General features: G+C 41.7%; 1 protein-coding gene across 1 annotated transcript; it reads right to left on the reverse strand.

The window, feature by feature from the left end:
* Nucleotides 1-2,439: 2,439 nt before the first annotated feature.
* Nucleotides 2,440-55,885, reverse strand: Fam102b (family with sequence similarity 102 member B). Its single transcript, XM_042683847.1, has 11 exons — nt 55,737-55,885; nt 32,424-32,544; nt 30,681-30,710; nt 23,631-23,747; nt 20,409-20,455; nt 16,057-16,160; nt 7,131-7,226; nt 6,811-7,000; nt 6,573-6,700; nt 5,542-5,611; nt 2,440-3,151 (listed from the first exon to the last, which is right to left on the reverse strand). The coding sequence occupies exons 1-11, from the start codon at nt 55,871-55,873 to the stop codon at nt 3,109-3,111; spliced, it is 1,083 nt and encodes a 360-aa protein (XP_042539781.1). The 5' UTR covers nt 55,874-55,885; the 3' UTR covers nt 2,440-3,108.
* Nucleotides 55,886-72,089: the final 16,204 nt, after the last annotated feature.

Consider the following 72,089-nt stretch of genomic DNA (forward strand, 5'->3'; position numbering starts at 1 on the left):
TCTGTGTCCTCACACAAGGGACATCCTGCCAGTGCCAGGTCTGCGACTGGCTTAAGTCACAAGAAGGGTCTCCTGTTTGGCTGTATATTCTTCTCAGTAAGGCATTTAAGACTCTTTCCTGTCTTACACAAACATTAGCTGGAAACTGCATCGGTCTTTTTTTGCTAGGATCGAATGAGAAAACGTCCCATATCTGCAAACTCGCCAAGATTGAGTCATTTGAACCTTGACTTCTTATTTTAAAAAAAGTTAATTTGTGCTTAAGAATCTACTTTTCCAAGTCTATTTTTCTAAACCCCAAACAGAATCAAAAGTGGATATGGTCTTTGATAAACACTTGTTTTTTTTTTTTAAGCTATTTTGTTAAGAGACTGACAATACATACTCTAAGGACAGACTAAAGGGATATAAAGCAGACAATCAGACAACCCTTAGCAAATATTCAGACAGGCAGTTCCTGCAATTTGTATGGGAACACTGAGACTTATACCTACGATCTACTATGCAGGACACAGCTATTTGTTCTTTTTCCTTCCTAACAAGATTCTCCTTGTGAGATGATTTATAATACCACTTTGTAAACCAGGATGAATGCTGTGGCTGCTAAAATCATAAAGGCATGGATTTTATACTTCCAAAAATCTCTTCACATTTTGGCTTTTAAAAAGGATTCTGTACCATTTTAAATAACAAGAACTAATCTCACATAAAGATACAGACCAAGGCAGCAGAGATACGACAAGGACCTGCCCTGATCTAGCATTTTTTATGTGTCTGATGAGTGTTCTTATGACCCAGGTTTACAGTCTAGTTTTATCATTTTTAAAGTTATTTGCACCAGTGCCAAGAAAAATATAACCTAGAAATAATATTTTGAAAATAGAAAAATAGGTTTTAAAAATGCCACACTAAACATCTTTTTAAACAATGTCTTCATATCTCTAAGACTTTCCTTGATTCTTTCCATAATGAACAATGAGTGCCTCACTCGAAGACAGGTAGCATGTCTTTGTCTTTTAAGATAACATTTGGAAGAAAAGTGATCAGGTTAATTTTTTTCCCCAAAAAATATCTTAAAAAAACAAACAATATAATTAATGTCACAGAAAGCTTTCTCTTAACATTCAAAATATTCTAAGGCAGTGTATTATCTTTTAAAACATTTCAGAATCTATTTGTAAAAATAGCATTGGATGAATGTGGGATACCAAATTCATTTTTTTTTTTTTTTTGGCCAGTCCTGGGGGGCTTGAACTCAGGACCTAGGTGCTGTTCTGGAGCTTTTTTGTTCAAGGCAGCTCTATCACTTGAGCCACAGCTCCCCTTCTGGCTTTTGTGTATGGTTAACTGGAGGTAAGAGTCTTCAGGGACTTTCCTGCAGGCTGGTTTGAACAGGGACTCTCAGATCTCAGCTGAGTAGCTAGGATTACAGGCATGAGCCACTGATGCCTGGCTAGGATACACGATTCTTGACCTATTAAAAATGAAGTCTGAACATGAACTATTCCAATTTTTCTAAACCTCTCAATTTGAGAGATTAAAATAATCTATTTCCTCTCTTATTCTGTGAACATAAAAATACATAGGCCAAAGTAATTCTCTTCCAACCTAGCTTCTCTCCTGGACACGATTGTGAAAGTAAGGATGGGGATATCACTCACTTTACAGAGCCTATGTTTTTCTTCAGTGATTGAGTGGTTCTGAGAGAATTTAGACTGTTCCCCATGGGAACACTCATGTTAGACCAGGCTTATCTGCTGTGCTGTTAAACTGGAATCTGGACCAAATATGTCACAGTGCACAGTCTTGCCTCAGAACAACTTGTGACACAGTAAAGACGAAAGCACAGCACGTGATCACAGGGAGCTAGAGAGGAAACCCAGCAGCCCTGCAGCGCCATGCCAGCCAGCTGATCTCCCGTCTTCTAGCCGCTGCTGGGTCAGAAGAAGACGCAGTTTCAGACCAGTCTGAATTTATATAGAAAAAGGATGCTACCTCTACCAGATCATTATTTTCCTCTTGTTCTAAATTTAGATGGCTGAACCAGCAGACCTTAACAGCCAGCAAATTAAACAGCTCCTCTGTGACGGTGCCTGATGAAGGCCTAATATATTGAATATTAAGCTTATTTCAGGTCTCTTATGTAGTGCTAGTCTGGGTTCTGCAGCACATCTAACACGGACAAGTAACACAGATGCTGTGTGGAAAAGGCATTATGTACACCTACTACCTCAGATGTGAACACATTTGCCACTGATTCATGACTGATAATGTTGGGAATTCTTTTTTTTTTTTTTTTTTTTTGGTCCAGTCGTGGGGCCTGAACTCTGGGCCTGGGCACTGTCCCTCAGCTCTTCAGCTCAAGACTAGTGTTCTACCACTTAAGCCACAGCGCCACTTCCAGCTTTTTCTGCTTATGTGGTGCTGAGGAATCAAACCCAGGGCCTCATACATGCAAGGCAAGCGCTCTACCACTGAGCCACCTTCCCAGCCCAGGGAATTCTTATTAAGCATCTTACATGTTTAAATTCTAGATCATTTTCCCAACGTGTGAACAGCCATGCAGGATATCAATTACCACATCAAAAAGGAGTCAACCAACTCAATACAACACTGTAGGGTAATACAACATGGAAGATTTGCTTAACAGGAATTGCATCTACCTTGATAGAAGTTATAGGGCTTACATTCCATTCACATACTGTCTTTTAAATGTGAAATTAAGAATAAATGAAACAGAACAGAAACTACAGCCCAAATCTATTGAGTACCTCTACCACTGGAGTACTGAGCTCTCAGTTAAGTGTCCAATACTGGCTTCTTCATGGAGGTAGGGTGGGGCAGGCCTTGGAAGCAAAGCAGGGGGTTTCATCACCACAGGAGCAGTGTCCAAGGCACAGGGGACACTGCCTTGGACCAACATTCAGATGCCCCCTCACTGGTGGGAAGGGTGGCACTAGGGCTTACACGAGACAGCATCAGTGTTGGCTTTCCTCTTGATACATGAACTTCGTTTTCGAAATAGGTTCATTTTTCTTGTAAGTGCTTTGCACACAGATCACTCACTCCTTGAATCCGCAGAGAACTGCTGGCTGACTGGCTTGATTTCTAGCGTTTGATTACAACCTGTTCGTAAGCTCCAGACCCGACCCTAAAACAGCAGCAGGAAGAAAGCCTTCAGAATGTTGAGCTGTAGCATTTGAAATTGTTCTAAGTAATCTTGGTGCTTTAGGGAGTTTTCTCCTGAATTGGATTATTATTATTGTTTCCAAACAAGGCTTCAAGGTTTGCACAGACAGGAAGGACTTGAAAGATTAAATATTTATAATGAACACATCAGATTAGTCTGCCCTTGATCTACTTCATTAGCCCCACAAGAATCTAGTAATATTTTCCAATCTTGACCTATCAAGCGCCAGGCCAGGATTATTCTTATCAAATGTGTTTAAATTCTAAAATTGGTCTCATCTAGGAGCACGTAAATGACTCTTAATGCATCAGAGGCTGCACTGAGTTAATAACAGTCTTTAGTTGTAATAGTAGTGTAGTATCTAAATATAGCTTCCTAGAAAGCTCATGCTTTAGGGTCTCACTATGAATTAGCAATCCTCTTGCCTCAGTGTCCACAGTTAGGCAGGAATCCATAGCACAAGTCTCCATTATTATGCAATGCCTTTTTAGGAGTCAGTGCTGTACCTTGCAATCTCCATTTAAAGGGAAAATGATTTTGAAGAAGAGTTGTATATTATTATTATTATTAGTAGTAGTAGTAGTAGTAGTAGTGCCTATATTGGGCCTTTAACTTGGCTTCAAGATATTATTCAGCTTTTTCCTTTGAGGCTGGTATTCTATCACTTGAGCTATGCCTCTACTTCTGGCTTTTTGCTGGTTAACTAGTGATAGAATCTTCTGGATTTGTCTGCCACGGCTGGCTTTGAACCATGACCCACAGATCTCAGTCTCCTGAGTAGCTAGGATTACAGGCATGAGCTGCCAAAGGCTGGCTAGAATTTATTTCCTTACTAGCTTGGCATGGATGACTGTTAACTGTCCCCATAATTTAGCTAGTTAAGAGGGCTACCTGGTTAGAAATCACAGATCCTAAATTTCCCTTTGGACAAGTATGGACAGATAACTAAGCTTTCTCCTGTGGAGCATAAGTTGAAGGTATGTCAACTTGTGCTGGATCACCTTCCAATGAATGTGGGAATACTAAAAGACATAAAACTTCGAAGCTTTGTTTGTAAAGTAACTCTGAGGTAGCTATTTAATTGATGTCCTCAGCAACAGATGGTTTTTGTTACTGTTATATCTGTTCTCTCCATTGGTTCCTGGCTTTCTACAGTCCATCTATTTATACAAATGGCAGCTGACTTTGTATTTCTGGATGAGGACCGTTCTACACTTTTACGGAACCACCTTAGTTATCAGAAGGAGAGCTACCTTTGATTTATAAGAATTAAAGGAACCATGGTGAGCAGCATTCGTAGAAACTTCCAAGTAGGTTCTGCTTTTGGTCTTGTCTTAACTAATTAGAACCTAGACACATACTGGACAAGGCAGCATAAGGAAACAGAAGTCAAAGAAGAAAGTTCCACTACAGCTCTAGTTTGTTGTCTGAAGCAATCTTCTTAGCTAGCAAGGCTGACAGTCTCTAAAGGGAGTCAGACGAAAGAGGACAAAGCTCCCCAGGGCTAGAATTTGCGGGTAAGAACACTGGAGAAGAGAGTAGGAGGAAATAATAGCTGGAGATTTTCTAAATTTCACTGAAGGTATAAAGGAAATCTTAAAAGTAGCTAGATATATAAGACCAATCACATATAGAAAAATAAAAATAGAAGCAGTATTTTTTCAGTACTGGCGCTTGAATGCCGGGCCTCAAGCTCACATGATGGGAACTCTACCACGTGAGCCATACCTCCAGTCTTGCTTTTCCTTGGTTAATGAGATGGCATCTTGGTAACAATGAGATGGAGTCTCATAAACTTTTCTGGCCAGGCTGGCTTCCTAGCATGATCTTCTTGATCTCAATCTCCTGAGTAGCTAGGATTACAGGTGTGAGCTTTAGGTGCCTGAGGATGTGTAATCAGTCTGGTACTAGAGCTTGAACTCAGGGCCTTGGGCTCATTTGTTTGGCTTTTGGCTTTTTCTGCTCAAGGCTGAGCCACACCTCCACTAACTTTTTTTTTTCTGGTTAATTGGAGATGAAGCGTCTCATAACTTTTCTGGGCTGGGGAATCCTTAGATCTCAGCCTCCCGAGTAGCTAGGGATTACACCTGGCTCAAAATAATCATGTGCATGTCACAACTTGTGCCATACTAGTCTTTTATCACTAATACATTCTGAAAGTACATCTTAGGAAATTAACAAACGAAGTTATAAAACAGAGTGTCAACGAACCCAGAACAAGGACATGTGAGAGCCTCAGTAGGAACAGTAGTTCTCCTCTAAGTACTATTTGCACCTTCTGCCTCAGTGCAGTAAAAACTTACTTGTGAATTTGTCAGTTCACACTAAGGCACTCTACTTTGTATACATACCTGTTGGGAAGATGGTGGCTGCCAAAAGTTGTACTTCCACCAGGCCCCACAAATAACCTCAGTCCTTCTTCTGCAATATATATTTAAAGAGATCATTAGATGGACAATTATTAGACCATTGACATTTAACATGCCTATTCCAGTAATTCATATTTTACATTTTGGTTTGTAAAAGTGATAAAAAAATTTTAAATTCCAAAAAGCCCTACATATTTTAAACGTCATTTTTCATCAGCTTTGCTAATGATCTTTTTCTTTTCACTGAGTCATGAAGACAGCCCTTTCTACAAGTTTTCACAAGGTTTAATTTATTTCTCTTTACAATTAGTTACTCATTGAAATGGAGTTCATTGTTGTGTCCTCTATCCACCCCAGCATGAATAATTGCACCTTTCAAGATGGTGGCATATAATTGTTCAGCTGCAGGAAAAATGCTGAGGAGGGTTGAAGGATTCTATTATTTCAACCCTCTCAACGGTGACAGTGACCAGAAACTCTGTTGTAAAGTATATGGATGTGGAAGGCACTGAAGCATAATTTAGAAAGATAATGAAAGCTTTCTTTCTTTTGTCTCTCCTGGGTGCTGGGATTAAACCCAGGCCTCACCCCTGCTAAACAACTGCTCTGTCATGAAAGCACACCCCTTTAAACTGATTTCTCTCTTTTTTTTGGGGGGGGGGATGGGTACCAGAGTTTGAACTCAGAGCCTAGGTGCTATCCTTTAGCTTTATCACTCAAAGCTACCACTTTCAGATAAGGACTTTCCTGTACACACTAGCTTTGAACTGTGATCCTTAGATCTCAGCTTCCTGATTAGCTAGGATTACAGGTGTAAGCCACTGGTCCCCTGCATGATCTCTTTTAACTAAAGTTTATTCCTGTTCCAAACTCAATATTCAGTCTCAGAAAAAAAAAGAGCTATAAAGTGTAGATTTTTTTCATTGACATGCAGCAGTAGCCAGCATGGTGTCCTGCCTTTTCCCAGCTGCCCCCAGGAGCCTCACAGAGCTAGACCACAGCAACCTACACACCTTCTGCACTGGAGTCGAGGCTGAAGTCTTGGCTTTGCAGTATTTTCTCCACAATGTCATCTGCATCCACTCTGGTGTCATCCACTCGCTTTAGCTGAGATTCTACGGAGTCCTGTTTCATCGGACATCTTGGGAAACAATCACAGTTTTCCTCCTTTTTATTAACTGTCATGAAAACAAAGGTTTTTTTTTTTTCTCCCTCTCCAATTTAAATTTATCCTTTAAGCTAAAAAGATACCTGTTGAGCTTTTCAGAGTTTGTATCTTCTTTATCAGCCGTATCAAGAGTTGATTCAGTTGGTTTTTGCTCAATTTCATCACATGGCTCGAGGATACTTTCAATTCCTGTTGAGGTACTTCCCACCGAAGTGTTTCTCCGGTGGCAGAACTCGGAGAAACTAGATGATCGGGAGTGACACGAGCTGTACCCTGTCAGAGAAAAACCATCTTGGATGTAATTCTAATAGCAGACACTATGTGGTCTAATGACTGCCCACACCATGGCAGTTTCAAGACCCCTCAGAACAACAAGGAATTCAGTTGCACTGTGAGCCTCTACCTGATACTTTGGACTGCTGGCTTGCATAGCTCGATGTTCTGGAATGTCCACAGGCACCAAGTTCATCAGGAACAGACGCACTCTTTGCTGAAAGATCTGCAAAAAGCCATAACATGATGTTGCTAATACTACTAACAACTAGTTAATAGTTCATTTGCCTTCTATAACTTCTGCCATGTTCATTATCATGAAGTTTACATGATGGTAGGGTGGATAATGATTCCTTTAAATTAGTATAACAAAAACAACAGTATAACAAGAAATAAAAGTTAAATATTTTAGTTTCTTTGAAGAATTCCAATGCTTTTGTAGCATTTAACAACACTGTTTTACAACCATTACAGCTTTGTGTTCATTTTTATTTTTTGTTCTGGTGGTCCTGGGGCTTGAACTCAGGGTGCTATCCCTGAGTTCTTTTATTCAATGCTAGTGCTCTACCACTTGAGCTGCAGCTCCACTTCTGGCTTTCTTGTTTATTGGAGATGAGTGTCACACGCTTTCTTGCCAGGATGGCTCCTAAATGCAATCCTCAGATCTGAGCTCCCTGAGTAGCTAAGATTTAGGTTTATTATTATAAATACTATTATTTTTTTTTGTTAGTCATGGGACTTGAACTTCAGAGCCTGGGCACTGTCCTTGAGCTCTTTTGCTCAAGGCTAGTGCTCTACTACTTTGAGTGACAGCTCTATTTCCAGTTCTCTGGTGGCTAATTAGAGATAAAAGTCTTAGACTTTCCTGCCCCAGCTGGCTTTGAACTGTGATCCTTAGGTCTCACCCTCTTGAGTAGCTAGGATTACAGCTGTGAGACACTGAAGCCCCACCAATTTATTCTTCTTAGATTATTAATTGTACAAAAGGTTTCATGTGGTATTTCTTTCATGCATATACTTTGATCATTATCTACTCCATTTATTAATTTCATCTCTCTCCCCTTTTTTTTTTTTTTTTTACATTTTTAAGTGAGTCTCATTTACCTTATTTTTGTTTTTTTGGTCGGTCATGGGCCTGGAACTCAGGGTCTGGACGCTGTTCCTCAGCTTTTTCACTCAAGGCTAGCACTCTTACTTTGAGCCATGGTGCCATTTCTGGTTTTCTTAGGGTTAAGTGGAGACTTAACTGGACTTTTCCTGCCCAGGCTGGCTTTGAACCGCAATCTTGAGATATCAGTCTCTTGAGCAACTAGCTAGGATTAAAGGTGTGAACTACTGGCACTGGTAATGAGTTTCATTTATTTTTATACCTGCATATCATTACACTTTGATCATATCTACCCTTCTATCATCCTCTTCTCCCCCCCACTCCGTTCCACTGTCTTCCTCTCCCTTTTACATTCATATCATTTTGTTGTAAGGTCTAGATTCCACATATGAAGGAAAACAGGTGACATCTGACTTCCTGAGTCTGGCTTATTTCACTTAACATGATGATCTCCAGTTCCATTCATTTCCTGTAAACAATAAAATTTTGTTCTTTATGGCTGAGTAATAGTCCATTGTTTGTATGAGTGTATATGTATTATCACATCTCAGTCACATTTTCTTTATCCATTCACTGGCTGATGAGCACTTAGGCTGATCCCTCACATGGCAATTGTGAATAATGTCTAACATGGGTGTGCAAGTATATTTATTTTATGTGAGTAGAATAGCAATATCATATTGTGGTTCTATTTTTTTTTTTTTTGCTTATGTGGTGCTGAGGAATCGAACCCAGGGCCTCAGGCATGCAAGGCAAGCGCTCTATCACTGAGCCACCTTCCCAGCCCCATGGTGATTCTATTTTTGATGTCTTGAGGACCCTTCATATTGATTTCCATAGTGGTTACCCTAATTTACATTCCTATCCATCAATGAAATATAAAAGTACCCTGCTTTGACATCTTTCTTTGTCAATATTCAAAGTTTTTTTTTTTTATGAAATGGAATCTCAGTGGTTTCTTGTTTGCTTTTTTGCTGTTGGTATTGGGGCTTCAACTCAGGCTTCCTCACTCTTGCTTGGCCTTTTTTGCTCAAGGCTGGAGCTCCATTACCTGAGCCACACCTCTGTGAGAAAAGAGTCTCATGGATTTGCCTGCCAGGGCTGGCTCTGAAACACAATCCCCTAGGAGTCAGACGACTGAATAGTTAGGATTAATAGGATTACAGATGCAAGCTACCACTGCCTAACTTTTCAGTGTAGTTTTGACTTGCAATTCCTTTTTGGCTAAGATGTTAAACTTCATTTCACTGTTACAGTTAGGTTTATCCTTAAAAATTCTCAAAAAAAACACCCCTGTCAGATCTTAATGTGGTTTTCTTTTTTCCCCTTCTTTTGAGACAGGGTCTCACTATGTAACTCAAGCTTGCTTCAACCTCACAAACCTGCCTTAACATCCTGAGTACTGGGATTACAGGTGTATACAACTACCATTCTCAGCCTCTTAGTGGTGATTTTTTTTCTTTTTAAAGTTTTTTATTTATCATCCCTTCCCTTGCTCTCTCTCCCAGTTTTATTGTTCAAGTCAAACAATAAAGCATTTATTGAATCTGCTTGGATTTTTAAATATCTGGATGGAAATTATTTAATTTCTTAGTAATCAAAAAGACAGAAGGCTCTGGGATTTTCTCTGGGGTCAAGGGGAGGTAGTTATCTAGAAAGAATAACTCTGCTCCTAATAACATCTTTCCAATTCACTATATCCAAAAGTAGTTAGATTCTGATGAGTATTATGTTGTCTGGTAGATACAGACATTGAGCTCTTTGCAGAAGACTATGGTGTGGAAGTTGGAGGGAAGTATTAGCCTAGTGAGAACTGAAGTGGAAGCTTCAGGCTTACGGTTAGAATCCATCACACACTTCCCCTTCTCCAGTATCTGCATAAGGAAGCTCACACTTTGACAGTCTAAGTGACAAGACATGTCATTTAGAAAGTGATAGAGCCTGGCACTGGTGACTCATGCTTGTAATCGTAGCTACTGAGGAGGCTGAGATCTGAGGATCATGGTTTGAAGCTAGTACAGGCAACAAAGTCCATGAATCTATTTCCAATTAACCACCAAAACCACCCCCCCAAAAAAAACAACAAAAAAGCCCCCTTAAGGAAAAGTGTTAGGCCCTGAGTTAAAGCCCAAGAGAAATAAAAAAACAAAGAAGCAAGTGGCAGAGATGTAAAGGACCCAAGATTTTTTTGGCTCCAAATCCCAAATGATAAAACTTAGGGCAGAAATGGATTCACACAGGGGCAGGTAATGTTCAAGAGTCTGTAGCTACCACAAGCTGAGTGAGAGCAGTTTTGCAGGGTACAGGGGTTCTATCTGCCTCTGAATGAATGGAGGAGACAGTGTTGCCAAGTATGATTTTCAGGGTTAGTGAATGGGATTGATAATAAATGTGCAAAGGACCTCAGGCTTCTTACATCTAGGAGTTTCTGTTCTCAAGCGTTGTGGAGTGTGTGTGTGTGTGAGTGTGTGTGAGTGTGTGTTGGAATGGAATCCAGGCCCTCATACATGCTAGTTAAGCACTTCACCACTGAAGCATCCCTTCCCCCCAAATTGCTTTAGTGTTTTTTTTTTAAAGGAAATCTTGCTTCCTTAAAAATCTGTCAAGAGCAGTAAACAAAAGAACACTTTATTACTGTAATGTTAGTGTTGCTGTGCTAAGTTATAATTTGGGCTCTGAGGATAAAAGTTCCCTGGAAATTGATTATAGTACACTGTTTCCAAGTAGATGTACAGAACAGCAGTGCCAAAGCTGCTTGCTTCTAGTAATTCCCCAGTCATGTGCATATTCCAGATGCTAACTGTGTGTTTCTGGGTCCAGGCTTCTTCCCACAGACTACAGAACTGTGATCTTTTCATTAGGGTGAAACATTTGGAAACTAGAACTGTTTTCAACTTAGAAGCAGAGAAAAGCAATTGAGTAATACAGCTATTATAGCAGCAGTTCTGTAAATGATACTGAACACAGAGCAACACAAACTGCCAGTCAAGCAAGCTCCTTGCCACTGCCTGGCCCTCTGCAAATGTTTCCTGTTTCTGAACAGACTGCAAGTATCCCAGATATCTCCCTCTCTAGAAGGCCCAAGCCAAAGGTTAGCTCCTACAAAATCCACTCCAGGAAGTGGAAGTTTGTGGCTCAAGGGGTAACACAGAAGCCTTGAGCAGAAATGAGAAGGTGAGGCCCTGAATTCAAGTTCCAGTACTGGTGTGAACAAAAACAAAAACAAAAACAAGCAAAACATATTCAAAGAGCTGGTTTCTGAATGTACACAGAGCCAAATATTTATTCCTGCATTTGGCTCAGACCTAACTCATCCATTTATTTCCAAAATTTGTTCATTTAATAAGTATTTCTTGGCTCTTACCAAGTTAGGCCCCCAGGATATAGAGGAAACGAAGGTATTAGGGGCATATAATAAATAAGACAAGACATTCTTAAACTTTAGAGATGGAAGCAAACAGGATATAACATGGCAAGCACAAAGCTAAAAGCAACAAAAAGAATCTACTAAGATCTCCAAAAAGCAGTGAAAGAGCAGGCAAGATGGCACAAGCTAGGAAGCCCAGAACTTGGGAGGCAGAGGCAAGAGAATCTGAAGTTGGAGGCTAGCCTGTAGTGAGACTCTGTTTGAAAAGGCAATAAACAGGGCAGTGTATGTCATACAATATGGTCATGGCTAATCCAGGACTTTAGCAATGAGCTAAAGCTAGGTGAAGAAGGAAAGGCATATAGCAGAGCATGCTTTGCTTGTAGGAGAGCAAATGGTTTGGTAAAGTTGGCCTACTAGGTAGTGGTATAGATAGATGACTGAACGAACTGAATTGGATACATAAGCAGAACCTGCTGATAGCAATCTTTGTATATTTTCTTTCTTTCTTGCTTGCTTGCTTTTTTAAAATAGTACTAGGGTTTGAGCTCAAGGTCTTATACTTGCTAGGTGGGTATTCTATACTTGAGCAATGTCTTCCAACCCCTGAGGGAGTTTAAGGAAATAATTCAATGGCTTTAAGCAAGCGTGTTGACAAAAATATGCACATCTTGAAATCACTGGCAAAAGCATGAACAGGGTGAAGGGTTGAAGGCTAAACATGACAGATGCTGAGCTAGCACAAATGTCAGAGCTCTATTACTAAGCAGAAGTTGGTGCTGGATATATGGAATTTGAGCCACCTGGGGCTGCCCAGTCCACATACCTGATTTTTTTTTTTTTTTGTTCCAGAATTGGGGATTTAACTCAGGACTTGGGTGCTGTTTCTTAGCTTTTTCACTCAAGGTTGGTGTTCTTCCACTTGAACCACATCTCCACTTTCAGCTTTTTGCTAGTTCATTGGACAGGAGTCTTACTGACTTTCCTACCTGGGCTGGCTTTGAACCACAATCTTTAGATCTCAGCCTCTGGAATAGCTAGGATTACAGGAATGAGCCACTGTTGCCCAGACATTCCTTAATTTTGACCACCTCCCTGGCCTTATTTTGGGACATAAAAGACCTGATCATGAAGAACATGGAGTCTGCCTAGGGAGGAAGACAGATGGAGTTCAATATCACATGTGACACAAAGCAGACTTTTCCAAAGGACATTCATACCATGCTATATGTTATATCCCTGGAGCTCAAGAGGGAGATCCAGAGTTAACACAATGATAGTGTTTACCTATTTAACTATCATGTGATAGTTAAAATCTAAGGGCACTGGAAACACTGCCCAAGAAGCTAAACCCTGTGCTCCTTTATAAGGAAGATGGAAGAAGATGAAGAAGCCTCTAAAAAGCCAGCAAAGGAATGGTCAGCGGTGGGAGGCCAAGGAAGAGAAACCTCTAAGAAAGATAAAATAAAGCTAGAGGTGGTAGCATACATCTATAGTCTCAGCTACTTGGGAGGCTGAAGGAGAAAGTCAGAAGTTGAGGCCAGCCCTGGCAGTTAGTGGGAGATCATACCCGAAAAAACAAAACTAAAAACAACAGGTCTGGGGGTGTGGCTGAAGCAGTAGAACATTTTGCCTAGTAAGTGTAAAGTCCTGGGTTCATTTCCCATTACTATTCCCCAACAAAAGAAAAATAAGTAGCCAGCTCAGCTGATGGGGGAAAAATAATGCTTCCAGGATTTGACAATTATGTAACTGAAGAAGATAGAAAAGGCAGACTACCACTGCATTTCACAATGAATGGATAGCATATTTCTTTCTTTTTTTGGGGGGTCCGGTCGTGGGGCCTGAACTCTGGGCCTGGGCACTGTCCCTCAGCTCTTCAGCTCAAGGCAAGCGCTCCACCACTGAGCCACCTTCCCAGCCCCTGGATAGCATATTTCTGTAAATGAATCCTTTCTATAAACTATACACACATATACAATGTATATTCCATATATACTTCCAGTGATGATGTCCACAAATGCACACTCAGACATCTATCTATCTATCTATCTATCTATCTATCTATCTATCTATCTATCTATCTATCTATCTATCTATCTATCTATCTATCTATCTGTCCTGTCTAGACAACGGGCAGCCTTCAGGTGTCTACAGGAGGACATTAAGTAGACAGAGAAGGCTCTAGGGGTATCAGGGTTTTGTTTTGTACTTTTTTTCTCAGTAGAAGAAAGACATCAAGATATTTAAATGCTGAAGGGAAGAAGCTAATGATAAATAAGGTTAAATAAGGAAATGTCATGGTCCCCCTTACCTAGAAGAAAGCATGTTGCTGCGTATTTGAACACTGGTCCCTAGTGTCACCTCTTTCCACTCTTTCAACAGAGCATCTTGCTCACATAACATGGGAAGGAAGCTTCCAAGTCCTTCTCTTCCACTCAGCTCAGCATCTTGTTCACACTATTTTGAACAACTAGAGCAGACTCTGATAGGCATCTGCAAGTGTGCTGTGCAACCAGCAGCAGCAGCCTGACTGGGGAAGTGGGAGGGAGAACTTGTTTGTAATACACAATTTCAGATACCAAGCTGGGTCTAATGAGTCAAAAATTGGCTGCACTTAATATAATTGTTTCCAAGTCTTTCCATTTCCTAACAAACGGGGCAATGTCATTCTTTCTGATGGAGGCATAGAATTCCATTGTGTATATATACCACATTTTCTTGATCCATTCATCTACTGAGGGACATCTGGGTTGGTTCCATATCTTAGCTATGGTAAATAATGCTGCAATAAACATAGTTGTGCTGGTAGCTTTAGCATGGTCTTGTTTGTGATCATTTGGGTAAATGCCCAAAAGTGGGATTGCTGGGTCATAGGGAGCTCTATGTAAAGTGAAGTAAGCCAGGCCCAAAGAACCACAGGTCCCATGGTTTCCCTTATTTGCAATAACTAGTATATGTCTGAGTCAAGCAGAAAAGGTCAGATAAATTGATGTTAGGGGAATGAACCCCAACATAAGTATTCAAATGTTTTTTCTTTCATGCAATTGTTTCTAACATATTTATAAGATGATTTCTATGTTGCTTTGTATGTCCCTCCCCCACGGTATAACCCCAGCTTTCACTGTATTTGATGTTGGTATAATTTGTGGAGGGGAAGGGCAAAAACAAATCGTTTAACTAGGGATACAGGTAGACCCATTGCAACAATGAGATGTATAAGTCGTTATGTTGAAAAACAAACTTTACAACTTTGGGGGGAGGGATCGGGTTGGGGAAGGTGGGGGGAGTATGGGAAGGGATGGGAAGGGGAAACAAGGAGGAGGCAACAATGTTTGATAAGAAATGTACTCTCAGGCTGGGAAGGGCACTCAGTGGTAAAGTGCCTTGCATGCATGAGGCCCTGGGTTCGATTCCTCAGCACCACATAAGCAAAAAGAAAAAAGCCAGAAGTGGCGCTGTGGCTTAAGTGGTAGAGCACTGGCCTTGAGCTGAAGAGCTGAGGGACAGTGCCCAGGCCCAGAGTTCAGGCCCCACAACTGGACCCCCCAAAAAAAAAATTGGCTGCAGGCAACAGCAGTCTGGTTTAAAAAGCCCAAGTCCTCCAGATGATTTTCCCTCCTTTCGGTGCTGGTACTGGGGCTTGAACTCAGGGCCTGGGGCATTGTCAGGGACTGGGCACTGTCCTTGAGCCTTTTGTTTGTTTGTTCAAGGCTAGTACTCTACCATTTGAGTCACAGTTGCACTTCCAGGTTTTGGTGGTTAACTTCAGGAACGAGTCTCAGCCACAGGCTGGTTTGAACTGTGATCTTCAGATCTCCTGAGTAGCCCAGATTACAGGCATGAGCCACCAAAGTCTTGCTACCTTGGTTTCATGCTCAAGTCTAGCATTTTGCCACTTGAGCTACAGCATGGTTTCCGGCTTTTTGGTAGTTAATTGGAGATAAGAGTCTCATGGACTTCCTTGCCCAGAATAGCTTTGAACCATGATCTTTAAATCTCACTCTCCAGAGTAGCTAGGATTATATCGCTCAGCTGTCTTTCAGGGATTCTAACACATAACAAGGCTAGAGAACTTCTGACAGAGGGGAAGTGATTGCTGAAAGAGAATCACACTTGAGAGGGGACTGGCAGGAATTTCTGGGTTGTTTTGGGAGGGTGGGAAACTCCTGGTATATCTGTAAGGAACAGATGCTGTCAGTGGGAGGCTGCAGCTTCAGTGGGTCTGTAGGAGCACAAACATCACTTTAGACAAAGAAAGCATTGGCCTAATCAAGGTGCTTACTGATCCCTTTCAAGTTATACATGTATAAAACTTTCATGCTTAACGGATAATAAAAAGTCATCAGGCGCTGTAATCCTAGCTACTCAGGAGGCTAAGATCTGAGGATCACAGTTCAAAGCCAGTGTGGACAGGAAAGTCCCTAATTAACCACCAGAAAACCAGAAGTGGAGCTCTGGTTCAAAGTGGTAGAGCACTAGCCTTGAGTGAAAAAGCTCAGGGACAGTGCCTTGGCCCTGAGTTCAAGCCCCATGACTGACCAGAAAAAAAAAAAAGCTCATCAATTGACACATTTGTACCTGCTATTCCAAGGTGGACTTTGAGAGTCTCTCCGCCTTTTCTATCTTCTTCCAGAGACTCAGATTCACCAGCAATTGCTATAGACATTGATGTAGAAGGAGGCCTGTAAATAAACATTTTTAAGGACCAGAAGTTGAATTGTGGCTGAGCATGAAAGTTTGAAATACAGTTAGAGATTGGTGCATGGTCAGTATATGGCTTTACTGCGCTGCCTGGTAAGATTAGCCTTTTGAAGGTGAGAGCAATAAAAACAAACCAACAAAACACGTTAACTATTAAAAAATTCATGGGGAGCTGGGCACTTGTGGCTCATGCATGTACACCTAGCTACTGGAGTCTGAGATCTGAGGATCACTGCTCTAAACCGGACAGGGTAGGAAAATTTGTGATACTTATCTCCAATTAACCACCAAAGAGCTAGAAGTGGAGCTGTGGCTCAAGTCGTAGAGAGTGATAGCCTTAAGCACAAAAGCCTAGGCTCTGGAATCAAGATTGTTGAGTGTACACACACACACACACACACACACACACACACACACACACACACACACACACACACACACACACACACACACACACACTCTTCATGGAAGAAGGAAGGCTTCCTTTCTACAACAAAATAATGAAAATAGAAAAGACACTGCCTCCATGGAGCCCTGAGAGGGCTCACAGAAGGTACGATGGTGCACACCTGTAATCTCCAGAATTTGGGAGGAAGAGGCAGAAGATTGAGTTTAAGGCTAGCCTGAACTACAAAGTAGACCAACAGTTACATTTTCTTTTTTCTTCTTCTTCTTTTTTTTTTTTTTTTTTTGGGAGGGGGGGGTCCGGTCATGGGGCCTGAACTCTGGGCCTGGGCACTGTCCCTCAGCTCTTCAGCTCAAGGCTAGCGCTCTACCACTTGAGCCACAGGGCCACTTCCGGCTTTTTTCTTTTTGCTTATGTGGTGCTGAGGAATCGAACCCAGGGCCTCAGGCATGCAAGGCAAGCACTCTACCACTGAGTCACCTTCCCAGCCCAGTTATATTTTCATTATATACAAGAGCTTGTTTTTTTTTTTAAACTGTATTCAGTATCTCATGGGGAAAATTAATATGTAAAAGACGCACAAGAAGAATGGTGTCCTTCTGTCATGGTCATTAATCACTAATGATGAGTCATGCCTACATGACCGAACTCCTCTCTCTCTCTCTCTCTCTTTTATTTTTAAAGTTTGTTTTCTTTTGAGCCACACCCCTAGCACTGTAAACTTTAATTATTTTTCAGATAGTCTCACATTTTTGCTCATGGGCCCAAACTTGGATCACAATCCTCCTAGTTAAACCTTCCATGCAGCTGGAATCAGAGGTGTGAACCATTATGTCTGGCTTATGTATTGAGATAGGGTCTTGCTAACTTTTTTGTGCAAGTAAAAAGTTAACTCTGGCTCATCTATGATCCTCTGGATCTGTGCTTCTAGAGTGGCTGGGATTACAGGTATAAGCCACCCTGTGTTGTTTGTTTTGCTCAGCTTTTTTCTTGGGGGCAGGGAACAATAGGATCTCATTATGTAGCCCAGATTGATACTGAACTTGAGATCCTTCTGCCTCAGTCTCTTTAGTGCTGGGATTACAAGTGTGCACTACCCCGTCTGGCTAGACACTGCTTTTTAAGTCACCGCAAGAGCTATGAAGAATACAACACGGACAGAAAGATGTAATATTTACTTTTGTTTTTTTTGGTCAGTTGTGGGGCTTGAACTCTGGTCCTGGGTGCTGTCCCTAAGCAATTCAGCTAGCGTTCTACCTCTAGAGCCACAGCGCCATTTCCTGTTTTCTGAGTGGTTTACTGGAGATAAGACTCTCTTAGACTTTCCTGCTCGGGTTGGCTTTGAATCACAATCCTCAGATCTCAGCCTCCTGAGTACCTAGGATTATAGGCATGAGCCATGGGCACCTGGCTTTAATATTTACTTTTCTAAAGACATTCTCCTCAGATGCCTCATTAAGACCTAATGGACCTTCATTAAGAAGGTTGAATTTCCCCATTCAATTTACTCTCCCAGTCTCTGAGGCTTTCACCCTCACTTGCCCCTTCATTCAACACCCCACTTCTATCCACTCCATCCCTGTCTTCTATTGCACTAAACAATATGGCAGAATGAGCAAGAAGCTTCCACAAACTTCCATGCTCACTATCTGCCTCAGTAGCTAGATTCTCTACCCTCATCCCTCTGGGACAAGCCAAGGACACTGTCTTCCCTCTTGATCAGGTCACTGGCATCAGTACAAACACACTGTGCCAGCTCTCACGTGAAGAAACACCACCTGCCCCCCTTGGTAGCCACTCACTTATGACTCTGTTTCTGTTCATTTTTATAGCAATTTCCTCACAACCATTAATTTTCTCCTAACCTCTTTCACCTGTTTTGAAAAGGCTAAGAGTCTTCTAGCAAATTGCTTGTCAAAGTTACCAATAACCTCTAGGTTACCAAGTTCCAGGGCCAGTTCTCAGCCTGCATCTTCAGCAGTGTATGGATACAGGACATTATTTCTCTTTTGCTTTATTTTATGGTGCTGGCGACTGAACCCTGACCTTGGGCATGCTGGACAAGTGTTCTATTTGCTAAGCTGATGCTTAGTCTGGCTACTCCTTTCTCCATACCTTCTACACTTGGCTTTGCTTCCTCCCTGTCTCACTGCTGGTCCCTCCCTCTAGCTTCTAGCCTGTTCTGTCCCACTGCTCCATCTGTGGTTCTTCCCTTTTCTTCCTATGTATTTTCTTTTTTGTCGGTTGTGGGGCTTGAACTCTGGGCCTGGGCGCTGTTCCTCCGCTCTTCAGCTCAAGGCGAGTGCTCTACCACTTGAGCCACAGCACCACTTCCGGTTTTCTGGTGGTTTATTGGATATAAGAATTTTACGGACTTTCCTGCCTGGGCTGGCTTTGAACCATGATCCTCAGATCATGGTTTATAGGATCATGGTTTATCAGGATTACAGGTGTGAGCCACCAGCACCCCTGGCTCCTATCTACTCTTTAGATCATTTTAGCAAGTCTCATAGCTCTAACTGCTCTCTATGATGGTGTAATGATTTCCAAATATCTATCCCGGCCTGGATCCCTCCACAGACACCTGGCTGTCGCTGCTGTTCAAGTCGTCCCACTGGGTGTTAACAGGGCTCTCAAATTCAGCAAGTCCAACACCTAAACTCTCAACTGCTCCTCTTGTGGTTTCTTAATCAGTGAAAACACTTATCCTGTTAAAACCCACATTCTAAGTTACTGAAAAGAGTCATGGAATCTACCTACTTCTGTCCTTGTTCCCACAAACTGTCCATTCTCCATCTAACAGTCCCAAGTCAGGTGATTTTACTGACCACTTGAACGTTCCTTAGTCTTTAATCCCACTCAAGAGTGTAAGTGAGATGGTCTGTAAGGCCATCTGCACACAACAGACTTTTGGCAGTTGCCTGAACCTGGTAGCTCCTCTCTCAGAGTCTTTGTCTGTGTTCCTTCTACCTTGAAGGTTCTTTCCCCAGATATCTGCATGGCTTGCTTCCCACATTCTGCGTGTCTCTGGTCCAATACTCTCTTGACTGGGGTCTTCCCTGGTGACTCAATGTAAAAGAGCATTTCTCTCTACCATTCCTGTTGCCCTCCTATATTTTCACCAAGTTATTTATCTCCTCCATGTTGATATGCCATGTGGATTTGTTTCCTCTTGGGGTACAAGATCCAGGAACTTAAGTATATTGCATTCACTGCTGCTTCTGTAGACTCAGAATATGCTCTCACATGCACTAAGGCACTTAACAGCTACTTGTTGAAGAAATGATTAGTTTAGGTACACAGAAGCCAACTGAAAAATTTCAATTTGCCAGGCACCACAGCTTAATCCTAGCTACTCAAGATGGCTGAGATTGGAGGGTCTTGATTTGTAGCTAATGGAGGCAGAAGAGTCCCAATTAACCAGCAAAATTCCGAGGGAGGCATGGCTCAAGTGGTAGGGACAACTGTGGGCAACAAAGTGGAAGGAGAGCATGAGGTCTTGAGTTCAAGCCCTGTTACTAGCACACATGCACACGCACACATACACACACACACACACACACACACACACACACACACACACACACACAAATCCAGTTTAATTTCACCACCAACCTCAAAACCTAAAGATGACAAAGACCTACAGATTAAATAATTTAGAAGGTGAAGCAACAGTAACTTCTGTGAGGGTCAGGTCAATCTACCAGGAAATGAACTATTTGCTTGCAAAATTCGCAAATAAGATAGTTCACTACAAAAATATTACTGAAAATATATTTAAGCAAATTCAGACAAACAATCCATTTGCTGGACATCAACTTACGTTTTAAAACACGGATCACCGGACATTAGCTGCATGCTGATCAGAACCTAGATGTATGAACAAGAAATGCCACGATTACAAAGGATGACAGGAGAGCAGAAGCACATCTGCTCCCCCCCCCACCCCCTTGATTCCTCCACAACACTTAATCTAATGGCTTTTAGCTAGAAAGCACTAAATGGCTGTTAATCATCATGGGGGGAGTATACCCAGCATTACTGCTTTACATAAGCATAGATTAAAAATAGTTATTAATATTCAAAACCTTGTAATTACAAAAATCACACTGGAAAAGATAAGGGTAAAAACCCAGTGCTTTTCCAGTAACAACTACTCCTGCGGAATGTGTGATGCTGGCTGGTTTATCCATCTTTGCTCCCAGGGTCCTATGGTTGCTGTGTTGGGTGGCAGTGAGGATTCCAAATAATGCCTGCTAGTCTGGCCTGTCTCCCTTCCAGCAATGTTTAGCAGGCAGGAGGGTTCAACTAGCTAGAGTTGCCCATTACTTGGGGATATCAGGAATATCAGTATGAATATAATTATAGCCCTCTGTATATCAACTCTATAGTAAAAAAACAAAAAGTAAAAAAAAAAGATAACCATGGGCCATGGAATGTACGCTGGATGAGAGAGATATGGAAGCTGGCAGACTGTGAAGAAGTGGTTAAGTGAGAAGGCGAGAAGGTGGAAGACAGAGGAAGCTGGAGACAGGAAGCTGGAGACAGAGGACTGGGAGCTAAGGAGTCGATGCCAGAGAGGGGAAAACTTTAAACTGAAACGTTGGAAATAGTGAAGTTGCCAGTGACCAAGAAACCTAGCATGAGATTGTAGGAATAGAATGCAGATGAGGAAGAAAATGTGGGAAGTGAGAAGTGTCAGCAACGTTTTCAATGAGCTCCCAGGACAGAATATACTGCTAGTAGATTTGCACTCTGGTTTTAGCTGCTCCAGCCATAAAAGGTAGATAACAATCTTTGCCTATCCCTCCAGTCCTGCAATTTCATAGGGGTATGTGTAAGTGCTTTCAGAAACTTTAGAGCTATATAACCGTAAAATTATAAAACAGTCAGGCAGCGGTGGCTAACTAGCCTGTCATTCTAGCTACTCAGGAGGCTGAGATCTGAAGGTCACGGTTCAAAGCCAACCTGGGCAGGAAAGACTGTGAGATTCTTATTTCCAATAAACCATCAGGAAACCGGAAGTGGCTCTGTGGCTCAAGTGTTAGAGTGTTCGCCTTGAGCTGAAGAGCACTCAGGCCCAGACAGAGTTCAAGCCCCACAACTGACAAAAAAAAATTTATAAAACATGAAGTTTATAAAATGATACTTTTCTAGTTTCATTGTCTTCCCTCTCCCCTCCCCTTTTCTCCCTCCCCTTCTTCTCTCTGCCTTCAATTATCTTTTAAGTAGTTGTACAAATGGATTTCAATTAACATGTCAGTTTCCATTCACTTTTTTTATAGCCACTGAATTTGTACAAATATAATTTCATGTATTTCCATTTCTTCAGAGTTATGTTTGTGTTTGTGTGTGTGTGTGTGTGTGTGTGTATGTGTGTGTGTGTGTTGTCAGTAATGGAGCTTGATCTCGGAGGCTTACACCTTCTTTTAGCTTTCTGCTCAAGTGGTAGGCTGATGCTCTACTACTTGTGGCTCACTTTCACTTCAGGCTGGTTAAGTGGAGATAGTCTCATGGACTTTTCTGCCTGGGCTGGCTTTGAACCTCAATCCTCAGATCTCAGCATCCTGAGTAGCTAGGATTATAAGTCTTAGATACTCCCACCCAGCCAAATCTATGTATTTACTGAAATAATGTTTGAAAACTGTAGAGTTCTTCTGTGGTACCTCGGTTCCACCTCAGGGTCTTGATATGCCCTGCCACTTAAGACACTTCCTAACACATTTGCCTTTATCTTTCAAATAGAATGTCTCTTTTGTTTAGGGCTCGCTTGGGAACATGATCCTCCTATCTATGACCTTCTTTGTAGCTGAAATTACAGGTTAAGTATTACCATACCTAGCTTATTTGTTGAAATGAAGGGCATACTAAGCCCAGGTTGGCTTTGAACTTCAATCCTTCTGATCTCTGCTTCCCAAGTAGCTATGAGGGTTTTAGGTGTGAGCTATTATGCCAGGCCTTGGTGGTGCTGGGGATTGAACTCAAGGGCCTTTCTGAGCCATACCTCAAGCTCACTAAAAACCAGTCTGTTTCTATTCTAAACTATGTGCTTTCTTCTTATTAGGTAATTTATATCACGAGGTAATGAATTGGGAGTCTACTCTAGTGAGCTTTACAGGCAAATACTGCAAATACTGATCTCACTGAGTATGCTTATCAATGCTATTAAGTGTATATTTCTCTCTCTCTAAACCTAAGACTCCTGGTGGTACTTATAAATAGGCCACATGCCCAGATGTGGGTCAGACCCATTTACTTCACTAGTCAAGAGGGAACCCCGTGACTTCTATAAACCCCATCTAGCTGGTTTTGGAAATGACTTTGGGGAGCTACAAACATTTTAAGGAGTTTATTCACTCTTGACTCCCCTTCTCCCAGTGAGCACTCATGCTGTGGTAGTATGTGTAAGCTCCACCCCGGAAGGCGAGACAGACTCCTCCCTCCTCTTGGCTAAGTCTCCATCCAGTACCTGTGTCATCTAGATAACTGGCACACCTGGGCAGTCACTTCCCCCTCCTCCACCTAGGCCACCCAGGTCATGCCACCCCTTCGACTGGAGAGGGTCCCAGACCCTGAGGTCACACCTGAATTCGTGCGGCCATACCTTCTCTTACCTTCTCCCTGTCTCTTCCCTACTTAAACTCAGGCCGACCTCGGCTTGCCTCTTTGGGCCACGTGGTCTCTACCATGAGCAGAGGGGGCAACAGTTCCATAATAAAATAAACTTCTCTTCCTGCCTGAATTCTGCATGGCATTCTCTTTATCAGCTACCCAATTATATTTAATTTACCTTACAGTATGGACTTCTCAGAATGTTCACAAACTCACCTGAAATACCTTTGATCGTGAAGGTGGCTGTCTACTACTTTCCACTGCTCCTGTGAATTGGACAGGTCTTTTCCTAGCTGGTGTGTATTTGTATTTCAGAGGTGTGGCAGGCCTACCACCTCAGCACTGACTCACATCTTGTACTTGAAGGCATGCACCCGTGTGTCTTTATGGGCATAGAATCTCATCAGTCAGCATGTAAAGCTTGTGCACTTACTTTAAGAATGGAATTATCCTGTCTTGTATTTTTGGTATCATAGCCTTCCAGTAAGCAGCGACGAGTGGTATTTCCTGATCCAGCAAACTCTGCCAGGTTTAGATCTGCAAAGCCCAGCTAGGAAAAGAAAGAATTATATTAATAGAATATCTGGTAGGCTTCTATCATAGTCTCCTTAAAATAAGCATTCAGCCTATGTCTAGTCAAGTTTCCTCAAACAACAGTCCTTCCTAGTTCTTGCCATTTGAACACTCTTTTTTAGAGACTTTACCTGTGTTCTTAAATTGGCTTATGTTTTAAATAAAAATGTATTACCTATTCTACTCTTGTGCTAAGCAACAAAACCTTTGAATATCAGAGATTCCTGTATTAAATGTAAATATTAAAGTAAATTCGTTACCCTTACATTTAAACCAATGCATATCACACAATGAAAATCATTCTAGCAGTGGTGCTCACAGCACATTGTAAAAATGCTGACAAGTCACAGTCATTTGCATGCACACTCTCTTCTCTCTACTCTGGTTCCAGCTCTATGCCTAGTTACCAAATGGGGCTGCAGGCTCTTCTGTTTTCAATCTCCTTTAAGAACTAGTATGGGCAGAAGGAATCCTACAACCTTCTTTTCTGGTTTTTTTTTTTTTGGGGGGGGGGTCTGGTTGTGGGGCCTGAACTCTGGGCCTGGGCGCTGTCCCTCAGCTCTTCAGCTCAAGGCTAGTGCTCTACCACTTGAGTCACAGCGCCACTTCCGGCTTTTTTCTTTTTTGCTTATGTGGTGCTGAGGAATCGAACCCAGGGCCTCATGCATGCAAGGCAAGTGCTCTACCACTGAGCCACCTTCCCAGCCCCCTACAACATTCTTTTGTACCAGCTCTTTTTCTTTTCCCACTGCCAAGTCTTAACCTTAATGATTCCTGTGAGCCAGCTCTCTTTCTGGAACCTTCCTTTTCTCCTTTTCTCCTAGCTCCACCCACACTTACCTTCTCTGGTCCTACCCAGAGATGCAGTGTAGACCTGCTCCTCTTCTGTATTACCCCCAAGACCTAGCTCCTATTTTCTGCAGTTACCAAAGTTTTGTCTATAGCCCTCCCTTGGATGTTGTTCAATACTATTTCTTATTTTCAAGAAGTACAGGTCACACTTGCTATATCATGTCTTTTTGTGTGTGTGCTGGGACTAGGGCTTGAACTTGTGGCCTGGGTACTGTTCCTGAGCTCTTTTTGCTCATGGCTGGTGCTCTACCACTTGAGCCACTGCTCCACTTCTGACATTTTGTGCTTAATTGGAGGTAAGAGTCTGACTGACATTTCCTGCCTTTGAACTGGGATCCTCGGACCTCAGTCTCCTGGGTAGCTAGACTTATAGGCATAAGCCACTGGTACCCAGCTATCTATTTTTTTGAACAGTCGACTTCTAAATGACTAAGCATTTCTTGAGTCTTTTACTAATGGTAGGCATGGTGGCACAAGCTTGTAATCCCAATACTAGGGAAATTGAGGCAGGAGGATCCCACATTCAAGGCAAGACTGGGCTGTATAGTAAGTCTTAGGGCAGCCTGAAGTACATAGCAAAACAAACTGAGCTTGCAGTTAATGAAGCACTTGTTCATAAACATATCATATAAAGTACATTTCAGACACTGTTGAGATTCCATCAAGATTTTAAACAGAGTAGTACATCTGAGTAAGATTCAATATGAATTTTCTTCTTTTTATCCTTCCGTTTTGTGTGTGTGTGCTTGTGTGTGTGTGCTGGCACTAGGGCTTGAACTCAGGGCTTGGGTGCTGTCCCTTAGCCTTTTCATTCAAGAGTAGCACTTTAACACTTGAACCATAGCTCTACTTTTGGCTTTTTCGTGGTTAACTGGAGATAAGAGTCTCTCAGATTTGCCAGCCTAGTCTAGTTTTGAACCTCAATTCTCAGATCTCAGCCCCCTGAGCAGTTAGGATGACAGGATCAAGATGATTTATTTTTTAATTAAAAACTTTTTTTTTTCAAGACAAAGATTTGAAACTGCAAATGGGAAAATTATTTTAGTAGCTTTAAACTGGCACAAGAAAGAATGAGTCCTAAATGCAGTAAGTCAGGTACACAGCAAGGTAACATCTACTTTCACATAGTTGGTCTTACTGTCTTTTATGGGCACAAAAGCATGCAAATGAGTATGAAAAGAATCATGAAACTTATCTGGTTACAAAGTATCAACACACCAGATCTCATATATTTCTCTTTCCCTCTGAACCTCCAACACCTCATTCCTGTCCTCACTCTCTGCCAATGACCTTGCCTCCTATGCACTCAGAAAATAAAAGCAAAAGCAATTACAAGAGCACTTAGCTTCCATAAACTCATAACCGCAAGCCACATCCACTTGCCTACCTGCACTGGCACCTTCTATTTTCCTTTCCACTTTGATCTTGGCTGTGTTCCTGAGGACAAACTTCTCACCTCCTGCAGACTCAAGTTCATTACTTCAGCAGCTCTTCCTGCTCTTGGTCATTCTAAAGTCTTTCCTCTACATTGGACTATTTCCATCAGTGGACAAAGATACTGGGTTTTCTATTTGGTTCTTAATGGACAAAGCAAAACCCCATCTCATCTCTCCTTTACTACTGGATTATTTTTCTGCCTTCCCATCCCATCCTCCCTCCACCAAAGTCCTTGAGAGAGTTATCTATGTTGTCTCTATTACTGGCCATGCAGCCAACTGTACTTCCCCCCCCCCCCCCCCGCCCCCCGCCTTATTTATCTTGCTAGCTTCAAAGCTCTGTTCTTTGGAAATGTCAAGATCACCTTTAAGCCTTTAAACTCTTGTTCTCTGCCTGAAATATTCTCTTGGACAGTACTGTATGTTTATTATTCACTCCATACATGTAAATGTTACTTCTCTAAAGGAGACGTCATTGAACAAAACTTAGATCACTGACTTACTGTACATGGCTGTCATAGTAACATTATATTTGCCCCTAAGTTAAAAACAATCTTATCTATGTTATAAATCATATACTTTGCTTCTCCAGAAGTTATATACTGAAACAATAGTGCCAAATAGGATGGTATTTGGTGCTGGGGCCTTTGGGAGGGAATTAGGACATGATGATAAATAATTTAATAGCCCACACCCCTGGTAGTAGGGTACAATCTGAAGGCCTTATACATGTTAAGCATGTGCTCCTACCACTGCTACTACTGCGCTACATCCACAAGCCTAGACTAGTGATTTTTTTTTAATGGTACTGGGGTTTGAACTCAGGCCTTTGTGCTTGGTGTTCAGGTGCTCTACCCCTTGAGCCATGCCTCCAGACTGATTTAATGCTTTCTGCCATGTGAAGATATAATGAGAAGCTAGTCATCCACAAACTGGGAAGTAATCTCACCAGACATAGACATTTGTGTCTATTGTTTTTGCCATCCAGTTGCAGAAACCCAAACAAGTTGGTCTACATTAGGAAAACATATTAAAGGGAGGTAAATTGCAATGTGATGTCTACACTGAAATTACTAACGAATGAGGTTAAATTTTACTGAGCATCTTTTATGTGCAAGGCTTTGTTCTAAACACAGGAAAACATGAAAACCAGGACAAACACTCTTCCTTCAAGGTAAGGTACAAGAGAGTCTGTTCCCTATGGTTTTTTCTTTGACTTTACTAAGATAACTGTTTAATGAAAATGATATATATGTCACACATATATACTGTATCTGTAGTAAGGTATTAATTAACTCAGGAAATATTATACATAAAATATTATTATATGCAAATATTATAATATATTATTATATTATGTAGTATTAGATGTAAAATAGTATTATTTTGCCCGCTGATATTTGGTACTAGGAACATACTAATATTTTTCCTTCTTTCTTCCCTCCCTATTCCTGCTCTCTTGTTTCTTTGTTTCTTGTAGGAATTGAAGCTATGGCCTCGTACATTATACTAAGCAAGTGCTCTGCCCTTGAGCAGAGCAGATCATCTATAGAGTTATTCTGTCATGGTTTAATACAGGAAAACAGAAAACAAACTCATGTGATAAAGTCTGGTAAGTGTATGATAGATGCAGATACAAGCACAAGAGAGGAAAAGATATGTTCTTAGTGGCAAGGCATGACTCAGTTCATCTTTAAGGAGCTGTGAGTTGACAAGATAAGAGGAGAGAGAAGTATACCCATGGCATGGTGAGAAAATGTCCAGTCACAAGGCACAGCAGCAAAAATAGCAGGAGCTACTTACTCCAGGAAGCCAACAATGGCAGAATGCTGCAAAAGAATGAGAGGAGGAAGCGAGGCAGACAGACCCTACGTGTCGAGCAGAAGACATGAAGGAGCAGAAATAATTTGAAATAAAAATGGGGTTCTATTGATTAGTTTATAAAGTTTTTAAATGCCTTTATAAGCAATAACTATTGTGGAGGGACTGGAAGAGGAAGATGATCAAGTTTACAAAGATTGCTCTGGCAACGCTATGGAGGAAGGCAACAACAGAGACGGATAAGAGGAGGCCAATATGGGCTGTTAGTAAGAAATAATGAAAGCTGGGTGCCGGTGGCTCATGCTTGTAATCCTAGCTACTCAGAAGGCTGAGATTTGAGGATCATGGTTCAAAGCCAGCCCTAGCATGAAAGTCCAAGAGATTCTTATCTCAAATAAACCACTCAGAAAACTGGAAGTGGTGCTGTGGCTCAAGTGGTAGAGTGCTCACCTTGAGCTGAAGAGCTCAGGGCCAGTGCCCAGGCACAGAGTTCAAGCCCCACAACTGAAAAGAAAGAAAGAAAGAAAGAAACCATATCTAAGGTAGCAGCCTTGGGAATAGAGAGAAGGTATGGTTTTCAAGAGCTTTACAAAGAGAAAAAAAAAATCAAGAGCATTCATTGGTTGTAGCAGACCATGCATGTCACCTCTCTGCCCAGCACCCAGTGATCTGCTATGTTTTGCTAGCAGAATCTGTTTTTAATTGAGTTATTTAGTCTCCTTATTCATCCATGTGCACCATCCATGTGCATCCTAGCTCACTGTTAAATTATGGTAAGTCTAAGATAACCAGAACAACCCACCCATTCCTTTGTCCACAAATGTCTTAAGTGAGCATATGCTCCAGTTCTGGCCAATTAAGGATATGAGAGTCCTTTAAGAAACCATCTAGGGAAAGCTTTCTTATTCAGCAAAGTATAATACAAAGAGAGGCAGATGGCCTTTATCACATGCAAATGTGCTAAAAGTTGAGATGCCAGGAAGTGGAAGTGTAGTTCAAGTACCAGACCTCCAGGAGCACCAGCCATGGGCAGAAAAGCTAAGCAAGAGTGCAAAGCCCTGAGTTCAATCCCCAGTACTGGCACACAAGCACATAAAAGAACCAAGTTATCAAATATAGAATATAAGATAAATATAACCAATCCTGGAGCAGCTCAATTTCCTAGTTCTTTTGTGAGGTTAAGAAGTATCTCTAGTTGAGAAATGTTTTCTGTTACTTCGAGCAAAGAACATCCTGGCTGACAATGCAAACCACTAGATTTAGGCAAGTAGGTTTACTGGTTAAATGTAGTTTCTATGTCTTTGGCTCAGATGGCTGGCTGGCTAGAGATATTCACAGGGATTAGAAATAAAAGATGAGTGTGTGGGTTTCTCGTAGTATTACTCATTCATTCATTCTATCCTGCTTAATTCCATACAGCTAGCAACAAGAGCAGTGGTGATATACAGTGATATATCACCACTTTCTCTGTGGGCTACATATTCATGGATTCAACCAATCATATATAAAAAAAGTCATCAAGGGTTTGGGGGTACAGTTTGATGACAGACTGCTTACCTAGCATGTGCAAGGATCTCAGTTTGAACCCCAGAACCACACACACACAAACTGGGCTTGTACTAAACATGTGCAAACTTTTCTTCTTGTAATTGTTCTCTATAGTATTTATTTTGCATTGAAGTAATTCAGAGACAATTTAAATATATGGGAGGATATGTGTAGGTTATATACAAAAACTATGCCATTTTATACAAGGGACTAGAGCATCATGGGGAAGGGAGAGCCATGGAAGCAATCCTTTGCAGACAGCACAGGACAGATGTATTGACTGTGAGGACAGCACAGAGGCCCAATGAGGAGAGATAGTACTGGCAATACTTCCCAAGTGAGGCTGTCTGAATATTAGGCAGCAATAGCATCAAGAAAACCAGATAGCTGAGAGCTGGTTGTTTATGTTTGTAATCCTAGTTACTTAGGACACTGAGATCTGAGGACTGCAGTTCAAAGCCAGATGAGGCAGTAAAGTCCTTAAGACTCTTCTCTATTTAACCACCCCAAATCCAGAAATGGAGCTGTAGTTCAAGTAGTGGAGACTAGCCTTAAGCACAAAAGCCCAGTGACAGTGCCCAATCCCTGAGTTCAAAAGAAAGAAAGAAAGAAGGAAAGAAAGAAGGAAGAAAGGAAGGAAGGAAGGAAGCAAGGAAGGAGAAAACCAGATTTTTTTCTAGTAGGCAAGCTAAAAAATAAGGATAGCATCTCATAATAAGGATTTAGAAAGAATATGTTTGCCAGGCTCTGGGGGTTCATATCTATAACCCTAGCTATTCAAGAGACTGAGATCTGAGAATCGTAGTTCAAAGCCAACCTGGTCAGACAAATTGAGAGATTCTTTTCTCCAAATAACTAGCAAAAAAAGGCAGAAGTGGAGGTGTGGCTCAAGTGTTAGTGTGGCTCAAGTGGTAGAGTGCCAGCCTTGAGTAGATAAAGATAAGAAAAGGATATTAGTTCAAGTTCCACTACCGGCACAATAGAGAGAGAGAGAGAGAGAGAGAGAGAGACAGACAGACAGACAGACAGACAGAGAGAAAGAGACACAGAGACACAGAGAGAAAGGAAAGGAAGAAAAAAGAGAGGGAGGGAGAGAAAAAGAGAAGGGGGAGAGAAAATATGCTTATAAATTATTGCTGGATCTAACTATTATATCTCTAAATTGTTTTTTGAAGGTCAAGCTTGAATAATAATTGTACGAATAAACCAATGAATGATATCACAAAATCCATAGGAGTTGAAGATTTACTTACCTTTGCGTAAGCTTTTCCACCTTTTAATTCCTGCCAAAGATAGAACACACTTTAAGGATATGGTGTGAGCAAGGATTTAAAATTAAATATCTGTTAAATAGTTCTGAAGTAGATATTTATGCTTGCAAATATCATAAAGAGGCTGGATGCTGGTGGCTCATGCCTGTACTCCTAGCTACTCAGAAGGCTGAGATTTGAGGATTATGGTTTGAAGTAGAAGTCTATGAGACTTTAATCTCCAATTAATCACCAGAAAACCAGAAGTGGTACTATGGCTCACAGTAGTACAGTGCTAGCCTTGAACAAAGAGAGCTCAGGAACAGTGCCTGGGCCCTGAGTTCAAGCCTCATATCCAACTCCCTGCCCTTCCCCCACCTCCCCAACCCCACAGTAAAATTCTAACTACTTTTTTATTTATTTATCTTAATTTTTATTTATTATATTTACGTAGTTGCACAAAGGATTTCAATTCAGCATGTCAGTTCGAGTACAATGCATCTTGATCTACGTCATCCTTTCTTCTGCTCTATCCCTCCCTTATTTATTAATCTTAAAACTATATATCCCAGGCTTATCTTGATTGTGATTCTTTTACCTCAGTAGCAGAGATTACAGGTATATACCACCATGCCCAGATTCAAATCTAAACTCTTTAGCAAGGCTTGTAAGTCTTGCCTAATCTGGAGTGACCAACCTCATTATCAAAAACTCTCAAACTCCAGCCAGACTAGACTTGTCATTTAGACATGAGACATTTGTTGTTTGCACCAGAGAGGCTTCACAGCACTTCTTGAACTTGTGGTTCATCTTTGATCAGTTTTGGAAGATATCTGGCCACAATCTCTGTTCTCTTCTTCGAGGGTTCCAAGGACATAGATGGTGGATCCGAACACTGTTTTCCAGGTGTCTTAGACTATTTTATGGAAAAATCTATCCTTTTTATCTCTATAATTGTGTGTATTTTCTTAGTTTCCAAAATTAGTGTTCTCTTTAGTTGTGGTAAACCTACTATTAAGTCCAACTGTTGAGTTTTTTTTAAAGTCTATTAGTAGTTTATATAGTTTTCAACCTCTAATTTTCTTTCTCCCCTACAGTTTTTAGTCCTCTGATGAAATTTCCTAGTTTGCTCACAATTTATTATACAAGTAGGTCTTTGATCTTTCCAAAGCTTGCACTTTACAGAGATTTGTTTTTACCATTTATTTTTTGCTAGATTAGTGGGAATATACCTCAACCTAACGTGAAAAAGGAGATATATTTTTAAAAAATGGAACCTGTAATCAGAAGTGTGCTGAAGTCTTTTTTCTTTATTATTTTTTGTAGTAATGTAAATTTGGGGAAGTAACTTCACTTCTCTGAGCCAGAGTATCTTGAAAGTAGTGAAAATAAATCTGATTTCAGGATTGTTATTAGACATAATATAAACAAAGGTTGCCAAACTATGCCTACCAAAGGACATGAATTTAATAAATGGCAGAAAATACATATAAACAGTTCCCAAATCGGTACAAATTAATACACATATGCACAGCAAGAGGGAGATGAAGCTCCTTGAATATTTTAAATTATATTTTCAGGTTCTTCAGCATATTTGTCACAGGAATTAAAATGATTGCTCTATGTATGAACTGAAATTACATGTAACAGTTCTAACGATAGAGCAGAGTTAAATAAAGTGAGGCAGTGACTGTGGAGCTAATTCTGTTTTTAAGGAAGAGGAGAAATAATAGGCTATTTTTATACCTTCCTTACAGATACTCTGTAGATACAGGGATCCAGGATGCCTGTGGCAGCACTTGCACTCATTTTGCACATAAATGAGAACTTCTTTCTCCAGTGGACACAGTTGGCTTGCACTACCTCCCTGAATGAGGGGAAAAAAAGATCAATTACTTATTATCAATGACATGTTTTCAGCATACACTCACCTTTTCCCTCAAGGCTATATGCAAAAATGATATACTAAAGCATTTGTAAATAGTAGAACAGGAAAAAAATTATTTCCTAACAATGATCTGTACATTTCTGAAGCTAAAAAAGGGAAAATTTACTTATCAGTTTGGTCAATATAAATGGAGACTTTGCTATTCATTTATTTGATATGCAATGCACACATGGATAGGTATATGCTAGGTGTTTAAAACAAAGATGGGAAGCATAAGCTGGGTGCCTATGGCTCATAACTGTCATCCTAACTACTCAGGAGGCTGAGATCTGAGGATCATCGTTTGAAGCTAGTTCAGGAGAAAATTCTGTGCTATTTTTATCTCCAATTAACCAGCCAAAAGCCAAAAGCCAGAAGTGGAGGTATGGCTAAAGTGGTAGAGTGTCAGCCTAGGCAAATGTTAGTGAGACCCTATCTCAATCAATAGCTGGGAATAGTGGTGAATATTTTTCATCTCAGCTATGTAGGAAGCATAAATAGGAGGATCACAGTCCAGTCCAGGCTTGCCATGGCAAAAGTCCAAGACCTATTGGAAAAATAAGTAAAAGGGACTGAGTTGTGATTCAAGTGGTACAATATCCATGTGGCACGTTCAAGGCTCTGAGTTGAAACAGTGACACACACACACACACACACACACACACACACACACACACACATTAAAATCCCTCAGGAATATATTAAACTTCAAGGCACATGATTGTTCCTGTAATTGGAACCACTGGTATATGACTGGGTATCAAGAAAAATTAAAACTCTGATTATTTTAAGTCTTTGGAAAATAAAATTAAGTCAGATGACAGTGGCTCATGTTTGTAATCTTAGCTACTCAAAAGGCTGAGGTCTGAGAACTGAAGTTCAAAGCCAGCCCAGGCAGACAAATCTGTGATAATCTAATCTCCAATTAACTAGCAAAAAACCAGAAGTGGAGCTGTGGCTCAAGAGTGCTAGCCTTGTATGAGAAAGTTGATCAAGAGCACCAGAACTGGCACCAAGAAAAAATATAATAAAATATAATTAGATCAAAGTTCTAGCTAATGATAGACAGGTTGACATATATTGGCCTCTATTTACTTCCTTAAACCCACTAAGTTAAAAAACAAAAAAGGGAAGGCATTATCTCACAAAGTCAGAGACGTCTAGAGAAAAGACAAAAATAAGCAGAGGCAGACAGGTGATATCTAATTTAGCACACTGAAGAAATCTGAACCTTTTGTTCTTAATGTTCAAAGTCAAGAGTGGCAACTTCAATTGGTCCTGAAATAGAAAGGAGGAGGAAGAAAAGTAGAAGGATTGATTGAAAACTGTTGTGGAAAAAGTCACACCCTGACTTCTGCAGAGAGCTGACATATCCCACTGATGGTAAACCAGGCAAACACCTGGCCTGCCTCAGCCTGGCAGGTATCAGAATGACACGTTGGTGGGAGCAATGAGAGATGAGAGATGATGCTGAGCCTCCTCCTCTTCTCTGGCTTCCGTAATGCTAGAACTAGATATAGGGAGATGTGGGAGGAATATATTCTGGGCAATCCAACCACCTTAAAAACAAAAAAAAGCTTTAATGAGATAAGACATTGAGGGGTTACAGCTCGGCTCACTCCCGCTACAATAAATACCTGTGCTGACAAACGTTCTCCACATGCCTCAGTGAAGGAGGAGCAAGCACACAGGAAAGTCTTGTCTTAGAGAAGGCAGAGAGCAAAATGAATAGGAAAAAAGCAAATTGAACAACGTTCAAGACAAATTTTCAGAGATAAAAAAAGAAATTGCACCTGCCATACAAGAATAGGATGTTATATAAAAAGAACAGATAGGGAACTACGAAGTGCTCACAGAAATCAAAACTACTGGCTTGGTAGTCTATTTGCCTTTCTGAACCACGCACCCTTCTTTGCAGCCCATGAGGCCGGTCTAAAGGGCAGCAGCAGCCAGATTTCCCGGTCTCCACCTCTGAGTGTGTAAAGGAACCCCAGCAGAAGGATGGAGGGCAGGCGCAAAGAGGAAAGCACACTTGTTCTCCTGGCTCCTTTCCTTTTTGAGCATGTGGGAAATGAAGACGTGTTGGGGACTTCAGTTTGACACACTGTAAATGATGTGCCTTTATGACTTCGCTAAAATAAAAATTACACTAATTAAAAATTGTCACACACTGAATATTCTGAAAAAGGGAACAAAAATACATAGAAAAAGCTGGACACACCTGTAATTCTAGCACCTGAGAAGATGAAGTAGAAGGACGACAGTTTTAAGGCCAATATGGGCTATATAATGACACCCTGCCTCAAAAAAACTTACCTTACTACCTTCCTTATGTAATTGTAACCCCTCTGTACATCACCTTGACAACAAAATTTTTAAAACATTAAAAAGAGGTATGTAATACTGCAAGGTATCTTTTCTAATTGCTTAAAAAACCCACTGAGAACCTTCTTCGCTATCTAGCGTATGATTCACACAATACGTGTGTTGGTAAATAATCTGTCCTTACAACAAATATCTCAGATAAATCAATTTATCAAGGAAAAAGGCTTATTTTAGCTCACGGTTTTAGAGGTTTCAGTCTATAACTGACTAGCCTGTTGGTTTGGGCCTGTGGGGGGCAGCACATCATGGCAGATGTATATAGCGGAGCAAACTGTTTAGTTCATGGTCAGGGAGCAAGAGAAGAGGAAAAGGCTAGGCTCACACTGTACATTTGAGGACAATGCCCCAATGACCTGAATAGTACCTTCAATAGTACCATGCCAGGGACCGTGCCTATAACACATGGACCTTTGGATCCAAATTTAAGAGCCAAACTTAGCAGTGTCTTAAAATGTTACCTTAATGTTATCTTAAAAAGTTGTCTAGGAATTATGTAATAAATACAAAATATCCATTAATATCCCAAACCCTAAAACCTTTTATTATTATTATTGTATTTTGTTGGTCATGGGGCCTGAACTCTGGGCCTGAGCGCTGTCCCTCAGCTCTTCAGCTCAAGGCTAGCATTCTACCACTTGGGCCACAGTGCCACTTCCAGCCTTTTCTGCTTATGTGGTGCTGAGGAATTGAACCCAGGGCCTCATGGATGCAAGGCAAGTACTCTACCACTGAGCCACCTTCCCAGCCCCTTTATTATTTGCTTTTAAAATGTATTCTTTGGCTGATACTAGGGTATGAACTCAGGTCCTTACACTCACTTGGCTTGCCTGCTACTGCCTTGCACTCTACCACTTGAGTCATGTCTTCAGCCCAGCTTTTCAGTAGTTAACTGGAGATGGAGTTTCTCTTCTTCCCAAGCTGACTTTGAGACCCTCTAGAGCTCAGCCTCTTAAGTAGCTTGGATTATAAGTGGGAGTCACTGGCATATGACTTGTTTTATGCTTTGTCACTTTTCATTTGTTTGTGAAATATTAGTAACTGCAGACATAAGTCATGTTTTTATCTAGTTTTAAATGTAGCAGTTGTTATATGTTAATAGTATGTGCTACTATTTATTCAAATAGAAGGTGGCTTTTGACTGAGTAATAAAAATCAATGACAGCAAGTGACCTCTATATGTGGGTATATCTCTTTAAAAGCAAATAAGCAGGAAAGAAGTATTTGCAGAAGTATCTAACTTAGGTAGAGAGTGGAAGAAGCCACTATTTAAGTCTGGGAAAGAATAAGAGATAAACTTCAGCAACATTACAAACATGGGCAAATAACTGAAAATACAAGGTAACAGGATAAAGAAAGAATTTTAATATGGAACATGACCTGAAATATTCTTAAGGGGAAATCACACTGTTTGCTACTACTCTGGTCTTCAGGTCCAAGCTGATGGTGACATTAAGCACAATGATGACAATCTTCACTGGGTGCTTATTATATACACTAAACACGGCTTAAATATGTTTTATGTGTTAAAAGACTTAATCCCCCAAGCAACTCTGGGAGAATTACATATTTTATAAAGGAACTAAGATACAGAGAAAACAAGTGACTTGGTTGAGGTCACTTAGCTAAAAAGGGTTAGAGGTAGAATTCTCATTTCCTTACACAGTCACTTTTTCAATACCCCAGGGTCAGGCTTCTACCCATTCTCCTCCACTGAAAATTGCCACCTATGAGCAGCCAAGCGCAAAATCTGATGGACTCCTTTTAAAGAATACTTGACCCTTTTTACACAGTGTGTGTGTGTGTGTGTGTGTGTGTGTGTGTGTGTGTGTGTGTGTGTATGTGCTGGTACTAGGGCTTACACTCAGGGTCTGGGTGCTGTCCCTGAGCTCTTTTTTTCAAGGCTAGTGGTCTACCACTTGAGCCACAGCACCCCTTTTCTGGAGTTTTGGCAGTTAATTGGAGATAATTGTCTCAATGGCGTTCATGCTTAGGCTGGCTTTGAACCGTGGTCCTCAGATCTCAGCCTCATAAGTATCTAGGATTACAGGTGTGAGCTACTGGAGCCCAGGACTTTCTACACATTTTAACTGCAGTCTCACCTCTTTCTATTTGTGTGATTATTTCTTCTCAGTTTAATTTCTTTTTTTTTGGTCGGTCGTGGGGCTTGAACTCTGGGCCTGGGCGCTGTCCCTCAGCTCTTCAGCTCAAGGCGAGCACTCTACCACTTGAGTTACAGCGCCACTTCCAGTTTTCTGGTGGTTTATTGGAGATAGGAGTCTCACGGTCTCTCCTGCCTGGGCTGGCTTTGAACCGAGATCCTCAGATCTCAGCCTCCTGAGTAGCTAGGATTACAGGTGTGAGCCACCAGCGCCCAGCTTCAGTTTAACTTCTGTCTCCTTAAAATTCTGACCAAGCTTCTGTTCTTGGATTATAATTTACATCAGAAATTTTAACTATTATGCATATATTGAGAATTTATAAATCTAAGTTTTTTTTTTTCTTTAATCTTTGGCAGTGATACTTGGTACTCTTGGCCTCTAGTCAATGCTTTAAGCCTCTACCACGGTTCTCACCAGCAGGCTAGTTACTTGCTATGCTAAGTTAAACCAATCACATGGTTTGCCTAGGAGCATATGTGGCAGAGACCCCCAGCTGCTTGCCAACCAATATTCAGCTTCTCTTTCTCTTTAACAGACTGATTCTATTCTGACTGGCTATTTAAGAGCATATTTTACAAGTCTCCCTGATAGCTAGGGAAAAGTACAGATGAAGTATAAGCTAATGAGGTTTAAGTGGAGGTTGCTGGGTCTGACTCTGGAAAGGCACAGTAAAAGAGGGTGGTGGAGATGTATTTACTCTTTCTTCCTCTGACTGGAAAACTCTAAATGACAACAGTTAAAGATCTATCAAGTAGATAAGTGCCAGTGGATCACACCTATTATCAAAGGCTGAGATCCAGAGGATCAATGCCAGATCAGACAGAAAAATCCATGAGAATGAAGCAAAAACTTGGGCTGGAGATATGGCTCTGAGTTCAAATGCCAGTTCTGCCAAAAACAAAGGAATATAACAAGCCATCTTGAACCATTAGGCTACCTTCAAATAACTGTTTGACTATTAGTTACTTCATGAGTTTGAATTCAGGGCTTTGTGCTTTTTAAGGAGGCACTCTACTACTTGAGCCATTCCTTTAGTCCACAAAGAAACTTTATTGAAGAAGAAATACAGAAATAATAAAGTCAGGGGCTGAGAAGGTGGCTCAGTGGTAGAGCGCTTGCCTTGCATGCCTGAGGTCCTGGGTTCGATTCCTCAGCACCACATAAGCAAAAAGAAAAAAGCTGGAAGTTGCGCTGTGGCTCAAGTGGTAGAATGCTAGCCTTGAGCTGAAGAGCTGAGGGACAGTGCCCAGGCCCAGAGTTCAGGCCCCATGACCGGACCCCCCCCCCCAAAAAAAAATAAATAAATAAAGACAGAAAACAGAGCCCAGCATAATATTATTGTGGACACATAAAATACTGTGGACATAATCTGTAATCCACAGTAAAGATTTAATAAATATTGTTTGATCAAATGAATAACTGAAGTCATTTGTGAGTCTAAATGCCTGGTAATGTTACCACCTAACTCTTCAGAAGACATGACCTTGCCTGTATCCAGCATCACTACCCTCATTTAACCTCTTATATTTCTTCTGTCAACTAAGGAGCTTCCTTACTGGTACCAGCTCACATCTACCTTCCTCAACCCTACCACAGAGCTTCTTTCAAAACACAACTGTGTTAATGACATTCCTCACTAACGCCCCATATTTTATAGAATTAAGTCCAACTTCCTTACCATGGCATCTCCATGATTAAGCCCCCAGCAATCTTTTAGTCTTTTTTTTTTTGGTTGGTTGTGGGGCTTTAACTCTGGGCTTGGGCGCTGTCCCTCAGCTCTTCGGCTCAGCCCAAGCACTCTACTGCTTGAGCCACAGCACTACTTCTGGTTTTCTAGTGGTTTTTATTGGAGATAAGAGTCTCACGGACATTCCTGCCCTGGCTAGCTTTGAACTGCGATCCTCAGATCTCAGTCTCCTGAGTAGCAGTTAGGATTACAGGCCTGAGCCACAGGTGCCGGTATTAGTCTTACTTCTTGATCTCGTCTATCCTCATTCAATCCATTCACTCCATCCTGGTTCTCATGTGTAGGCTGTGTTCATCATGTCTGCTTTCAACTTTCTGCACTCACCAGTTTTAATTTGAACTCATTTCATTTAGTTATTAGCCCCTTTGGAAATCTTTTCCCAACTCAACGTTCTCATGGAAGCCTGGTGTTCCCTATTACCTGGTCTGTCTTGGCTCGCTTGACAACCTTAGTATCCTCCCTTCCTTATCCTAGAGCAGGATCACGGGGGTAGGGCTGGGAAACGCTGTGACTTGGCTTCCTCCAACATTCCACTCAGCCTTCAAACCACAGGATAAAGTCTCTGATTTTCTTTTCCTTGCCTTGTTTCTGATAGATTCTTCTATATTACATCTATTTCAAACAAACATTGCAAATCAATTTTAAAAGTATGTAAGGTTAAATAAATCACTCCTCTGCCCCACCCTCTTCAGTACTGAGTGAACACTGAACCCCAGGACCTTGTGCATGCTACACAACCACGAGAGCACTCAGCTACACCCCTATCCCGTGATATCCTTTCTTGGTAGGAACTCAAGTAGAAACATGTGTTAAAATATGCTTTGTAAGTTTTGTAGTATCAAAACAATAGCCCTAGATTATTAAACACTCTCTAAAAAAGGTTTTATTGGCATGTCTAAGGCCGTTATTCATACTTTTTTAGAGTCTTGAGTATATACACACTGCTATGCACACACGCATACACACAAATGTACAGACAGCTGGCCAAACCAAACAAACTCAAAAAGTGGCAAAGTTAGTCTGTGACAGTTTGTTATACTGATGGGTTACCATGGAAATACATGCAGATTACTTGGCAACCCAGACAAAAGTGACATTAGTAAGGACTTTCCGTTAGGTGAGTCATTTGTTTCCTATGAGTTTTATATGGTTGCTTAACCACTTTCAAGAAATAAAGCAACAGAATATGATGTGTGTTGACATGTGAAAGGCCAAGTATGTCTAAGATAAAATGGCAAAGCTGCTGAATGTGATTTAAAATAAACAGAGGACCTACATGATAATGTTGCTATGGCCATGTTCATGCTTTGAAATAGTGGAGGGAAAGTTTAGAAAGTTGTTAAACAATAAAAGTCATATTAGAATAAAAAAATGCATCTAGTTTTTGTGACTGCTTATAGGGCTAGAAAATTACATTATCCATCATTCTCAGAATAACTAGGTACATCTTTGAAACTGTGCCGTGTCATGGTAATTCAAAATATTTTAAACTTTGTAAAAACAAGTGATTAAAAAAAACAAAACAGAAACTAGCTGTACTATGAGGAATGCAAGCTGTTTGCCAGATAGTATTACATGAAGTTAAGAGCCAGGGGGTTTGTGCATACTCCCTGCCCTCCCTCCCCCACTGCCCGTATCACAGCTAACACCTCTCTTACCCTCCACATTTCCAGTTCCTCCTATGAGAAACAGATGTGTGCAGATCTCAGCGCACCCAGGAATTTGAGGAGACCTAGTGATTATTCTAGCATTCAGAGCATTATCTGGCTTACAGTGTATCTCAATAATGTTAGACGTTATGATCAGAGATGTCTGCATTCTGGCAGAATGAAATAGTGGTTAAACTTACAAGAAGAGAATTGTCTGTTTTAACGGTAATAAAGATTTCTCATTTAAATGGCATGCAGATTGTTCAGAATAAAGGAAACCTTTGGGAACTATAACTGAAAAAAATACTAAAATATTTCAAAATTCTGAAGTTAAAATTAGATCTATAAAACTGTGATGTGTGTGTGTGTGTACTAAAGCTTGCACTCAGGGACTCTTGCTCAGCTTTTACCACTTAAGGCTGGTGGTCTAGCACTTAACCCACAACTCCACTTCTAGTGTGCGAGTGTGCGAGTGTGTGTGTGTGTGTGTGTGTGTGTAACTGGAAATAAGAGTTCCTCAGATTTGTTACCCTGGCTGATTTCAAACCTAAATCCTCAGATCTTAGCCTCCTGAGTAGCTTTAGAGGCAGGAGCCACCAGCGCCTGGCTATAATTTGTCTTTCAATTGCAACACTAAAAATAAAGGAATCTATCAGCTCTAGAGGTATTTAAGTAAATGCTTTGAGGAAAAACTGAACACAAGAAGTCTGTCTGTCTGTCTATCCATCCATCCATAGCATCTATCTCAATTTTAATAAGGTAAAAATCTTGCAAGCATACAGGAAATCGAAATCATGGACTATGACATCCTGCAAAAGGCAAAACCACACAGTAAGAGGATCAGGGTTTGGTGGACAAACATAATACCAAAGGAGGAACATACATTAGGGTTGTTGTTATAGGAATATAAGTATTCCTTAAAATTCCAAGGCCACCAAGATGTACCTGGAAGACATAGATATGGAGAAGACTGTAGCATGCCTACATTCTTGAGGTCAAGGGACAGACATGGTGGCTCATTTCCATCATCCCAGCTACTTAAGAGATACTGGGTCTGGTGGTGCAGGTCTGTTACCTCAGCCAAGCAGGAAGCATTAGCAGTGTACTTGATTACTGCAGATACAGCTGTAAAGTACCTAAAAAGGACCTTGAGGGTTAGCTAAAGTGGTAGAGTGTATGTCCAGCCAAACATTGAGTTTAAACAGAAGTACTATAAGAAGAAAAATGTACAATGAGACAGTAACAGTTTGGGAGCCCTTGAATTACAAACTTGAGTGCAAAAGACTCTATGCCGGCTGACCTGTTGTCCTTGTCACCATGAGGTTGCAATGATGCACTCCCGCAGATGAGGTAAATCAGATGCTCAGTGGCACGATCTAGATAGATCCCTGCATTTTGAAGGGGGCTGGGAAGCAGCTGGAAGGCATCTTTGTGTGACTGCAAGGGTAACACTGGGGAGGATGTGCAGCAAAGGACTTTACTGAGCACACTTGCTGGGATGCTTCTGGCAAGACACAGCCCTACTCTGCAATTTCCTGCTGATTCCATCACAGCACAGGAAGCTTCATTCGTGTTCGTGCATTCCAGAGCATAATGTGACCTGTGTGACTATGGGGACCCTGCATCCCTGGTGGGAGCTGTGGCTGAGTGCAGGAAGTAGGAATGGATGGCATGCGCAAGAAGCTCTGATGCCAGTGGCAAAAGTGATGGTTTCTATGGCTGTTTGCCTTTTCCTGGCTACATATTTCCTGGCCTTCACATTACATAGTGATCTTGTCCAGAGACATGATGAGTGCCTGTTCTTTAAGGGTGCTTAATCTTTACTATCTACTGATCCCCTGTGATCTGTCTCTTAAGACTGTGCCTTTGATCTGTGAACAGGCCCTAAGCTAATGTTCTGTCTTCTCTATTCAAAGCAAAGGACAGAGGAAACTGACCTTTTTTGACAATGAATGTATCTCTAGAAGAGTCCTGGCTGAACCCAGCATCTTCCCCAGGAAAGCCCTGGGAAAGTAGGGTAGGTGAGTTAGAGAAACTACAATAAATGTTTAAAGCAGCTTCTTAGTTACTTTGTTTTATTTTATTTTATCTTTTTTGTAGGTCATGGGGCTTGAACTCTGGGCTTGGGTGCTGTCACTGTGCTCTTCAGCTCAAGGTGAGCGCTCTACCACTTGAACCACAGTGCCACTTCCGGTTTTCTAGTGGTTTATTGGAGTAGGAGTCTCACAGAGTTTCCTACCCAGGCTGGCTTTGAACCGCGATCCTCAGATCTCAGCCTCCTGAGTAGTTAGGACTACAGGTGTGAACCACCTGGCAGCTTCTTAGTCACTTTGAATGTTGAACTGGTGTGTGTGTGGTGGGGGGGGGGGGGGGCAATACTATACCAGCAGAGAGTTATATGGCAGCTTTATTTTGCCCAAGTTACGTTAGCAAATAACATTTCTCAAATACATTTTGCCTAATGACAAGTTGGTCCTGATTTATTTTCTCAAATGAGGAAATGGTTAGTGCTGATATCACAATTATTACTGAGTTCCTGGTTACTTATATGAGAAATGACAGTTTTCAGCTATATGTAATTACAAATGCTTGTTGTCTAGAGTACTAGCTTTGATGATCAAGGATTTACTTCCAGTAATAAAATGTATAAAGGTAACACAGTTGCTTATAAAAGAGCCCTTATTAATTTAGCCTAAAGCAAAATTTTAGAAACAATTACCTTCTTTTGCTAGGACTACTACTGAGACCTTTTCTAACTACTTTCCTGGGGCTGTTATTCTAAAACAGTTTCTGTTTTGTACATAAAGAAAATAATGCCGAACACTGGTGACTCAGGCCTGTAATCCTAGCTACTCAGGAGATAGATCTGAGGATCCTGGTTTGAAGCTAGCCTGGGCAGAAAAGTCTGTGAGACTCTTATCTCCAATCTACCAGGAGAAGAATTTAAAAAGCCAGAAGTGGAATTGTAGCTCAAGTGGTTGAGAAAAGAACCAAGCAAAAAGGCAGGGCCTTGAGTTCAAGCCCCACCCTCCACCACAAAAATCAAAGAGTGAAGTCCACAGGACAATCCAAGCATGTCCAAGCAAGATGTTCATCTTATGATGAACTTGTGCATGTGATGCACATGTGAGCTTGCTGGAAGTCATTCCTACACGCACACACACATTCCTACACACACACACACACACACACAGTTTTATTGTTGTAGTTTTGCTGGAAGTCATCCTACACACACACACACACACACACACACACACACACACACACGCACACACACACACACACACAGTTTTATTGTTGTAGTTTTGAATCAAGGTCTCACTATGTAGCCTAAAACTAGAGTCCAAACTAGTATGGGACTAGGCTAAGGCCTCATAACCTCTGGGATTAAAGATGTGTGTCACTATTCCTGGCTCAGAGGTGATTTTTTTTTTTTTTCCAGTTATGGGGCTTGAACTCTGGGCCTGGGTGCTATCCCTCAGCTTTTCAGCTCAAGACTTGCGCTCTATCACTTGAGCCCCAGCACCACTTCTGGTTTTCTGAGTGGTTTATTGGAGATAAGAGTCTCATAGACTTTCTTGCTTGGGCTGGCTTTGAACTGCAATCCTCAGATCTCAGCCTCCTGAGTAGCTAGGATTATAGGCATGAGCCACCAACACCTGGCCAGAGGTGATATTTCAAAAGTAAAAATTTTATGGGACTCTGAGCTGGCAAAAAAAAGATTAATGATGATAAAATGATAATTTTTAAACACGTTTTTTATTGTAAAAATAGTGTACAGAGAGAGGGGTTACAGTTACATGAGTAAGGTAATGAGTGCATTTCCTATGGAGCATTGTTACCTCCTCCTTTGTTTTCCCCCTACTATCCCTTCCCTCTCTACCTCCCCAACTCCTCCCTCCCTCCCACAGGTTGTAAAGTTCGTTTTCAACATAGTGTCTTGTACATCTCATTGTTGCAATGGGTCAACCTGTATCCCTATTTAAGCATTTTGTTTTTTCCCTTCCCCTCCCCAAATTAGAAAAGTGTATATACAAGATGCGGGGCACCAGAAAATGATAACAATTTTATACCCCAGCACTGAAGAATTCCTAGACACTGCTATTCAGATATGGTTGCAGTCTGTGAACAGGAAATGTATAAAATTTAACTAGGAAGAAAATGTCAATAAATGACTTTATTCTGATGCTAAGTTGTGATGAATAAAGCAAACACGCAAAGTCCAAGTCAACACTAAGTCCCTTCCTCATTTCACACAAGATAAGCCATGGGTGTGGGCCACATTCTAAGCCACAATGCTTGGAAATAGCATTTGATTAGGAAAGAGCTGCTAATTTCTTCTGAAGCCAGTAATTGGGGTTTAGGACAGAAAAAAAGAAAACACTACTTAGTATGTTTTCTGCTACTGAAGTGGACTTTCAAGCATCAGTTTCCTTTAAAAATATTTAAAATACTATTTTCTCTTTCAGTATTTCTCTGCCCCTAACTTACAATCATATTCTAGCCCTTCTCTAAAAACAAACACATAAAGGCTGGAGAGGTGGTTCCATGGTAGAATGTTTGCCTAGCAAGCAAGAGGTCTTGAGTTCAAATTCCAGTACTGTCAAAAAAGAAAATGTAGAGTTCATGCCATTTCAGCCACCTCCACACCCTTGGCCTGGACAGCTGTATACTGCTCTCCTGAAGTAATCTCAAACTCAATATTCCACTCTCTGAACACAACCTCCAGCTCCAATAAAGCACTACACAATCATTCCTTCCACTCCTGACTCTGGACCTCACTGAGGTGTCCCTTTCCAACTTTCTGTTTCCCTGATTCATTTTCCAGCCTGCTGCCTTATGCAATCTAGAACACCCCCCAAAAAAGATTCCTTACATTCTTTTCTTACCATTGCTCTCAATTACCTCACCTCTCTGGTCTTTCCATGTACAGTACCTGTACACCTCTAAACCAAAACAGATCTTACCATCTATTTTCTCCTAACCTTAGCAGCACCACTGAAGACTGATGAATGTGCCGTCACTGAAATCTTCTGTTTTAACATTTCGCTTGGGCCAGGCCGTTGGCTCCTACTTGTAATCGTAACTACTCAAGAGGCAGATATATATCAGAGGATTGCAGTTCGAGGCCTCTACTTCTAGTGTTGGGATTACAGGCCACATGCCATCACGCTCAGCTATTATTTTAAATTGTTGAAGCTCAAGTGACCTGTCACTTGAGAATTCTCTTCAACCTACAGATCTTTACAAGTCTTTTGTGACAGAATGAGCACAAGACTAGACATCTTGAAATGTCTACTTCTTCTCCCTCTCTTTATGTGGCAGCAGTTAACAAAATCACTATCCCCACCACGTCTGTAACACAGCTGCCTCTTGCCTATGGATGCCCCTGTCATTCTGTTCTTGACATTCTGCTCTATACCTTTTGGCTCTAACTTAGACTTTGCTAAGGAATTCTTTTCCATAATACTCCCCCCATCCCATCCTGCACATCTTCAAAAGGAAAAAGTCAAATACTTTCTTTCTCTCCATCTTCTCTTGTACTTACGTATGTAGCTGTAATTTTTACACGCACGACTTTTCAGAAAGGTAGTTAAAAGAACAAATATGGTATAAAATGACTGGTACAAGTAAGAGTAAGAATTGAAGAGAAAAATCACAGTTGGATAGTGAAGTGGGTTTTCATCTACTCACAAACAGCCAGAGGGTATTCAGGAGCAATGGAGAGAAATGAATGGGTGGGGTGTAGGTTGCCAGGTGATGAGCCATTATGGTTTACCTAGATCCTGAAGAATGGATGGAATTTGTATTGACTAAAGGAAGGGAGAAGAGGAGGGAACAGCACACAGAGGAAATGAACATGCATGCATATACATTTGGCAACTAGAAGCTAAGTAGTGCTGGCTAAAAAGAGGGTGGTTTCAATTATAGAAACAGGGAGTTAGAAAGGGCCTCAGGAATCACCCAATGACACTGGGTGACAAATGTGACACTGCTGACAAATGGTAGTGAGTTAGCCTATTCACTACTGTACTCTTCTCAGTGTTTTATGGGCAAGGTAGGGATTAAACAGAGGAAAGATGCCTTTCCCTTTCCCCTATCCTCACACTCACGGCTGGAAGAAATTTCAATGTGGGGTGAGCTAACTTAGTACCGGGAGGTGAGTTATGCCCTGAGAGCAAGATAAAAAGAATTCCAGGAGCCAAGCACCAGTGACTCATGCTTACAATCCTAGCTACAAAGAGGCTGAGATTAAAAAAAAAAAAAAAAAAAAAAAAGCAGCTGAGATCCAGAGGATCATGGTTCAAAGTCAACCTGGACCAAATGTCTGTGAGACGCATCCACCAAATAATCATCAAAAAGCTGGGCTAGAAGCAAGGCTCAGTTGGAAGGATGTCAGCCTAACAAGCAAGATGAGCAAGCATGAGAACCTTATTCAAACCCCAGTACGCTCTTCCCAAAAGCATATTCCTGAGTATTATGTGGATCTTGCATACACAATCATCTTGAACAGAAACTGGTCAGGTATGGTAACCTGTTTAGTGATGTCATCTTATTGGAGTCAGTTCCCATGATTGGCATTCAGAAAAAGTCACCTTGCATAGATGTGTCTACTAATCTTTTCTAAAACCTAAAATTGGGACGGATACAACATAAAAAGTTCAGGCAATGCCGTAGTGGGTATCTGGAACCAGCCTACCTCCTGGCTCTGCACTTCCTAGCTGACCAACTTCCAGCAGATGCCTCTTCTAAGTGCTGGAAATTGTTTTTTCAACAATAAAAAATTTTTTTTGTCTTTTGTCTCTTCAGGTGTAAAATGAGAGTAATAACAGCAGTAAAGATGGTGATGAGTCACATAGACCAAGATGTTTTGTATTCATAAATTAATATGTTGAATTGAATCTCCCTTATATAACTAAAGATATTAGAAAAAAAAGTATCATTTTATGGGCTGGGAGGTTGGCTCAGTGGTAGAGTGCTTGCCTCCACATGCATGAAGCCCTAGGTTTGATTCCTCAGCACCACATAAGCAGAAAAAAAGCTGGAAGTGGTGCTATGGCTCAAGTGATAGGGCACTAGCCTTGAGCTGAAGAGTTGTGGGACAGTGCCCAGGCCCAGAGTTCAGCCCCCATGACTGACAAAAAAAAAAGTATCATTTCATAAAAGAAATTATGGCAATGATGGTATTAACATTAGTGATGTGGGAGCAGCAGCAGCTGTAGATTAAGGTAGAGGCTTAGAAAGTACATTGGGAAAGTGCTCAAATAAATGTCAGCTGCTAGTTTGACAGAGCTCAAAATGTGAATTGATCTGGGAAGGATGGTTTGTATCTGTAATCCTAGCTACTTAGGAGGTAGAAATTGAAAGGATCACAGTTCCAGGCCAGCCTAGGTTAAAAATAAAGAAGTTCATGAGGCCCCACTTCCACAGAAAAAGCTTAGTATGGTGATAGACATCAGATCCCCAGCTATGGGGGGAAGCATAAATAGAAGGACTGAAGTCCAAGCCAGATCAAGCAAACACCAAGACACTATCTCAATAAAATAACCAGTGCAAAAAGATCTGGAACTGGAAGTGGCGCTGTAGCTCAAGTGGTAGAGCGCTCGCCTTGAGCTGAAGAGCTGAGGGACAGCGCCCAGGCCCAGAGTTCAAGCCCCATGACCGACAAAAAAAAAAAAAGATCTGGAACTGTGACTCAAAACAGTAACTTGCCTAGCCTATGCAAAGCCCTGAGTTCAAACACTAGTACCATCACACACACACACACACACACACACACACACACGCACACCAGGGCAAAAAAACTCACTTTCCAATGTTTACTTATTACTTATTTACATTAATGTATAGTTGACAAATAACAATTGTATATACTCAGTGCAACTCATTCTTTGATGCATGTAGACATGGTAAAATAGTTAGATCCAGCTAAGTCAATTCCCATACTCTGTTGTTTTTAGAACATTTCCAGTCTATTGTCTTAGTAGTTTGTGCAACAGAGTAACTGCAGTCATTATGACACACAATGGAGCGCTGACACATATTCATCTGATCTAACAGAAACTATTTCCTTTGACCAAACAGTTCCCCATATCTCCACCTCCTGCCCCGAAACCACCACACATTCTCTAGTTCTACTTCGCCTTTTTCATAGTCCACATAGAAATGACATTACTTAATATTTGTCTTTCTGCACATGGCTTTTTCATTTAACATGAAGTTTTCCAGGCTGATCTACCTTGTCACAACTGACAGGATTCCTTTCTTTTTAAAGACCACTGAATATGCCACATTAAAAAAAACAACAACAACAAAAACCATTCGTCTGCTTCTGAACATGTGGGCTGTGTCAATGTCTTATTTGGCATGAATAATGTCGTAATGAACACAAGAGGCAGCTATCTCTTCATATCAATTTAAGTTCCCCGGGATATATACCTGGAAATGGGATCGCTGGGTCCAGGGTATACAAAATTTGTGCCATTTGGTCAGAAAATGTTTTCTAATATGGTTACTTTTTTCTTTTCTATTTCTCTCTCCTTCCTTCCTCCCTCCCCCCTCTGTTTCTGTCTTTCTCTCTTTCTCTCTTCCTCCCTCCCTCCCTCCCATCTTTCTCTCTCTACTTCCTTCCTTCCTTCCTTCTTGTCTTTCAGTGCTGGTCCTGGAATGTGAACTCATGGCCTGAGTACTGTCCCTGAGCTTTTGTGCTCAAGGCTGGCTCTTTACCACTTGAGCCATAGCTATATAGCTGGCTTTTTTGGTAGTTAATTGGAGATAAGAGTCTCATGGGCTTTCCTGTCTAGGCTTGCTTTGAACCACAATCCTCAGATTTTAGCCTCCTGAGTAGCTAGATTATAGGCATAAGCCACTGGCACCTGGCAGGATGAGTGACTTTTAATATTTGCTAATGATTGAACTTTAAAATCAATTTGATTCAACGAAGGAAAAGTCAGTAATAATATCATAGGCCTTAAATTTTTACATCCATTTTATGAAAAGAGAACAATAGAAACTGTTTTAGGAAGGGGTTGGGGTGGTAAGGCAAAGTGATGGGGGGGATGAGATTGATAGGAATATAATGTATGCATGTATGGAAATACCACGCCCCCCTTCTATAGCTAATCCATGCTAGTAAAAACATACACCATAGATACATATATGTAGTTTATATATGTATATATACTAAAATATTAATAATAATCATCAACTCTGGGTGTTATTTATGGGTATTTTTTGTTCTTCTATTTTTGCTTTGCTAATGTTTCCACATAAGCCTTTATTATTTTTGCAATAAGGAAAAAATGACACAATGTGCAGTGAATTAAAATCTTGAAAACATCAAAATGTTCTCTGGCAAAAAAAAGTCTTTTGTCTTGTTTACAAAGTAAAAGATCCAATACACAGATGTGCTCATCAGCTTCCCGGACGTACTCTGTATTCACGTGTGTTTTGCCACAAGTTCATGTGAAGCTTAGAAAATTATTTAGCTATCAATATACACAAACAATGAGCAAAATAAGCCAGGCACTGGTGGCTCACACATGTAATCCTACTACTCAGGAGGTTGAGATCTAAGGATCACAGTTCAAAGCCAGCCCGGGCAAGAAAGTCCGTGAGACTCTTATCTACAATAAGCTTTTAAAACAAAAGCTAGACGTGGAGTTGTGGCTCAAATGGTAGAGCACCAGCTCAGGAGCAGTGCACAGCCCTAAGTTCAAGCCCCAAGACTAGCACAAAAAACAAAATAACAAACGTGAACAAAATAAGATGAACTAGAAAATAAAAAAACATGTAGAAAATTTTTTTTGCCTCCTACCAAATATGAAGCCCTGAGTTCAAGCCCCAGAGTACTGCCAAAAAAAGAGAAGAAAAAGACCCACTATAGGACAGATTTCTTCCTTCTATTGTTTTTCAAACAGACTAGAATTAAATATGTCCTGACAGTCTTAATAGGCCTCAAAAATGATTTAAATGCTTTATAAAGGAAGGACTCTGAAATGATTCAAATAAATAAGACATTATTCTATTGTTCTAAAAGGGCTTCAGAAATATTTTAGTAGGTGGTAATTTGGTTTTAGTTGAGTGGGCCACTATAATTGTACAATGTATTTTCCAAACGTCTTATAAACTATAAAAATTTACATAAGATCTCACCATTTACCCTGATCATTTTTTGTAAGATTTCCTACAAATAAATACCTTTTAGTCTCTTTTTTTTTTAATCTCTTTTACCAAGGAGAAACTAGATCCTTCTAAAGCCATTTCTCCCTAATAATCTATGAAAGGACAAAACAGTGAAAGGAAATTCTAAATGAGGAATCAGCAGGCTTGCAAAGCTCCAACACAGACCAGAATTTTAGAAATCCACATACCAAAATACTCCAGCTGCTTAGCAGCCTCACTGTCAGCTCAAAGGTAACATGCCAAGCACACTCCAACTGCCAGGTAAAACTCTCTCCTCAAAATGAAAAAAAAAAAAAAAAAGGCACCATCCTGACTTCTTTTTTCCAGGAGACACCTGGACTTAGATTCTCTTGACCCATCCTAGGTAATTTTCTCAGCCTCCTAATTTGTCCCCCTCACAGCTAGGTGAATTTATTACCATTTGAATCCAAATAGCAGCAGACTGCCAGTCAACTTAAATACCACTTTTCTCACATCACAAATCTGTTCAAGAGTTTTGTTTTGTTTTGTTTTTTGAGTTGGGTGGGTGATGGCGGCTCACACCTGTAATCCTAGCTACTCAAAAAAGCTGCAAAGTGGAGCTGTGGCTCAAGTGGTAGAGCACCAGCCTTCAGCAAAAAAGCTAAAGGACAATATCTAGGCTCTGAGTTCAAGCCCTAGGATACACACACACACACACACACACACACACACACACACACACACACACACACACACACACACACACACACACACACACACACACACACACACACAGAGAAAATCCTGGCTCTGAGTTCAAGCCCTAGGATACACACACACACACACACACACACAGAGAGAAAATCCTGGCTCTGAGTTCAAGCCCTAGGATACACACACACACACACACACACACACACACACACACACACACACACACACACACACAGAGAGAAAATCCTGGATTGTATTTTATACTAAGAGCAGTGGAATACAAATTCTTTGTAATGTAATTCAAAGCCTTTCCCCTCCCAATCTTGCCTTCTGCTTCTTTTCGATGTGAACTCTGCCATGAGTGGATGTAACAACAGTGCTATTATGATCTTGCTGAAGCTATCCTCCTAGTATTCCTCAAGGTGTGCACAAACCATCCTCCCAGCAAGTTCAACTAAAGCCCTAAGAGGATTTTAGTAACCAGTATGTCACAAATCAAGTTTTTCTTTAGGATTTCAGCAACACTCACTCATTGATTAGGCAGGAAGTCATACACTCTCCCCCTACCAAGCAATTATACATCTATGATCTAATTTCTGTAAGTATGGGCCACTCCCCCTGTGAACCCTTCTATCTGCTGTGGGTCTCATAGCTCCTGAAAGACAGCTAGAAAGCAGGAAATGCTTAATAAACTTGCAGTCAACAATCACCTGCATGTTTAGTTTCTGCATAAAGCCAAATAGATGTGTGTGGGACATTCTGTATATCTTTAAGATTATTCTCTAACAAAATGAATATTATTTTGTGTTTATGCCTAAGGATCTCCAAGACTATTCTATTCCTTAGGAGACCTAAGATCTCTGCATATGATTGCAGCATGGCAAAGCTATACTACAGTGAAAGGATACAAAGAAGAATTTATACATTACTTCATTCTCTAGCATCAAATTGTGACTTGTGCTGTCTATCCGAGAAACTCATTAGAGACTCAGGGCCCAAGGTTTTTTGGGGTCAGGACTTAGTCACTCCTGCTTAGCACAAAGATTACAGACTCCCAGAAGATGTTCACCATAAACGTCACCGTAAGTCACTGTCATTATATCACGTATAGATGTATTTAGACCACGTATACAACTATTTACCATTCAGGGTTCCAGATGTAAGCCAAAGGCTGCCTATGAGGCAGACCTTTTGGGCTATGGACATGGCTCAAGTGGTAGCATGCCTGCCTAGCAAAGTGAGACCCAGAATTTAACCCCTAGTACAATATGAATTATTAGTTAAGTCTTTCTAAGTACAGCAGTCTTAGGTCAATTCTTTCACTTAAAATTACCTTCATGTTTTTTATGGTTTTGACTTACAAGGGATCTGATTTTTCGTTTTTTTCTTTCTTTTTTTTTTTTTGTACCATTCCTGGGGCTTGAACTCAGGGCCTAGGCACTGTCCCTGAGCTTATTTTGCTCAAGGTTAGCACTCTACTACTCTACCACAGCACCACTTCCAGCCTTTTCTGTTTATGTGGTACTAAGGAATCATGCATGTTAGTCAAGCGCTCTACCCATCCCCAAGGGATCTGATTTTTAAACATTGAAATCTAGTATTTATAATTAGATGCAGGGCCTAGACCCACACTCACTAGTTAAAAGTTAAGGGATTTTGAGATGATTCACTTCATTTTGGATCTTTTTTTTCTGATAAAATGAAGTATTTTTCTTAAATCAACATTTTATGGTTTTCATTTTATGGTAAAGGAATTAAGCAGAACATCTAAAGCAAACAGACCTTCTTTTGAGTGGGTTCCTGGTCTTCTCCTCTTTAAATGTAAACAGTTGCCAAAGCTGTTTTAGATATATCATTCTACTAAATCCTCCAAACAGTCCTTACTATTTAAGAGTTGGGCTTCGAAAGCCTAAGCAATTCCATCCAGGTGCACCATGGTGGACCGAGGATTTAGGCTTAGACTCATTTCATTCTAAATCCTTGTTCTTAGCTGTTTACCAGTTCTCTCTACCCATCCTTTTTTACTATCACTTAACAACCACACAGATATTTTGCTTGTTTGGCTCTACAGAGCACAATTATTAACCTTATTTCCCATGATCAAAGCCAGAATTTTGTTGGGAGAGAAAGGAGTAAATTAAACACAGGATACTCAAGTTTTTCATTCTCAAGTCTTGCAGAGCACAAATCAAATTATACATACTGTATTTTAAATATAGTAGGAAGCTGCCTATTCAGATACTCTGCAACACAGAACATATTTTTCCCCTTCTATCTGACATCACCCTCTTTGAAATTACACCTGTGTCAGAGCCTTGTCATTATAAATATCAGGGAGGGGGTTAAAAATTCCATTTATTTCTCCACAAAAGGAGACTCCCTGCTGCATAGATTTGCTATGAGAACTACATGAGATAGTATACTTAAAAGGTCCAGTGAGCACATTTGGTGAATGATAAATGACCCACTGATAATTGACGTTGGGGGGAGGTCCTAGACCAGTATCCTGACCACCAGGTGTCAGCACTGTGCCAAAAACCCACCAGTAACTGCTCCAGGTGGGGTTAGGACCCACAGTAGCAGCACAAAGTGTAGGCCTCAGGGTAAGGCTGTTAACCTACAGAAGGGCAGGCTTGCCTGGCACCCTGAGATCCATCTCCAGTATCACCAAAACAACAAACAAACAAACAAACCACTTCACTTACATGATATTCAGGATTGGCTTAGGTCTTTCAAAATTCAAGGGCTGATATAATGTTTTCCGATATCTTTTAGTGTTCTGTTACAAATGTGTTTAAAATGATGGTAGTATAATTAATTAGTTAAGTATCTATAGATATGTCATTAATTTAATTGTGAAAGTTATTCTCAATGGGCTTTTTTTTTATATATTTAGAATCAATAGTGCTTCATATTTCCTTTGGTTTAGCCAAATAGACATTTTCTTGTGCCTATAAGTTTCATTATTGCTACAGTCAACAATTTTTCTAAATTCCACAATCCACTGACATTACTTCTTGCATATTATTAATGGGATGATATATTAAAAAGTTTACAATAAAACTAAAATCTATGACCAGTACACTCAGCAAAATAAACAACTCTTAACCCTTCTTGACTTTAGGAAATTAAACATTCAAGTACGGCACAGGGGGCTCACACCTGTAATCTTACCTAACCAGGAAGCTGAGCTCTGAGGGTAATGAAGGTTCGAAGCCAGTCCTAGCAGACAAATCTGAGAGAGCCTTATTAACCATTAGCCAGCAAAATGCCAGAAATGGCATCAAGTGGAAGAGCAATAGTCTTGAAAACTAAAAAGAGCGCCAAGCCTTTAGTTGAAGGCCCCCCCCCCCCCACAATTCTTCAAGTTTTCTGTTTCATTAAAAACAAAAACACAGTCAACGTCAATCAGTGAATAGCGCTGAAATTAGCCCAGGAGCCGGGCCACACCTGGTATTCCTGTAACCTGTTCAGCACTCTCGCAGAGTGCCTCTGAAAACCAGGGCAGTGCCTAGGTTCTCAGTCCTCCTCAAGGCGCCCCAAGAGTGACCCCCTTGGAGACTTGGGTGATTTAATGAGCATCATAACTGGAGCCACAGCTCTGTGATGAGACATGGGCTGCGGTCCGTCTTGCCAGGAACACTTGATTCATTTCAAGCCCGGCCCGGCCTCCCCCAAGCCCCATCCAGGGGCGCCCCAGTCCGCGGCGGGGTGCGGGGGGGGGGAAGGAGCGCGCCAGGGGCACTGAAGTCAGATCAACCACAGGCCGGTGCCGAGTGGGCGCTCCTGGAACTGGAGTAGTTTGGATCGTTATGGTTTCCTCCTCCCTCACCCCCGCCCCAATAGTCCAAGTTCCATTTTGCATGTTTACAAATACGGACCCGTCTTAGGAGAACCCACAAGCATCCTCTCCTTCTGGCCATCACAGCCATTCCTAGAGAAGGGGGGGGGGGAGGTAGGGCATGAACCATCTGGAGGAGGCAGGCATCAAAGCCGGCCCAGCCGAGCCCATCTGGAAGCACTCTGTGACCCCACTGATGCTCTTCCTTGATTTCGGTCTCACCCCTGCCCAGGCGGGGCCCAGGAGGGGGCGCTGTCCACCCGACCAGCCCGGTGTGTGTGTGTGGTGGGGGGCACCGAGAGGGGAGAGCTATCCATGCAACCACACCCCGCTGGGGGGGACCAAGGAGGAGGAGGCGCGGTCCACCCGGCCAGCCCCGCTGGGGGACCGAGGCGAGGGCGCGGCCCTCCCGGCCGGCCCCGCGCCGGGGATCGAGGCGGGCGGGTTGGCGGGGGGGACCGAGGAAGGGGGCGCGCGGATGGGCGCCTCACCTGGAGGACTCGGCGGAGAAGCTGCCGCCGTCCAGCAGCCGCATCTTGCAGAAGAGCACGCCGTTGACGAAGGGCACGGAGGAGAGCTCGTCCAGCTCGAAGTCCACCTTGAACTTGAACTTCTTCTTCTTCATCATCGTGAAAGCCGGGCGCCGGCGGGCGGCCGCCGCGGGCGGGCGGGCGCCGCCGCCTCAGCTCGCCGCAGCCCCGGATCCGCCCGGCCCCATCGCCGCCGCCGCCCGGGCCCGCGAGGTGTTGGCGGGGGCGCGGCCGGAGCCGCTGTCGCCACCGCCGCCTCTCGCGGCGGTCCGGGCTGGAGCGCGGCGGCGGTTGCGGCGCGCGAAGAAGCCCGGGGGCCCGCGGGGAGCGGGCGCGCTGCAGCTTGCTCCGGGGAGCGGAGCAGCCGCCGCCGCTGCTGCCGCCGCCGCCCGTCTGCAAGCAGCCAGGGGCGAACTCCGAGAACCGCCGCCGCCGCCGCCGAGGGGCTTGGGGCGCCCCTAGTGGTCGCTGCCGGCAGCGCACCGCGGGGCGGAAGCAGGGGGCCAGGGGAGAGGGGAGAGGGCGGGGGAAATTCGGGGCGGGCGGGCGCCTAGCCAGGGAAGCTAACCAGCTAAAAGCATTTAGCGTGTCACGCGTGGGGAGGGGGAGGGGGTTGAAAAAACAAAAGAAAAGAAAACAGCCCCAAAGCTTCCTTCTGAAGCTTCCCCTGTGCCTTTTCTTTCTTTTCCTTCCTTTTATTCTTTTTGCATAGCCTCTTCTCCCTCCCTTCCCCCCCCCCCCCAAGTGTTTTCTGGCCCTTGAGTTTGAGAGTTATGGGTACATGGGCCAAACAGAATCAAAGACATTGTTTTTGGCCAAACTGGAATGTAAAAACTCAGACTTCCTTTAGATACGCTAAATCCATGAGCTTTCACATGTAAGCTGAATGTGAGGTAGGGAGGAAGGCAAAGGATTAAAATGTGTTGCTGGGCTATCAAGTGCCCAGGCACCGTGCTGCTGCCGCCCCCATTTCTTCCTGTTGAAGCCCTAGTATCCGTGTCACCCTGGGTGAAGGAGTTCAGATCATACCTTAACTTGAATGAATGAATGGCCATTGCTGGCCTTCTGTAAGCATAGAAAGTATGTTAAAAGATGTGGGTGACATAAAACTACTACAGGAAGGAGTAGGAGACACTTCAGGACTTCTCTGCGCAGGCAGAAGAAACTTCCTGAGTAAAGTTCCAAGGGCTCATCAAATCAAAGAAAAAATTGACAAAGAGGATTTCATCAACCAAGAGCTTCCTGCATGGCCAAGGACACAGTTAACACGTTAAAAAGCCAACAGAATTGGAGGAGATCTTTGCCAGCTATACATCAGACAATGGCCTAATATTCAGAATATACAGAGCTCAAGAAACTAAACCCTCAAAGAATCAACAATCCAATTAATAGATGGGCCAACAAGCTAAATAGAGACTTTCAGAAGAAGTAAAAATGGTCAATAGACACATGAAGAAATGCCCAATATTTCTGGACACAAAGGAAATACAGATCAAAACAATGAAATGCCACCTCACCCCAGTTAGAATGGCTATCATCAAGAAATAGCAGCCAGTGCTGGTGGCTCAAACCTGTAATCCTGGGGTGGGAAGGTGGCTCAGTGGTAGTACGCTTGCCTTGCATGCCTGAGGCCCTGAGTTCGATTCCTCAGCACCATATAAGTAAAAAGAAAAAAGCCGGAAGTGGCACTGTGGCTCAAGTGGTAGAGCGCTAGCCTTGAGCTGCAGAGCTGAGGGACAGCGCCCAGGCCCAGAGTTCAGGCCCCACGACCGGACCCCCCACCCCAAAAAAAAAACAACCTGTAATCCTAGTTACTCAGGGGACTGAGATCTGAGGATCACAGTTCAAAGCCAGCCAGGGCAAGAAAGTCCATGAGACTCTTATCTCCAATTAACCACCAGAAAAACTGGAAGTTGTGCTGTGGCTCAAGTGGTAAAGTGCTCACCTTGAGCTGAAGAGCTGAGGGACAACGCCCAGGCCCCACGACCGAAAAAAAATATATATATATATACATACATATATATATATAATCTATATAACAAAGGGTGGTTGAATACACTAATGTATCAATAACCTGGGGGTCTGGTTATCCCAAAAGATACCAATATGTACAGATGCCAAAGTCCCTTAAATAAAATGAAGTATTGTTTGCATTAAAAAAAAGTAGTCATCAAGCTAGGTGCTGGTGGCTCATGCCTGTAATCATAGCTACTCAGGAGGCTAGATCTGAGGATTACAGTTCAAAGCCAGCCTGGAAGGAAAATCCATGAGACTTTTCTCCAATTAACTACTAAAAAACAGGAAGTGGAGCTGTGGCTCAAAGTGGTAGAGCACTAGCCTTAAGCAAAAAAGCTCAGTGACAGCACCCAGGACCACAGTTCAAGCCTCAGGACTGACCAAAAAAAAGATGTTACAGTTGAAGAGTGTGGCTCAGGTGGTAGAGCACCAGCCAATGAGTGAAAATGTCAGATACTGAGTTCAAATCTTGGTCTTGGGCAAAAACAAACAGATGTGGTTGACTTGGTTACATGTTTGTGTTTTTAAACTGAGATCTGGTCCTTTTAACTTCAAGATGCTCTTGTAATAATTTCTGAAAATTGACGTAATCTCTTTACTCATTCATTCATTCAAATAAAAGTATTTTTAGTTGCTGAGTGCCAGTGGCTCACACCTGTAATCCTGGCTACTCAGGAGGCTGAGAACTGAGGATCCTGGTTCAAAGCTAGCCTGCGCAAGAAAGTCCATGAGACTTTCAACTCCAATTAATGATCAGAAAGCTGGAAGTGGAGATGTGGTTCAAGTGATAGAGTGCTAGCCTTGAGCAAACAAAAGCTCAGGGACATCTCTCAAGTTCTATGTTCAAGCCCCAGGACAGCCACAAAAAAACACGTTTTTTTAGTTAATGCAAATATTAGTCATTGGCTAGAAATAACTAACGAAATAAAGAGTAAATAAATTGAAAAAAATTTACAGTCTAGTAAGGGAAGCACCTTTAGACTTTATATTAAAAAAAAAAAAAAAACCCAACCCTCGGCTAGGTGCTAGTGGCTCACATCTTTAATTCCAGCTACTGCAGAGGCTGAGATCTGAGAATCGAAGTTCAAAGCCAGCCCTGGCTGGAAAGTCCCTAAGGTTCTTATCTCCAGTTAACTACCAAGAAGCCAGAAGTGGAACTGTGGCAGTAGAGTGTTAGCCTTGAGTAAAAAAGCTAAAGGATAGCACCTAGGCTCTGAGTTCAAACCCCAATACTGGCACATGCGCGCGCACACGCGCACACACACACACACACAAAACAGCCTAATAGTAAGCTAGATAGAATTCAGAGGAGGAAACAATAAAAATGAATCAGCTTTCTTAACTTCAAAGAATAGATTTTGAAGAAAGTAGGGAATGTGCCCCAGATGAAAGAAATAAGAGAGATAAAGACCGAGAGGCAGAGTTTGAACCTTTGTGGGTGGGATTTGGTGGTAGGATGAAGCCTGTTGCCCTCCAGCACCAAGGGAAAGACAGTGGGAAGACAGAGAGGGCCGAGAGACAGCTGACTTGGAGCACTGGAAGGACTGAGTACTGGTAGCAACACAGTAGTGAGTTGGGAATGGAGGAGATGATGAATATTTATCTGAACTGCTTACTGCGCTAGAAGGACAACCTTACTTCTTGTGAAAGGTTAAGACTGAAAACAGGCATTTGGGAATTAGGGTATTTGCTGATGGCTGAAGCCCAAAAGCTGGATAAGAATATTTAATAGGTAGTTGGAGGAGGTGATTGGGAAGACTCCAAAGAACAATCAGAGAAAGAGATCAAGAGAGATAGCCTGGAAGTCAAGAGTGTGCTTCAAGTATCTAAGAGGTACTAAGGCACCCTGCTGGGGTGTCAGGAGAAGGGTAACAGTTAAGTAAGTGTGGAGGGGCATGAAGAATGGAGGAATTTCAGGAAAGTGCTTCAAAGCAATCCAGGAGGATCTGAACCAGAAGGAAGCTACAGAATTGAAGATCAAGTAGGTCATTACAAGAATAAAACCCCATAAAATATAAAGGCAAAGGAGATTCAGCTGGTTTAAGACTTGAAAATAGCAATATGGGATAAGGGACAAAGTAGTTTTCTGATTTTTACCAGTGAATAAAAAGTAATGTTAGTAGCTGAAGGAGAGGGCCCAAGCTTTTTCCAATAATATTCAGGAGCTGTCCAGTATTTATTGAGTTCCTATAATGTGCCAAGTACTTCAATAGGTCCTATAGATTGGAGATACAGTCCCTGTCTACTGGAGGACAGAGATAAATAAGCAGGCAGTCCTGCTTGAGTCATTGAATATCATTCATAAATAATGGTGAATCAAGACTGCTGTGGAAAAGTGCATTAGCATCTAATCGGGTTACGTAGGTTTTATGGAAGGTTTAACCAGGTTAAATGAATGATATGTGAGCTGGGGCCTGTAGGATGAGAGAGAGGGTGGGAAGCAGATTTTACCCTACTCTGCAAGTTTTGAGGCTCAGAGGAAGGGGAGCCACATTGCAGAGGGAACTTAATTTAGTTCTGTCTGGCTCATGTTTAAGAGTAGGGTGTGGTGACAGGAGTATAATTGGGAGTCACTGACGTTTCAAAGCAGAGGATAAAATATTCAGATTTGCTCATAATAGTGGGCACCAGCGGTTCATGCCTATAGCCTGAGATCTGAGGTTTACAGAAGTAGCCCAGGCAGGAAAGTCCATGAGATTATTATCTCCAATTAACCACTAAAAAAAAAAAAAAGCTGGAAATAGAACTAGTCTTGGATAACAAAGAAAAGGGATAATGCCCAGACTTTGAGCTCAAGCTTCAGTGGCCAAAATAAAACAAAATAATGCATTTGTAAAGATCTCCAGCTGCAGAAAAACTAGAGGTTGAGGACAATCCGATGTTCTTTTTCAGACTCATGGTTTTATTGTTAAGCACCTGGTATGAGTCAGGGTCAAGGCAGGAAACAGATGTCATACTCCAAATGTTTCAATGAGGAAAGTATAACAAAAGAACTCTGTACAGAGTTGAGTACAGGGTTAGGGACCCACAATCTGGTGGGAAGTTGAAAGGAGGCAGGGATAATATACTGAAAATAGCCTAATCTTGCTCAGCTACTTTTTGATCTTCTGCTGGTGCTTCCCCTGTCCCAAGTAAACAAAAGCCTAAGGGCAACTGAGCCTGGAAGAGGCATTCTACAGAGGAAAACCTTATGGGACACGGAGCAGATGGAGGTAAGGGGACAGAAAGCTATCAACACACAGCTGATTCAGCCAGGGTTCACTGTTAGAATCTGAAACCACTCTGGCTATTTCAAAATATACCTTATCTTGCAGTGCTTCTCAAATTTTTGGAAGGGCTCAAGGAGTGGAAATCTGCAGAGTATTGGATGGACAGTTACATCACTTGTGAGAAACATTGGGACTTCTTTCCTCCTTTTCTTCCTGGCATATGGAAGTTTGCATTTCCCAGGCCATTTGTAGGTAGATAGGGCCATGTGACCATTTATAGCCAGTAACAGATGAGAAGAAACAATGTGCCAGGCAAGGTGCCAGTGGCTCATGCCTGTAATCCTAACTACCCAGGAGACTGAGATCTGAGACTTGTGGTTCAAAGCCAGCCTGGGAAATAACCAGCAAAAATCTTGAAGTGGAGCTTTGTCTCAAGGGGTAGAACACCAGCTTTGAGGGAAAAAAAGGAATAGTGCCCAGGCCCTAAGTTTAAGACCTAGTACCATCACAAAGAAAGAAAGAAGGAAGGAAGGAAAGAGAAAGGAAGGAAGGAAGAGGGGAGAGAAAAATAGAAAAGAAGAGAGGAAAAGAGGAAAGAAGAGAGGAAAAGAGGAAAAGAAAAGAAATTATCTACTTCTTTCAGGATAAGAAAGTGATGAACCTTTGAGCACTTATCTAGATCTTCCCTTCCTAGCTACAACAGTCAGACATGAGGCCTTTAAGATTTAGTGGCAAAAAAATGGAAACAGCCTAAATATCTGAGTAAGAACTTGAGAAACAACTGCCCACACCTATAATAAACATTTTTCAGTGAGAGACTTGTATTAGGCCACTCAGATTTAAGGAGTCACTTGTTACTACAGCACAGGGCTAGCTTATCCAGACTAGAATGTAGCTCAGATGCCAAGCTAACCACAGGACATTGCTACTTGTACTGTTACTGATTCTCCCACCATGAAGACCATAGGAAGAGTATGAGATGGGTGTGCTGGTAGCTCACTCATATAATCCTAGCTACTAAGGGAGCTGAGATAAAGAGGATCATAGTTTGAGGCCAGCCTGGACAGAAAAGTTCACTGGACTCCATCTCCAAAGAAACTAGCAGAAAACAGGACTGAAGTCATTTTTAGCTATCATCTGCTACAGATCTAAAGTATCTACCTGGATGCCTATAAATAAGTTCCTCAAAGGCAAGTGTGGTCTGTTTATTATCTTTCTAGCTTTTGTATTTAGTGTGGTTCCTGAAATTAGGGGGTATTCAATAAACACTTCTTTTTCTGTGTATGCATTGGTAGTGAAGCTTGAACTCAGGGCCTGATGCTTTCCCTTGGCTTTTTATTTGCTGAATGCTGATGCTCTACCATTTGAGCCATGCCACCACAGCTTCATTTCTGGCTTTTTGCTGGAGGCGAAACAATAGAGCTGAAGACATGTGCTAGGACTATTTGCCGCCAAAGATCTGACAGTTCCTATGGTGTCCTCTACTATAAGAAGGAAACAGTAGAGGTCAGGAGAGCAGTAGAAGGGGTGTCTTAGACTTTTAATCACTATGACAAATACCCGGGAAAAGCCATTTAAAAGGAGGAAATATTTAATCGGGCTCATATTTCAAAGGTTTCAAGCCATGGTTGGCTGGAGTCATTGCTTTGATTTTTTTTTTTTTTTGGTTTTTGTTTTCGTTTCTGTGCCTGTACTGGGGCTTGAACTCAGGGCCTGTGCTCTCATTTGTTTTGTTTCTCCCTTCATGACTGGTGCTTTACCATTTAAGCCACATCTCCAATTCCCTGAATCTATTGCTTTGGGCCCAAAGTGAGACAGAACGCCATGATGGAGGGATAGAAGAGACCAGGGACAAGATGTCCTTGAAAGGCATGCCCCTCCTCCCCCACCCCCACCAGTGTTCTACTTCCTCCCCACTAGGCCCCACTTCCTCAAGCCCTCCAGGGCCTCCCAAGAGAGCACCAAGCCTGGGACTCAGTCTTTATCACATGAGCCTGTGTGGGACATCTCATATTCGAATAATGGGTGGGTAAAAAGAAAAACTATCCATGCAAAACAATTATGTACATTAAAATTAGGCTCATGGCAAATGGATGAAAACTCAAGGAAGTGGAGGTGTGGCCCAAGTGGTAGAGCTGGTCCAGCCTTGGGTGAAAGCAAGAGTGTAAGGCCCTGAGTTCAAGCCTTAGTAGTGGCATCAAAATAGAAAGAAAACTCCAAATGACAGTGGTTTAAATATATAGGAGCTTCTTTCTTTCTTAAAAGTTAGAAGGTCAGAAAAGCTAGAAGTGGAGTTATGGCTCAAGTAGTGGCCCTGAGCAAAAAAGCTCAGAGATAGTTCCTAGGTCCTGAGTTTAAGCCCTTAGGACTCACTCTGTCTTTCTGTCTCTATGTCTGTCTCTGTCTCTGTCTCTCTCTCTGTCTGTCTGCCTCTGTCTCTGTCTCTGTCTCTGTCTCTGTCTCTGTCTCTCTCTCTCTCTCTCTCTCTCTCTCTCACACACACACACACACACAGAATCAGGAGGGCAACAGGAGCCTGGACTGGTGTGGAATCACTACTCCATTCATTTATTTTTTTATTTCTTTGTGCCAGTTATGGGGCTTGAACTCAGGGCCAAGGCTCTGTCCCTGAGCTTTTTTCTCAAGGCTAGTGCTCTATCACTTGAGCCCACAGTTACACTTTCAGCTTTTTTGGTGATTAATTGCAGATAAGAGTCTGATGGACTTTCCTGCCCTGACTGGCTCCAAATCAAGATCCTCAGATCTCAGTCTCCTGAATAGCTAAGATTGCAGGCACCAGCCATTGGCTCCAGACTTGCTCCTTCATTCTGAATGTGTGATTTCATCAGCTCCTCCAATTTGGATACTTGAACTCCAGCCACTTTCTTCCTCATCCAGGCGATAGGAAGGAAGGAAGATATATTCTCTTCTTTTAAGAACACTTCCTGGAAGATGCACACTCCACTTTTATTTAAATCCTATTGCAATGTTAACAGAAGCCATGGTACTAATTCTATGCCTTGCCCACGGAAGCCTCCCACACTTGATCTTCCTTCACTTCTGTTATCTGCTGGTTGGAATCTGATGTCAAGAGAAAGTTTGCAAGTTACGTGTTGACAATGATGGAGCCTCCATCAGCATGGCTCCCTAAATAATCATGTAGCAAAGGGTTAGCCCCATCACATGTCTACTCCTTGCAGGGACACTTACACTGAACTGTTGTGTGAGCAAGAAACAAGCTTTTACTATGAACTTTTAAGGTGTTCTCACCACAGCTAGCATTGCCTTAATGCAAAAATTGTTGCTTAAGCAGGATGCTATTGTAAGAAAAAAAAAAAACCTCAGACCAGTCAATCAAGCATTACACACAAACGAGACTAGAAAATAGAAATCCATGACAAGGTGTCTTAATCTATTTTCTGTTGCTATAAACATAATCCCACAGATTGGCTAAAAAAAAAAAAAGAAGCTCATTTTGATTTCTGGCTCTGGTCCAAGATCATCTGGTGATATTCTATTCGTTGGTAGAGGATCAAAATGGGGCAGAGCATCACATGTTGAGAGCCAGAACACTTAAGAGAAACCTAGCTAAACTTGGTCTTTATGGAAGACCCAACTTAAATATAACTCATCAACAGAATAAATGGATTGATCCATTTATGAAGGTAGAGTTCTAATCACTTCTGAAAAGTCCCACCTCTTAATATTGCATAACAAATTAAAGGAGGGAGGATTTATTTTGGCTTCTGGTTTCTAGAGGAATCAATCTATAGTCATTTGGCCTCATGTGTGTGTAGAGCATCATGGTGGTAGGGATGTGGGATACAGGAAGTTTCTTCACTTTATGGTGGATGAGAGAGAACAGGGGAGGGAGAGGGGAGGGAGAAGGAGGGAAGGAGAGACAGGGAGTGGGAATGAATTAGAGGAAGGAGCCAGAACAAACCAGGGCTCTGAGAACAGCCCCTATTTAGTCTAATTGGGCTCTACCTCCTTTTTTTCCACCACCTCCCAATAATCCAATAATGCCATTGTGAATCTACCAAGGGATTAAAGCACTGATTAGGTTAGCGCTCATGGGACCCAATCACTTCCCCCAAACTTGTGAGCTGGCAACCAAACCCCCAATGTATAAGCCTATAGAAGGCATTTCATACTCAAATCAAAAGAATATGAAAGCAGAGTTGAGATGACTCCAGCTTCTCAAAAAACCTGAGAGTAGGGCAAATAAGAAACAGAAGAAAGTTGAGAAAGAAGCATTATAGGTCTGTGCCCAGAGGACTTCAGAACAGGAGGAAGCAATTACTTTTGGATGACAGTAGAGAACACTTTCTGGAGGATGTGGCAGTGAGCTAGACCTTGAGCCCTGAAGGATATGAAAGATCTGCAAAGGCAGAGAAGGAAGGAAAGGCCATTTCCCAGGCAGGAAAGCATGGAGTGAGGGGCAAGAAGAATCCCAGTTAAAATAAAGGAAACCTACAATATGGGAGAAAAAGGAGGATAATCAGGTTTGGAATGTAAAAATTGTGGTCACGTCCTGGTTTTAAATGTTAGATGAGGGAGTTAAGAGTTCATTTTGTAATTTGTAAGGCATTTATGAAAAAGAATGAAAGCAAAACAAAACATAATTGCTTATGAAGCAGGGCATTGGTGGCTCACACCTGTAATCCTACCTGCTCAAGAGACTGAGATCTGAGGATTAAGGTTCAAAGCTAGCCAGGGCAGATAATTCTATGAGATGATTATTTCCAAATTAACCAGCCAAAAGATAGATGTGGAGCTGTGGCCCAAATGGTAGAGCGCTAGCCTTGAACAAAAAAATTAGGGACAGTGCCCAAATCCTGAAATCAAGAGCCAGTACTAGCACACACATGGACATAGTAACTTATTAAAAGAATAAATCTGGCAGAAATATTGAATTACATTGGAACAGGGAGAAGTGAAATGCTTCTAGCTATAAGATCAATTGTCAGGGCTGGGAAGATGGCTCAGTGGTAGAGCGCTTGCCTTGCATGCCTGAGGCCCTGGTTCGATTCCTTAGCACCATATAAGCAAAAAAGAAAAGAAAAAAGCCGGAAGTGGCGCTGTGGCTCAAGTGGTAGAGCGCTAGCCTTGAGCTGAAGAGCTGAGGGACAGTGCCCAGGCCCAAAGCTCAGGCCCTACGACCAAAAAAAAAAAAAAAAAAAAAGATCAATTGTCACAGCAGAGCAGGCAGCATGTCTAAATTGGAGTATCATCAGGGACTTGTGGAGGGAGAATTATGAGACGTTATTACAGGGGTAGAATCACTACACATGGTGATAGAATAAAGAGAACAAGTAACAAGATTAAAGCCTTACTATCTACAAATTAAATGCGATACCTATCAAAATTTCAACCTCATTCAAGGAAATAGAAGAGGCAATCCAAAAATTCATATGGAATAATAAAAGACCCCGAATAGCAAAAACGATCCTCAACAGAAAGAACACTGCTGGAGGAATATCAATACCAAATTTCAAACTCTACTATAAAGCCATAGTAATCAAAACAGCTTGGTACTGGCACAAGAACAGACCTCAGGACCAATGGAATAGAATTGAAAACCCAGAAACAAACCTACAGACCTATAGCTATCTAATCTTCGATAAGGGAGCTAAAACAATAGAATGGAAGAAAGACAGCCTCTTCAGTAAATGGTGCTGGCAAAATTGGTTAACTACTTGTAGAAAACTAAAGCTAGATCCTTATATATCACCCTGCACCAGAATCAACTCCAAATGGATCAAAGACCTCGGAGTCAAAGCAGACACTCTGAAAACATTACAGGATCGAATAGGAGAAACCCTAGGTCTCCTTGGCGCAGGCCGAAATTTTCTTCATAGAGACCCAGGAACACAACAAATCAAGGAAAGGTTGGACAAATGGGATTGCATGAAATTGCAGAGCTTCTGCATGGCAAAGGATATAGCTAGCAAGATCAATAGAAAGCCCACCTATTGGGAGAAGATCTTCACTAGCCATACAACGGACAAGGGTCTCATACCTAAAATATACTTGAAACTCAAAATATTAAATCCCCCAACAACAAATCTTCAAAGAAACAACTGCCCAATAAATAAGTGGGCTAAAGACTTAAAGAGAAGCTTCTCTGAAGAGGAAAGAAGGATGGCCAATAGACACATGAAAAAATGCTCAACCTCCCTAGCCATAAAAGAAATGCAAATCAAAACAACATTGAGATACCACCTCACTCCAGCTAGAATGGCAAAAATCAAGAACTCTAACAACAACAGATGCTGGAGGGGATGTGGACAGAAGGGAGCCTTACTTCATTGTTGGTGGGAGTGTGAACTTGTTCAACTACTTTGGAAAGTAGTATGGAGGTTCCTCAAAAGACTCCACATAGAGCTCCCCTATGACCCAGCAATCCCACTTTTGGGCATTTACCCAAATGTTTACAAACAAGACCACACTAAAGCTACCAGCACAACTATGTTTATTGCAGCATTATTTACTATAGCTAAGATCTGGAACCAACCCAGATGCCCCTCAGTAAGATGAATGGATCAAGAAAATGTGGTATATATACACAATGGAATTCTATGCCTCCATCAGAAAGAATGACATTGCCCCATTTGTTAGGAAATGGAAAGACTTGAAAAAAATTATATTAAGTGAAGTAAGCCAGGCCCAAAGAAACATAGGTCCCATGGTTTCCTTTATTTGCAATATCTAGTGTATGTCTGAGTCAAGCAGAAAAGGCAGATAAGGTGATATTAGGGAAATGAACCCTAAGATATGTATTTAAATGTTTTTTCTTTCATGCGATTGTTTCTAACACATTTATAAAATTATTTCTTTGTTGCTTTGTATGTCCCTCCCCCCAGCAGTATAACCCCTGCTTTCACTGTATTTGATGTAGGTATAATTTGTGGAGGGGAAGGGGAAAAACAAATTGTTTAAATAGGGATACAGGTGGACCCATTGCAACAATGAGATATACAAGTCGTTATGTCGAAAATTAACTTTACAACTTTGGTGTGGGGGGCGAGGGGAGAATGGGAAGGATTGGGAAGGGGAAACAAAGGAGGAGGCTACAATGCTTGATAAGAAATGTACTCATTATCTTGTCCATGAAATTGTAACCCCTCTGTACAGTATTTTCACAATAAAAAAAATATTAAAGCCTTAGAGCCAAGCACCAGGAGCTCATGTCTATAATCCTAGCTACTTAGAAGGATGAGATCTGAGGATTGTGGTTCAAAGCCAGCCTGAGCTGGCAGAGAACATGATGGAACTTCAAACAAGGAATATAGAAGGAGGCATAGACTTGGACTGAAATAAAAAATATACTCTGGAATAAAAGAAACACAGGCAATAACTTGTAAAAGTTAGGACAAGCCGAAAAGGTCAAAAGCTATATGGCCATATAAGATGACGTTAAGTAAAATGAACCCCAAGATAGGTTTTTTCTTTCTTGCTGTTGTTTTTAATGTATTTAAATGTATTATGTAGGTTTTTTGTTTCTCTTGTATGTTCTCCCACGGCATAACCCCTGTTTTCACTGTATTTGATGTCGGTGCCATGCTTCTTGTATATATATTTCTCTAGCTTGGGGAGGGGAAGGGAAATAAAAAAATGCTGAACCAAGGATACAGGTTGACCCATTGTAACAATGAGATGTACAAGACACTATGTTGAAAAAGAACCTTACAAGTTGGGGGGTGGGAAGGAAGGAGTTGGGGGGTGGGGAGGGAAGGGATGGTAGGGGAAAAACAAAGGAGGAGGTAACAATGCTCCGTAGGAAATGTACTCATTACCTTACTCATGTAACTGTAATCCCTCTGCACAGTATTTTTACAATAAAAAACATATTAAAAAATAAAACAGATTTATGCCACAGCCAGGCATATCTGTATCTATTCATATACATTATATATATATACATTTATAAAGTAACATGTACTGGGGTAATCTGGAATTTTTGCACAATAATAATAATAATAACAATAACAATAATAATAGGAGCCAGATGCTGATGGCTAATGCCTGTAATCCTAGCTACTAGGAGGCTGAGATCTGTGGATTGTGATTCAAAGTCAGCCAGGACAAGAAAGTTTTTGAGACTCTTATATCCAATTAACCACCCAGAAAACTGGAAGTAGAGCTGTGGCTCAAAGTGGTAGAGTGCCAGTCTTGAGCAGAAAAGCTCAGATACAGTGCCCAGGCCCTGAGTTCAAGCCCCATAGTCAACCAAAAAAAGGTGTGTGTGGGGAAGCAGGTTCTTTGTATTAATGTTTCTGTTATTACTTAAGTATATTTATGTTCTCAGATTGATGAGTTGGACAAATATCTCTTATACCCTTAGCCAAGGCCCATAATATATTGATGTGTGGTTAGCCAAGGTCTGAGGTATATTGATGTGTGTGTGTGTGTGTGTGTGTGTGTGTGTGTGTGTGTGTGTGTGTGTGTGTGTCCTGGGGCTTGAACTTAGAACTTGGGTGCTGTCTCTTAGCTTTTTTGCTCAAGGCTGGCACTTTATTACTTGGGCCACAGCTCCACTTCTAGCTTTTTGCTAGTTAATTTGGAGTTAAGCATCTCATGGACTTACCTGCCAGGGCTGGCTTTGAACGTTGATCATCAGATCTCAGCCTCTTGAGTAACTAGTATTACTGGTGCCCAGGAAATGTATATAGATTTTTTTAACTGCATTCAAAATGTTTAGTCACAGAGATTCTTTAAATAGCACAAATTATATCTACCCCCCTCCAAAATTCCTCCCCCCATTCACCCTACCCCACTCCCCACCCCCATCCTGGGGTTTGAACTCAAGGCTTGGGCACTGTCCCTGAACATCTTTGTGCTCAAGGCTAGTGTTCTAACATGAGCTACAGCACCACTTTTGGCTTTTTCTGAGTCATTTATTGGAGATAAGAGCCTCACAGACATGAACTCTGAGTTTGGGTGCTATCTCTGAGCTTCTTTTGCTCAAGGCTGTGCTCTACCACTTCATCCACAGCTCCACTTCCAGCTTTTTTGGTGTTTACTTGGAGGTAAGAGTCTCATAGACATTCTTGCTCAGGCTGGCTTTGAACCACAATTCTCAGATCTCATTCTTCTAAATAGCTAGGATCACAGGCATGGGTTCCTGGTACTTGGCTTTAGGACTTTTATTCTGGGTTTCTCTGGTACTTTTCACCTCTCATTCAGTTAATGCTTGGTTTGTAAATCCTAGTCCATGTTTATTTGTTAGGATTTAAAATTTTCCTTTATCTTTGAAAGGCATCCCTTTCCTCTAACTCATTTGAAACTCTTACCATGTAGATCTCTTTAATAATAGATCAGCAAGCATTTCTTGAGTATTTATCTTTACTAAGCATTCTTACAGCCTTAATACCTCCAGTACTCATTTACTTAACTCTGGCCTTCAATGAAATAGATGGTATTGTTATGGGAAAACAGACTGACAAGAAAACACACGTAACTTGGAGAAGTAGGAAAACTCCAGTTTATTGTATGTCAGCAGACCCAGATGGGCTCACAATCTAAATTCTGAGCCCTGACTAATGGAAATACAATCCTTTTCTCAGGTAGAGCAGGGGTGTTTTGAGTTTTGTTTTACTCCAGCGGTTACAGTTTCTTGAAAAGTACTTGGAAGCTAGTTCTGGCAGTATCAGGTTGAGCTAGTTCTAATAATGGCAGAGTTGGGTTAGTTCTAATAGTGGCAGGTTTTTTTCCTTATCAATATTATTTTTTTCTACTTAACAAATGAATAGACTAAGGCACAGGGAGCTTAAACAGCTGCCAAGGTTACCCAACAGATACCTGGAACCCTGAGGTTTCCTATATGAGCTTTCTAATTGTAACTGAATCAGATTTGGAGGCATTGTGCTCACTTGTTTAGAATGCATTTATTCATTTATTCATTCAAAAGCATAGCTTGGGCCCAGGTCTGTCTGCTCATGCCTACAATCCTAGGTACTCAGGAGGCTGAGATCAAAGGGTTATAGTTTGAAGACAGACTAGGTAGAAACGTTCGCAAGACTCATTTCCAATTAGCCAGAAAAACAAACAAACAAAAAGCCAGAAGTGGAGGTGATGATTGAAGTGGTAGAGTACCAGACTTCAGCAGAAAAAGCCAAGTGAGAGCTCAAGGATCCGAGTATAGGCACCAGTATACAATTAGTTCTTACTCATTGACAGCCCCTCTTCTGTACACCAAAGAAACAGCAGCGGGCAAGAGAAATAAAATCCCTGCCCTCAGGAAGCTTCTATTCAGGTAGTCAGACAGGCTTTACATACAAGCAAATGTCGAATATAAAGAACTAACACGTACAATGAAGAAAAGCACAGTGGGAGAAGGTGAAGGCCACACAGTGGGCAAGGACAAGAAAAGGTTGATCCAGAAAGACTCCTCCAGGGTATCTCAGAAAAGAGAGAAAAAGCCACAACAGATATGGTGGAGGAGGGTTTCAGGAAGAGGAAGAACAGGTGTCCCGGAGTGGGCACACTTGCATTCAATGTACGCTTGCGCTTGAGGCAGGAATGAGCTCATTGCTTTCAAGGAACAAGAAGAGAAGTGCCAACAATGGGGAAAAATGGTAAAACTAAACTCAGAGGGGTCACCAGCAAGTAGGGGACCTTGGAAAAAGTACCAAGTGTGTGTGTGTGTGTGTGTGTGTGTGTGTGTGTGTGTGTGTGTAATGTGCTAGGAAGCTGTATAAGAGATTCTTGTTTGCTTGGCAGGCTTACAATGCATCTTGCTCAGAGCCACTTCCTGTATCTTACTCCCTTCTCCCCCTCCCAACTGGTGTCATCACATTTCCTTGTTCTATTTTCATGAATATACATAAAGTTTTCTATTTTTCTTCCTTTCCTCTCTCTGCTTGCCCACCCCCTCTCACTAATGCCTATACCTGAGGGAAGACGCTGAACGAAAGTGTACTCATTACCGGATTCATTGAAATCCCTCTGTACATCACCTTTATCATAAGTAAATTAAAAAAAAAAAAGACATTTCAGCTTTTTTTTTGTTTTGTTTTTAAAGGTTTTTCCTTTATTTGCAAAGTCATACAGAGATTGGGCCATTAGAATCAGGTATAGAGTCTTA

This window comes from Dipodomys spectabilis, unplaced genomic scaffold, assembly GCF_019054845.1.
Source record: "Dipodomys spectabilis isolate Male_0828 unplaced genomic scaffold, ASM1905484v1 ptg000002l, whole genome shotgun sequence".
Lineage (NCBI taxonomy): Eukaryota > Metazoa > Chordata > Mammalia > Rodentia > Heteromyidae > Dipodomys > Dipodomys spectabilis.

Bases quoted from the DNA above. Each gene is read 5' to 3' on its own strand.
- Fam102b (XM_042683847.1), bottom strand. From the start codon at position 55,873: ATGATGAAGAAGAAGAAGTTCAAGTTCAAGGTGGACTTCGAGCTGGAC. The intron at 32,545-55,736 runs GTGAGGCGCCCA...CCCCTCATTCAG, and splicing joins TTCTCCGCCGAGTCCTCCAG to GGAGGTAGTGCAAGCCAACT. The intron at 3,152-5,541 runs GTATGTATACAA...CTGCTGTTTTAG, and splicing joins AGCCACCATCTTCCCAACAG to GGTCGGGTCTGGAGCTTACG.